The sequence below is a fragment of the Capsicum annuum genome, chromosome 5, assembly GCF_002878395.1.
Source record: "Capsicum annuum cultivar UCD-10X-F1 chromosome 5, UCD10Xv1.1, whole genome shotgun sequence".
NCBI classification, from domain to species: Eukaryota; Viridiplantae; Streptophyta; class Magnoliopsida; order Solanales; family Solanaceae; genus Capsicum; species Capsicum annuum.
The window spans coordinates 201,436,795-201,508,883 of record NC_061115.1 but is presented as its reverse complement, the minus strand read 5'-3'; the positions used below and the strand labels follow the sequence as shown (position 1 = coordinate 201,508,883).

The window sequence follows — 72,089 nt, the reverse complement described above, 5'->3', positions numbered from 1 at the left end:
TATTAAAGAAAGTATGAAAACTCAAGTCTCTCAATTCGTATCATCAATACATGTCTACATGTAACTGCTAATTTACAATGAGGGGGATTAGTAATAAATATGATGCTTGAGGCATTTGAAACTCTTCTTTCTTTATTTACCCATTTTGCACAATGATCTATGAATGTATGATTATCCATCATAAAGTTCAATGATGACATATCTTTGTATATTAATGATCCAGTCTCCAATATATTTACTCCATATTTCCACATCTTCAAGTGAATGAGACAAAAGACAAGCAAGGAGGTGCTATAAAAAAGGCCAAGGACTTATTCATCCATTGTGAATATCAATGTTGTTGTAACTGCAGGTTGGATGTGTGGTATAAGAATGATGATCAGGAGATTGAGGAGCTCGATTTAGAGTTTGGTCTTTAGGTTATTAAGGGATCAATATCTTTAAGCTCTAAGTCAAGCTCCCCGGTCTCTGATCATCATTCTTCCCCCACACATTCAATATGCAATTACAGTAACATTATTGGCACTCTCAATGGATGAATGAGTTGATTCTGTAGGCCTAGCAGCCAATCAACTGCGCTTGTTATCCCCTAACCAATTGAGCCCCTATCAATCCAAAGTAATATAACTTTTGTGTCCCTCTTTAACAAAGCTAATGATTTGAAAATTTATACCAGAAGAGCTTGCTAGATGAGCTTGCTGAATTCAAAAGATATAACTTTATCCGTGAGATATCCTTAAAAATAGTGTCATTGACACACCTCAAACTGTTAGATGATGTTGTTTTAATGTGTTGGAGGCGGATATAGCATGTTTGCTAGGGCCGGTTCAAATAAATCCAAAAAAAAATTTCAACAGAAGGTGTATATCTACATAACAATTTCTAAAATTTTTACAGATAGTAAACCTTGAATCTGCAATTTCAAAAAGTTACAATAGATTCAATGATTATTAAAAGTTGAAATCATCAAATTTAAATTCTAAATCGACCTCTGTATGTTATAGGAACTTACTTATACTAATTAATATGTGATATAACTGTTATTTTCCTTTTACGGGTACAAGAATCTGTATTAATACAACAACAACTTCATAACAAGTTCATGTATGAACAAGAACAGTTTTGAAGTTTTTTAATACCTTCTACACAAGATTATTACTATTCTATCCAAGAAGTGTGTTAGATATCAGAAAATAGATGAAACAAAAATTTTAGACCAAGTCCCCCGAGTTTACGGAGTGTCCTTAAGGAATAATTCCCCTCACTATACCCTAGATTATGAAATTTTCTTCCCAGGATAAAATGATCTTCAATCCAATTATAACGGTACCTCAAATAAATGGATTCCACGAACGCACTCAATGATTTGAATAATCACATTGAATATTTTTAAGAGAAGAAGAGTTTTTTAATCTAAATTTTCATATATCAAACCTGTGGATCAAAGCAGGTTTATATAGCCATAACATGCCTCTTCTGAAAAGTGGCAATGGTTCACTTTAGAGGTGTGCCTTTTCTGAAAATTCATGTCGGTTCATCCAAAGACTGTGTCTTTTAGAACAGACATACCTTTTCACGTGAAATAGTGTGTCATTTTGTTGAAGGGTTGCGTCCCTTTCGAAACAACACTTTATTTCTGCATGGCATTTCAAAATAATGCACCAGTTAAACAAATAGTGCATCAGTTCACTGCATCTGTTACTGCATGCATGTATAAATGGAGTATCAAACACTGTTTTGAACTAAATTTCCTTAATTCTATCAAATAAACTTTGTCCAAAAGATAGATCTCATTGATCGATCATTTGACAAATCCAAATCCAAATTTAATTCAGAAGACGAAGCCAAAGCCGAGCCGAGCGAGTGACAACGACGGCATGAGGCATCTCTTATTTCTTGCCTCACTTAGCATGTTGAAATGTGTTTCACAATATAAACACTTTAAAGCTTCTTTCTCCCACCAATGTGGGAGAATTTTAGTAAGCTTTCCTATTTTGAGCACACTTTCCATTTTGGTGTAAACTAAATTTTCTCTTCCACTTAATTCCCTCCATTTTCCATTCAAACACACACATAGAACCCAACAATCCCCCACATGAATGGGGAATGGCTATTTCTCAAAAAACTTTATGGACAAGTATGTGATCATCAAGTAAAGACTGATTGCATCTGGATAAGTAATTTTCCTTTGAACTTTCTGTAGTGAACATGCATCGGATGCACTCGGCTAATTTGATATCTTTAAACCGTTGATCTTTAATGTACGCCTAGACAACACATGTCACACAACCATCCTTTTACCGTTTATTGTTCTCATGATTTTTTATTTTTAGCCATGAACATGTCCCGATTTCATGAGAGCTTAGAGAATAGGCTTTTACTAACATTCTCCTTGAAGCGGCGTCCACTTCGCCCTCACATAGGTGATTTCTAAACGTTCAATCCTATAGATTAAACTATTTGGTAAAATCTTCCAAATTTAGATAATCATTAAAATACTTTTCACCTTAAGTTTTATCCTAGTTTACGATCTACATCATGAGAATGGGTTGGGTAATTGACAATGTTTAACCTGTCAAACACAAATTTGTTTGATCTCCTTGAACCTAGCTCTTGGTATCTCCAGTCTACTAGGTAGAGTTACCACTATGATGACTTGTCCTAGGCCTTAAACCCATTCCATTAGATGTCCTTTCCACTCTTTCTCTAGATAGGCCTTTTGTAAGTGGATCCGACATATTATATTTTGACATTACATGGTCAACAGTGATAATTCCACTAGAGAGAAGTTCTCTAATGGTATTATTTCTCCTTCGTATGTGACAAGATTTACCATTGTACATCATGCTCCCTGCCCTACCTATTGCCGCTTGGTTGTCACTGTGTATGCATATTGGTGCCACTGTCTTGGGCCAATAAGGAATATCTTTTAAGAAATTTTATAATATGTCGGATCCACTTACATAAAACTCACTGCCATAAATCATAAAACTCAAGCAAGTAAGAAGAATTTGAACTTTTATTGATTTCAACATTCATTACATTCATCTTATAAAGGCCCTCGGTGAGATAGTCTTTTCCTACATACATTTCTCCTTTGTAAATTATAATTTTTCCAAAAACGGTTACACATTTGAATCCGTTCTTGTCTAGAAATGAAACAGAAATTAAATTCCTACGTAACTCCGGAACATACAAGATATTGTTGAGTGTCAAGACCTTTCCTAAAGTCATTTTCAAGCATATTTTTCCTGTTCCTTCTACCTTAGTAGTAGCGGAGTTAGCCATGTAGATCATTTCTTCTACTTGAGCTGGAGCGAATGATGAATCCACCACTCGCGAGGATTCCCCACCAAGTTGCATTCTTAGAACATAGCACACAGATCATCACATTCTTTGTTGGATTCAATCATGTTTGCTTAATCCTATTTCTTGCCTTTCTTCGGGGCACGACAGTCCGTGGACTTGTGGCTAATCTTGCCACAATTGTAGCATTTTTCCTTGAATTTCTTCTTGGGTTGATTGCTTCCTTGTTCAACTTTCTTCCTTTTCTTAGAATTGTTTTGGTCATCTTCCACAATATGTGCTCCATTAATTGCAGAATTCTCTTTTGACCTTCTCTCGGCATCTTTATTATCCTCTTCAATACGCAGTCGGAACAATAAGATCTTCGACATCTCGTTGTGTTTATGCTTTAAGTAGTTTTTGAAGTCTTTCCACATTGGTGGTAACTTATTAATTATCGCTGCTACTTGGAAAGAATCATTCACAATCAAACGTACAAAACAGTTTATGTGAGTATTAAGAACCTTTAGTACATTATAGCAGAATTGATTGGCACGACCTTACTTGTACAATATCCGTACCATGGTATCATTGAGTTCTAAGGAGACCAGAAACCAAATTCGGTGGATGAACCGCGACCATGGGATAAGAGCCTGATTAACAGCATCCATGGCCTTTCAGGGGTCATGGAGCCATTGAGGATCATTCTCAACTACCCTTCATTTCTTTCGCTCTATCACCTGACTATAACTAAGCGAACAAGCATATTACATTTTTCACTCAAATCAGCAGCTCATATACATTGCAGTAATCATGGAACAGCTTACACTATTTTACATCTATCGCATCAGGATGCAGTGTCTCCTAATAATACCTTGAAACATTACAATTCAAAATGGCCATCATTCATAAACTACATTCTTATATTTGACCAGGTAGATGAGTTTCTCTTCTGCGACATTCTTGTCCATCTTCTATATGCTATTCAAAAACTTAGTGCCTTCTCATATGTTATTTCTCTAGCTTTGTTAATGTTGTTACACTCAGTTAAGCCAAGAAACAGGACCCAGTGAACAAATTTTCAATATTTTTTTATCATCTCTTCTTTTGTTTGAGAAATAGAAAGATTCATAATGAAGACGCAAGTTTGGATATGAGCTTTCCAATTGACAATGATATGAAGGTCAAAGGACTAATAGTCCCACATCGTCAAGTGAAGAAGATAGAATAGTAGTAGGTGGACGTCAGAGAAACTTACTTACGTGGACGGGGTCAATGGGAGATCAAAAAGGCCAATGGCCTAGGCTGGTGACAGCCATTGCACTCCAGAAGTGTGCCTGCCTAAGGCAGTCCAAGTGGCTGAGCCTACGTCATAATTTGTGACAGCGGGGGCCTTTATTTGTGCGGCCCCTACCCAACTATAAGTATAATTATTTATCATCTCATTGATTACTTTCTTAGCACACGATCTCAATTGTATATCCAATTACTTGGAAATTATGGAATTTCTACAGCAACTAATGATTAAAAAAGGGAATGTTTATTCAAATAAACAATAAGATAGTTGTTGCCTTCTTTTTTTTTTTGGGTGGGGTGGGGGTGGGGGAGGGGGTGGGGGTGTAATAGTGTTACCCACTCACAGAAAACTGAAAAACAATTGAATTGTCCTTCCTTTTTTTCTCATCGCTTGCCACATGAATAAATTAGACAGCCTGAATAATCTTTATAATACAATGCAGCAACATGAATTGGCACGACCTAACTTGAACAGGATCTGTTCTATAGGCTCGTACCACCTTATCCTTGAGTTCTAAAATTTTACGGATGAACCGTCCCATGAGACTAGAGCGTGATTAACAACCTCCATGGCCTTCGAGTCATGGTTCCATAGATGATCGTTCTCAGCCTGGTTGCTGGGCTTGAGATGGTACTCTCAAATCTTTTGGCTTATCTGAAAGTTCAAAGTTGACATTTGTTGTGTGACTATCAACTACCGTTTATGCTCAGTATTTAGAATAAGTAGATTGAGTTTTTTCCATCTCACAAGCTCGAGCTTCATGTTATTACTAACCGTGCTTTGAGTTTCTTTCTTTCTAATAGTTCCAAACAGATTAAAAGAAGATTGCCATTCTCTATTTTTTTTAACTCACTTCTTCTTATAATACAGATAGAGAGATTCACAAGGAAGATGCATCGTCTGTATAAGTGTTTGTGTGCAAAGATTAAAAGACATAGCAAATGTGAAGAATGATGACTTACTCCCACATCGCTAAGTGAAGAAGACAGAAGAGTAATGAGGAGATACTATAAAAATGGGCCAAGGACCACCAAGAAACATACTTACCTGGACGGGGTCAATGGGCGATCAAGAAGGTCCATGGCCTAGGATGGTGACCTCCATTGCACTTTGGAGGGGTGCCTGCCTAAGGTCGATCCAAGTGGTCGAGCCTACGTCATAATTTGTGGCAGCGGGGGCCTGCGTTCGCGCAGCCCCTACCCAATACAAAGTCCAATTGTTTTCTAATCTCTCAATTACTCTTAACACCTACATTCTTAAAAGTTTATATCAATTCCAGTTACAAATCACCTTGTTCTACTCATGAGTTAGTTTTCAAAATAGAAACTTTTAAATGCATTATTTCATAATTCATGATCTGTTTTATAGACTCATAATACCTTATCCTTGAGTTCTTAGGAGATAGGAAACCAGGTCTAGTAGAACTGTGGGGATGAGACTAGAGCGTGCTGAATAGACCATCATCTCCTGCCCGCAGGGTGATGGAGTAAAAGCGGATCACTCTCAACCTAGTTCGTCGGGCTTGAGATGGTCTGTCTGATAAATTCCTTAATTCTTTTCTTCTTTTGCAGGTACTATTTGTTCTTATATGTTTTTCCAATTAGGAAATGCTATTCTTGTAATGTTATTTTCTGAATTGTGGTCTATTTAATTTGAGAGATTTACTAGCTTGTTTAAAGGAACGTGATCTAGTTATTCTCAACATGGTCATATGTATCTACTATTATTTCAAAATTCAACAAACTATTCATCTAGTGTTTGAATTTCGACTGCTAGATCAAACACGTGTAATGATTTTACTTGATAGACTGAGGTGGCGGTCATTGTAACAGTTAGTGTACACTCAGAACCATGCGCCTTTTCCAGTGCGTCCAATCAAAACATTGCTTACAACTCTGACCATGTATATACAACAATAACATACTCCCTCTAATCTCACAAGGTGTGGGGAGGGTAGTGTGTACGTTGCCTTATCCCTACTTTGAGGAGATAGAGAGATTGTTTTCAATAGACCCTCAGCTCAAGTGAAGCATATCGAATCAGATATGAAAACTCAAAGCTCTCAATTCTCATCATCAATACATTTGTGCTTGTAACTATTACATTGACGGGGATTAATAATTAATGTGATACTAATTGAGACATTTAAACCTCTACCATCTCCATTTACCCATTTTGCAGACTGATCCCGTTAAGCAATTAATGCATGATTATCGATCAAAAAATTCACCGCGGAGATATCCTTGTATCCTCTGTAGTTTGGCTGTTAGACTTCGCCCCTAATTTTGATTGTTGGAATGTCGGGAAAGGAAGATGCCTCAGCTGGTGGAGCTGATGGCTCTCAGGAGCCATGCCAACTTGCAAATAGAGGGAGAATATACTGGTGGTCAGCATCTTGGTTGTCTTCGAGGACTTCACTGCCTTGGCCTAATCCAGATATCGAAAAAGTTGGGTTGGATCCAAATGGAGGTAATAGTTCGCATGGTAGGAGGCCTTTATTTAGCCCCTAGGTCGACACAGAGTTTTAAGGCTAGGCCGCATCTTCCACCGTTGCAGCCATTGGCAATTGGATATTGGAGAGTGGCCACTTCCTTCTACCCCTAGTGGGAGGGATACGAATAGCAACAGTGAAAGGCTTAAGCTGGATCTGTCGAACATACATAAAAATCCAGAGATTAATGGTGGGCTTGTGAGAAGAGAAAAAGATTACTTTCTTCGATAAAGAGTGTTCAAAGGTGGCTGAACAGGTCTTTCTTGGCAGGGATGCAGTTGCAAAAGATAAGGATATACTAAAGCAAAATGGGATTACTCATGTTCTTAATACTGTGTGGGGTTTTTTTGCCCTGAATATTTCAAGTCTGATTTCGTATACCAGACTTTATGGTTCCAGGATAACCCGACAGAAGATATTACTAGCGTTCTCTATGATGTTTTTGACTACTTTGAAGATGTCAGGGAGCAACATGGAAGGGTTTTTTTACATTGCTACCGAGGGGTCTCTCGGTCAACCTCATTGGTTATCGCTTATCTTATGTGGAGAGAAGGTAAAAGTTTTGACGATGCATTTGAGTATGTAAAGGCAGCAAAGGGTATCGCAGATCCAAATATTGGTTTTGCTTGTCAGTTGTTACAATGTCAAAAAAGGGTTCATGCTTTTCCTTTGAGCCCAGGTTCATTATTAAGGATGTATAGAGTCACACCTCATTCACCATACGATCCTTTGCATCTCACTCCCAAAATATAACATGATCCTTCTCCGTCGGCAATAGATTCCAGAGGTGCATTTATTATACATATAACCTCATCAATATATGTTTGGATTGGTAAAAAAAGTGAAGCAATCATGGAAAGAGATGCCAGGGGGACTGTTTGCCAGATTGTTCGTTATGAGAAAGTGCAGGGACCGATCATAACAGTTATGGAAAGCGATGAAACTTTGTACTTCTGGGACGCGTTCTCCAATTTCCTGCCATTGATGGACAAATTAAAGAATGAAGGGGATTCTGTTGAGTCGTCAAGTAAGGTTTGTCCAGGGGAAAGAAAGGTGGATATGTACAATATAGACTTTGAGATTTTCCATAAAGCTACTTCGGGTGGCTTTGTGCCTCCAGTGGCCTCCATTTGCATCATGTGAGACTGAACATGAAACCCACCTTCCAGTTAGAGAAAGTTCGTGGAGCATGCTAAGGCGAAAGTTTGTTTCGGGGAATATGAAGGATTTTGTCTTTTCATCAAAGTCAGGTATCTCTGGAGTCTATCCTGATTCTATGTTTATAACAATAGACAATTTTGCAAACCACTACACTCTTCCTGTATGTTGTCTTCATCGTCTTCATGCTCATAATCTCCATCTACAGTATCGTTATCTTCAACATAATCTTTATCTTCTTAATCAGCAGCCTCATCACCTCCTTAACTCTCTTGTGACCCCACCTCGTCTGATTCAAGCATCAATTCAAAATGTCTTTCCGATTCTCCAGTTGTGTTACCTTTAGTTATCTCTTATGCAGATTTAACTTCTTCAACTCCATCTAACTCCAGTGCATCTGTGCTCCCTTCCAAGGTTTCTCCACAGTCCATATCTAAAACTTCAAAGTATATAGATGTCAACTTCGCTTCCCAGACTTCCTCACAATTAGCTCCTGGTCTATCTAAAAAGTTTCCCCTTTCACAATTGCTACAGATGTTCTTCGTCAAATGGTTCTGCCAATTGAGACTAACATTAAGGTATATCACTATTTCATACACTTTTCGCTGTTCTTTCTTTGCTAGTTCTAAGTTCTTGCCGCTACTGCCCCTATATATTTTTCATCTTTGTTTTTTCTAAGCTGTTCATAGTTTTTGGTATTATGGGTTCTATGTTTCAGCTGTAACATTACAAAAAAAAAAAAAAAAAATGGAAAAAAAATGAAATTTATTATGTAGTATGTGGTTATGATCAGGAAAATGCTCTTCATGCTTCACCTTTGAGCTTCTCTTGGTTTTAGTAAATTTAGCACAAAATATATTTTCTCGTGTGATACCTGATCTGGTTTTTGGAATATTTTGCTGTCGTTGTTCTGGCCCGACACCACTGTTATAAAAAACTGCTTTGCACTCTGTTAGATATTTTAAAATAAATTAAATGATATTTTAATTTTTTTTGAGACCAAGTAAATATTTGATAAATTAAATGATATTTTAATTTACTTTGAGACCAAGTAAATATTTAATGCTCAATTTAACATGTGCAAAGTTAGTACTTAGAAACCAAGAATTATTTTTGTATGGAGACCAAGCATTATTTCTTTATCCCAAAGAAATAATTATGCATGTGCTGATGATATTATGCTCACCACTCCTATAAATAGGCATATACCATTTCCAGCAAAGATCAACCAACACTTACCAACCAACACATTCTCTTTTCATTACTCTTATCATTTTCTGAAGTTTCTTACCTTAATTATATTCTATCCAATCATCTTTTAATTAGGCATTTAACTTATTGGTTTATAATTAATTTTGCTGTATTCTCTGATTAATTAAGGAAGATTTATATAATTCTTGATATCCTCTAATTAATTAGGAAAGTGCTTATTTAATACTGGGGGAACATTTCACTTTATGAAAATAGTTTCTTAATTAGGACAGTGCCTAGCATGACTCAAGTATTTCATATGTTGCTTAAAATATTATTATTATTATTATTATTATCATCATCATCATCATCATTACTATTATTATTATTGTTTTAATTGTTATTATTATTGTAACTTGTGATACTATTATAAAAAAAGTATTATTATTACTGCAATTTATTTATTTTCACAATTGATAGTGATATTTATTATTGTTTCCCAACACACTCATCGTCAGTTAAATTTTTGGACCATATATAGCACTGGATTCAATCTGAAGCTTGATGTGCTTTTGGTTGATGGCTTAAACGATAGCATACAGTAATTCATGTATTGGAGCTTCCTTATAGTTTCTCTAGGTTAAAGTGGATTGCACTAATTCAAATAGAGCGTTTTGCCATGTTCAGAAAATTTAGATATTGAAACTGCAAGTTATGTGCGTGGAAAAGCCGAAAACGCTAATGTAACATGTCTATACAATTCAGTCTTCTATATATTTATCACGATCCGAGTCGAGGTCCTGACCGTGATGAGCATTCCGAACCATGAAGGGTCGGGCGCCCTTCTCTATCTGGCAATCATGCACTACGGCCATACAACGTAAGGAAATGCGTAAAAGTTTATCATGCGGAAAATGGTCAATATTATAATTCAAATGAATAATTCAAAATAAAATCCATAAACTTCTAACATCTAACATCAGTTTGTGAAATCTCTAATACATCAAAACCAGTATCTGTCACACCCCTTTTTAAAACAAAAAGATTCAATCCAAGTTTGAAAGGGCTTTTATTATTAAGTGACAAAAATGAAAATTTGTTTAGAAAAGAATTCTTTTTACAATCAAACACAGAGTCTCCACTTGACATAAATGGGTGTGCCAAGTCACCTTTGGAAATCTTTTTTTCAAAACGGTTTTACTCTTTAAAACTGGTTTGTGAACAGAGATTCTGGTTAAGGAATTTTGTTGACCGAGGGGAAGGTGTTAGTCACCCCTCGATCCCGTGGTTCGACCACGATCGCTTCGTGGTGTATATCAGCTAGCATGACACTATGAATGTATAAACCAACAAACACATAAACACGAAACAAGCAATCAAACAAAACAAAATCAAAAAAAATCTAAAAATATAGTGTCCAGTCTAATTTATTACAGACCCAAAATAAAAAGGTACTAAATCTAAGCCTACACTAACCTACACTAATCCTAAACTACGCTCCACCTGATCTCTCGGGTCTTGATCACATACCTTCTTCGAAGACATGATACATTGGGGCATTTCCTGGTGAATAAATGCAATTTCCTTTGGGGCATTCCCCGACCAAATGAATGCATTTCTTTCAATGCGATAAAACAAAATCATTCAATAAAATATCAACAATCCATAATCTCTAAGATTTGCCTATCCAAAACTTAAGATTTTCCTATCAATCCTTGGCCTAAACATGATACTATCGTGGTTAACCAAAATCGATGACTATTTCAATTTAAACAATCAATATTCGCCTTTTATCAAATATTCAATTCTCATCCCAATTTCAATCCCAATCACATGATGAATTAGTATTAATATGAAATCAAAACAATCAAAGTCATAATCATGATAATCAAAATTGCTCAAACACATTGTCAAAAGATATCACCAACTACATTATATTAAGATGAAATAGAAAGAGACAGAGTTAAAATTGAAGCTCAATTGACGATTTCAAATACCGAGCTACTCCATTAGAAAATAGTACTGCATCCGAAAAACGCCAATTCGAACCTCAATCACGAACTCCCAGACCACATATTTGACGCTGACCACTTGATGTTCAACAATGACCACACTGGTAGTCGATGTTTTGATCCTTTTAACTATGATGGTACTATTTCCGGCAGCTCTCGCTTCAGAGGCAACAATAGTTGATCGGAGTGGGATTTTAGGTCATTTTCCGATATATCTCTTCGACAAAAATGGGTCGGGCTTTGGGGGGTGGGGTTTGACAGGGATTACCAATGTCGGACCTATAGCGACTAAATCCGGCGAAAGACAGCCATTTCCGACGAAAGTCGCCGGAAAAAATGAGTTTTCCGATTTGTTATTCTCCTTTCTTCTCCCCCTATAGCTCACTGTCTATCTCTCGCCCCTTCTCGCCTCTCTCACGCTCAAATTCCCCCAAATCCCTGTTATCCTCCTCCTATGCTACAGATTCTTTGTTGTTCAGTTATGTGTGCGCGTATTCCGGTGAAGCTTTTTCCCGGTGATGGTGTATGAATGTGCAGTCAAATGTGTGCTACTGTGATGCGTGCATTGTGAAGAAGAAAAGAAAAATGGAGTGTGCGTTACGTTAAGAAGACGGTGGCTGTGTAATTCAGTGAAGGCGAGTGGAGTTCTGTGTGTCTTTTTGGTTACTGTGATAGTGCCATTGTGTCCAATTTCCCTTTAATGTGTATATGGGTTATATGCATATGTGGCTGTGTATGTGTATATGTTAAAAGGGAAAACAAAAGTGACTTTAGAGGGGTTAGGGGGTATCCGGGTTGGAGTAGGATAGTGGTTAGGATTAGGTGTAAAAATTAGTTAGGATAAGGAAATATTAGGGATTAGGGATTTAATTCATTAGGATTTGTTGTATTTGTTTTCTTGCGTAAAAAGTGTAGAACGGGTGAGGGTGTATGATAAAGTGAGGGTAAATGGGTAAAAGCACACTATCGGAAGGGACAAAATTACGTGTCTACATCATGCCCCTTTTTGGATGTAAACACAAAGTGTTTTCATGCAAAGAAGTAGACAACGAGACAAAATTTTAATCCGACCATTATTCAAAGGAAGAAACAGAAGGAGGAAGGACAACCGAGTTAGAGAGTCGAGTAAAGTCCCGTTGAGGTTCCAGCCCGCGGCTCTGTCATTACATCAAAAATGAAAACTACAAGCTAAAAGGATAAATGAAATTACAAAAGTCCTATCTATACAGCTTCCCCTGACTCTCGTCTTACTATTTTATCACCCTATTCTGTAAGCGGACTCCTAACTTGCAATTTCTTTACGCTATTCTCCAGGCGGGCTCCTAATTTGCAATTTCTACAACTTGTTGCTTGGTTTTTAATTTCTTCACCCTGTTCTCCAAGCGGGCTCTTGACTTGCTATTTTTCAATCTGTTGACTTTCAATTTCTTCACCTTGTTGCTTGACTTTTCATTTATTCGGCCTATTCTTCGGGCAGACTCATGAAGTCACATCAAAACTAGAAAGAAAATTATCCCAAACAAATGTTATTATAAAGAGAGATTCCATTTGCCAAAAATGTAAAGTTCTAAAAACAAGAATTAAATATTTTTCCCCAGTTTAACATCAGAGGATTTTTGTGACAGTCACATCATAACTACTAGAAAAACACGAACAAAGAAATGCATCTTCTATGGGTTAATTGGAATGATTCAACTAGAAAGTGCACTTTTTAAGAGTCAAAGGGAATGACTTGACTAGAAAGTACATTTTCTAGGAATCAAGGGGAATGACTCGACTAGGAAGTACATCCTCTAAGAATCAAGGGGACTGACTCAGCCAGAAAGTACATCTTCTAGGAATCAAGGGGACTGACTCGACTAAGAAGTACATCTTCTAGGAATCAAGATGAATGACTCAACTAGGAAGTACATCTTATAGGAATTAAGGGGAATGACTCAACCAGGAAGTATATCTTCTAGGAATCAAGGGGACTAACTCGACTAGGAAGTATATCTTCTAGGAATCAAGGGTAATGACTCGACCAGGAAGTACATCTTCTAGGAATCAAGGGGAATGACTTGACTAGGAAGTACATCTTCTAGAAATTAAGGGGACTGACTCGACTAGGAGATATATATTCTAGGAATCAAGACTTAAGTTAGGAAGTACATCATCTAACAAGTAAAATTCGAATTACCCAATCAAGGAAGTGCAACTCCTTACAAATGTCACTTGAATTACCCAGACAAGAAATGTGTCTCCTTACAAATGCCACTTGAATTACCCAAGAAAATGCGTCTCCTTACAAATGTCGCATAATTATCTAGACAAGGAAATTTATCTCTTTACAAATGTCACTTAAATTATCCAGACAAGAAAATACGTTTTCTTAAAAATGGTGCTTAAATTATCCAAACAAGGAAATGTGTCTCCTTACAAATTCCGTTTGAATTATCCAAACAAGGAAATGTGTCTCCTTATAAATACTTCTTAAATTATCCAGACAAGGAAATGTGTCTCCTTATAAATACTGCTTAAATTATCCATACAAGGAAATGCATCTCCTTACAAATGTCATTTGAATTACCCAAATAAGGAAATGCGTCTCCTTATGAATACTGCTTAAATTATCCAGACAAGGAAATACGTCTCCTTACAAATGTCACTTGAATTACCCAAATAAGAAAGTGTGTCTTCTTATAAATGCCACTTGAATTACCCAGACAAGAAAGTGCATCTGCTTATAAATATTGCTTGAATTACCCAAACAAGAAAGTTAGTCTCCTTACAAATGCCACTTGAATTACCCAACCAAGGAAGTGTCTCTCCTAGAAATATTGAATTAAAAGTTTTACCATGGTTTTGTTACCAAATCTGTGCAGCAACATTGCCCCCTTACATTTGTAGATGTGATAAATTACGGCCTTTGATGTTTAGGTTTTGAAGTCCTTGATTTAAAGGTAACATGTACCTATTTCATCAAAGAAAACTTGTGATTTTAAAACATGATGGCTGGTTTATGGCTTTGGCTTTTGAGGCAATTGCTCTTGCACTGATCATATTCAATCTTGCTTCCAACCATTAATATATGTCATTGACTTGCTGCATCATTGATCCAAACTCAGATTATTAAGAGTGACTCTGAACAAAACATAACATCTCCTCTTTGTCATGCTCTTCAGATAAACTCTTTGAACCTTGGTATTTTTATGAGTTCCCAGATTTGTCTGTTCACAAAACTTTCTGCATACCTTATTTCAATTCACAATCATGTCTCTTTCACGCGCTAGACTTTCTGTCTTGCTTTGTGCAATCGAATAAGTTGGTAGCAAGTTTTGAAATCTTTTCTCACTTGTTTTGACATATACTTGACTCAAAGACAAGAGAAAAATAAAAATAAGTTTTTATTTGGATAACTGACTCAAAAAAAATAAAGAGAAGAAAGAATAGACAATGAATGTCCCTATTTGAAACAAATAAATAAAAAATTTATCTAAAAATGACAGTCAACTCTAATGATAATGCCATGCATTTTGGATTAAGCTGCCCGATCTTTCCATCCAAACTTTCTACCAGTTGTTGTTGAGTTAATGGCTTTGAAAATGAATTGCTTCCTTAGGTCAATCACATTTAAGACCTCATTCAGCTAGTGACGCTTTGAAGGGTTTTCGCCAACAAGTCTCTCTCATTTTCTTTCTCTCAGCTCACCATTTTCCTATAGTGTCTGTGAGGATTTTTCACCAATGAGACTTTCTCATTTTTATTTCTCTCAACTCACAGTCATCTTACAGTGCCCGTGAGGGTTTTCACCAATAATAAGACTCTCTCAGTTTTATCTTTCTCAACTTACCATTGTCTTACGGTGCCCGTGAGGATTTTCACCAATAAGACTCTCTCATATTTATTTCTCTCCTGATTCCTTATGCTGGGGAAGACAAGTAGTTCCCAAACTGTGTCATCATATTCATTGTATGCTTAGACTTAACATTCTCAAAGATTGATCTGAAGGTCTTTCTTTGGTTGTCACTTGGCTTTTGGATAAGGTTAGAAAGAAGGAATGACATGAGTCCCAAATGACACTTGAGGTGAGGTAGGACTTACAACTTTTTGAATCGACTCAAATAATGAGGATTAACTCATGCCCTAGTTTCTTTTGGCTGGGCAATTGTAAATTTTTTATTTGGTTGGACCGAGCTCAGAGCAGGGATGCCTATGCATCTCACCCCCGAGAGAAGAGAATCACGTCACACATAGTTTCGGTAACTTGTTCTTTTGCTTGATTCTGATTTCTTTTTTTTTCTTTTATTGACTATTTTTCTCTTTGGGACCTTTTCTGACTCTATTTTTCTTGACACTCTCCTTTTTTTTCTCTTTGACATACTTTTTTCTCTCTTCTTTTTTTGAAAATTTTCTGACACTATTCTTTTGCTCGGCACTTTTATTTTGAGCTTTGTTGGCTCTATCTTGATTTCAAAAGAGGGGTATGAAAGAAAATAGAACTAAGGCTCAAATGGGTAAACAAATAATGACACAATATTTGGATAGAAGAATGAAATATCTTCGTTATATCAATCCTTGAAAGTGCAAGTATGTAACAATGCAATATGAAAGTGCTAGATGAAGATCATTTGTGAAACTTTAACAACACTAACTTTAACTGAGCATGTGTGTCATATCTTTTTCTATCGTTTTCTAGCATACGGCTCCACCTTTTTGGTACATCCCTCACATCGAATGGCTCATGCTTTTGTGGAGGTGATTTTCTTTCTGTTCCTCTTAATATAAGATCACGCAGCCACTGTTTGACTTAATTGAGACATGTCTTTCAATTGATGACCATGTTATTCTTGTGATTCTCAAAATAATTGCCTTAATTTTCAAAGAAGGCCTCAACTTATCACCAAATGTCTCAGCACTCTACCTATTTTCTCAGATGCTTTTTCTAACTTTAGCTCTCTAATTCAAAGTTAATGCTCAAACTGTATTTTAAGATCTAGCTGAAAATTTCACCAGCATGTCATAACACTAGAATCAACCTAAAATGTATTGTGTAAAGAAAACAAAAAAACAATTTGAAATAAGACAAAACGACAAGGGATACCACATCTCATTGAAAATAAAAATAGAAGGGTTTAAACAAAGACGATGGAGAAACAAAACAAGATAGATTTCGAACTGTAACCTTAAGATAATTAAAAAGATAGGAAAGAAAAAAAAAAAAACTACCAATAATCCTTCCAAGTAAGAAGAGGAGAGACTTCCCAATTACTGAGCTTGACATCTTAGCCACTGATTTGCACATCATCGTGACTAGAGCTTTCACCGCTATCAGACACATTCTGTGTAAAATTATCCTTTGAATTCCTTCTTTTTGGAAACTCCGTCCTTGTTTGAAATTTGGACTTAGAAGTTCCTTGGTAAATATGTGAGGGTTGAGGACGATGTTGAGGGATCGGTGCTTGCCATTATGGATAAGATAACGGATGCGATATTGTGGTGCATCAATAATAGTAGAAAACTGATTTTGCAATTTTGATGGAAATCTCAAGGTATTTGCGGGGTCAATAGTGGGGAATGGAGGAGGAGGCAGCCCACTGGCCCAAGCTTGATATATTTTCATCATTTGTTGTTTTAATCTCACAATCTCTTGCTTTAAATTCTCATTTTTCTGACTTTTTTTTTGGTTCATGATGTCACTCTCTATATCCATGTTGGACATGATTAACCCTTTCAAAAGTTATCAATTACTTTCTCTTTTCATACATTTTTAGCTTCCAAAAATTTCCTGACTATAATGTGGAGGTACGTATCCAAAATAATACTCTATAAAACTATAGTACCTGCAACATCTAGCTTGGTTTGAGATGTTCGGGGATGAATTCTTCATGGTTATCATCTAAAAAAGAAAATGTTGCATCCAAGGGTGTGCCAAAATGGAGTGAAGTGAGAACTATGAAGTCTCATATTCGAATTCCGCCAGAGGCAAAAGCACTAGGTGATTTTTTCGGGTCTGTCCAAGCTTTGATGGACAGAGTTTTTGGGTAGATATGCTGGTAGGAGGTAGAAGGTATCCATTGGGATTTTTCAAGGTCTGAGCAACCTGGTTGGAAGAGTTAAAAAGAAAAAAAAATTCTTTAGATTTAGATTGTGGTCTTATCTTTAGATCATTCAGTTGGAAGTTTGCTTTCATTTCTTGGGACTGAGGAGTTAAAAACAGTCTGTTTTAATATGTCAAGCATAGTCTTATGAATTTCTTTATATGATATCAGAGTGAGACTCAATTCCTATTTCTTGATTTACCCATTGAGGCCCCATGATGTTTTCTATGCTTCAGATGTCTAGTTCGTGGGCATGAGTGCGAGGAGAAGGGGGAGGGTTTTTATTTTCCCATATTAGTTGAGAGAACGAGCTGTTGTTGTCTCTGTTGTATGGTCTTAAGCATTCATCTCATGAGCTTTGTTGTTGAGTAAAAACTCAAGATCATCAGCTTTCTTTACCGCCAACTTAACTGACTGGTTATCATGTTTTTTTGGCAGGACGCTGCTGTTAGAAATTGTCAGAGGTGGTTCACCTAAATGTACATGTTACAGTGCTGCAACAACCGATGATAGGAAATTTATTGGCTTGACTTTCCATTGTTCATTTACCATGACTTTTCATCATGGCTTCTTCTTCACTATTGTATTTCCTTTTCATACTGCATTTGATATGCTTTACTTGTGCAGCAAAAGGCCTTTGGTTCTTAGTGTACACTGCCTGTTACAATGACTGCCATGTCAGTCTATTGGGTAAAATCATTGCACACATTCAATCCAAAGTCAAATTCAAACATTATTAGAATAACATTCGTATAAAAACTATCAAGAATATTTGTCCAAGCAGTTCATAAAAACATAAAATGTGACGATAAAAAATAATTGGACTTTGGATTGGGTAGGGACGACGCGAACGCAGGCCCCCGCTGCTACAAATTACGACGTAGGCACTAGGCTTGACCACTTGGGCCGACCTTAGGCAGGCCCCCCTCCAAAGTGCAATGGAGGTCACCAAACCAACGTTTCTGCTACTTGCCGTTATTTTTTGTACTTCGGTTATTACATTATTTGGCTATTGTTATTGTTCCTTGTTTCCTGAATGTGACACAATGTTTTTAACATTATTTTTTGTCCTCTTTTGTATTTTTCTTTTTAGACTGCTTGATGTGTGGGATTACAGTGGGTTGTCGTTGTTGTTAAACTGTTTTGTCGTGCATTACTCAAGTAGAGGTTATTTCGAAAATAGCCTGTCTACCTCTACAAGGTAGGAATAAAATTTACACACTCTAATCTCACCAAATCCCACCTATAGAATTACACTGGGTATGTTTTTGTCGATGGTGACAAGGTAAACAATAGTTGCAGGCACAACTTTCAGGATGCTAAATATTTCCATTGTCATTTTCAACTAATTGTAAATCAAACTCTAAATGAACGATTACTGCTAGACGGGTGAAAATTTCTCGTAACCGCCTGCCTAAAGTTGTCAGCAAAAATAATATTAATTGACATTTTCAACTAGCCATCGTGTTTCACATTTAAGCTCAACTTATGTCATCATTGTCCCAAAGAATGGTGGTTAGACTGGCTATGTTGTATGGGGAAGAGTGTTGACCAATCAAGAAAATCTCATATCCAAAAGATGAAAGTGACAGAGATGAGAATGCTACGATGGATATGTCGGTGTACTAGGAAAGATAGGATTAGAAATGAGGTTATTCTAGACAAGGTGTGAGTGGCTTTGGTTGAAGCCAAGATGAGGGAAGTGAGGTTGAGATGGTTCAAACATGTGATAAGAAAGGGCACAGATTCCCCAGTACAGAGATGTGAGGGGTTGGCTAGGGACGAATTCAGGCGAGGTAGAGGTAGACCGAAGAAATATTGGAGAAAGGTAATTAGACATGGCATGGAGTAGCTTCAGCTTACCGAGGACATGACCCTAGATAGTAAGGTGTGGAGGAGGCGGATTAGGGTAAAAGGATAGTAGGAATGAGTGCGTCAGTTGTAGGATGTCTTTGTTATCCGTGCTGATAGCTATAGTACTAGTATTATTTCACAGTGTTGTATCATTTGTTATATTTTTTGGTGAATCTTGTTTATGGTATTATTGGGTGTGGTAATTTCTAATGTATCTTATCCTTTTAGTATTTCTTTTCTACATTGTTTTATCTTGAGTCAGGGGTTTATCGAAAACAACCTCTGTATCTCACCTTTGAGGTAGTGGTATGGACTAAGTACACTTACCCTTCACAAACATTCGTTACTGACTGCTGCTGCCTACTTGTTTATGTTTTTTTTTTCTAAAAACAACACAAATCTCAACCCTTTTGGAACTAATTATTACTCTCCATCCCAGTTCGTTTTCATATTACTAAATATTCTTGATTTAGTCAATACGTATACATCGCATTCCTCTGAATACATCACTTAATTTTATACGATTAATTACATACTTGTGTGGTGATGTACCCGTGGGTTTTAGAGAGTGAAAGAGAAATATGAGATTTATGTAATTGTTTAAAAGGGTTGAGATAATCACATCACTGAAAAATGTATGTACTAACTAATGTAACCGGAAGAATATGATGTATCCATGTTGATTGTGATGTATCATTGTAATATTAAGTGATGTATTCAGAATAATGTGATATATTTGTATGGACTAAATCAGAGATTTTGAATAATTTTAAACGAAAGTTGGAATAGTGAGTAATTAGCTCCAAAAGAATTGAAATTTATGTAACTTTTGCTTAAATATTTGAGCCTTCTTGTATTTTGCTGATGACCCGCAAAAATAGGAGTATAAGTGCGTGTACAACCAATTTGAGTATCAATATTTAAACTATCGCCAAAGTATACAATTTTTTTAGCAGAAACTATCTAAATAACCAAGCATCCTTACCATAACAAGTAGATCTCTCTATTTTGAATTAATTACATAATATCCCACTTCTTAACAATTCCTGATATATGTCACTAACAATCAATCGTAACCTCTAGATACATGAGCATGCATTCGAGATATATGGATCTACTGTAATTTAGCGTACCCTCTCCTCCATCCTCCCCCACCCCCTCTCCCCCAAATACATGGGCATGTATCTGGGGTACATGGATTTACTGCAACTAAACTATGTATCCAGACATGTTGACCATGTATCTGGGCTCTTATTTAGTGGTATAACATGTAATATTGAATAACTTAAAGTAATTTGCTCCTATACTATTAAATTTTCTTTGAGAGGCAAAAACTAAAGATCAGCACGAAATGATGGGTACGATGAATATACGCAAAAATGATCCTCAAACAATAAAGTATCAATAGTAATGTAAATAACAAAACATCCAAATTATGAATGTGCTAATATTGAGGACCAAAGTATGAATGTCTATGAAAAACAAACTTAATGTTGGAAGCCAACTCTAGTTCTTTGGACCAACCTATGATCGAATTAAAAATGAATTTCCATTTTTTTCACATATAAACAAATTTCACAAAAGCTATAAAATATGTACAATAGTAACATAATACATATGCGTGTGTCAAAGACATTTATGTGTTGCTTATAGTATGGATTTGTCTTCTATTCTGTGGTTGTGGCACAGTGGTTCAATTAAGTTAGGTTGAGCACCATAAGGTTTCAATTCAATTCCCAATAGAGACAAATGTTGTGTGATTTCTTCCCATCCAGCCTTGGTGGATAGAGTTACTTGATACTTGATGCTAATGGGAGTTGGTAGGTATCCTGTGAAATTAGTCTAGGTGCATGTAAGCTATAATAACTCAGACTTTTAATGAGGGGAAAATGGATAATTTTGCCTGTATTATTAATATTAATTAAGAGAATTAAAGTGAGCAAGTCAAAACCAAAACTCACTCCTTTTTTCAATTTTTTTTTTCACGTTCCAATTGCAGAAGAGTAGAATATTAGAGTTTTTTCTAATTCCTTTATTGCTGGAAGAGAATAAACATCGTAGAGGTTTTGTGGAGTTCAAGAATGGCTATAAATATTTCTGTAAGCCACAATTTGATTGATGACAAACATCAGGTATGTATATATCAGTGTCTTGACATTCTAGTTGTGTATCCTTACCTTCATAATAGTTTAAAAAAAGGAAAAATCTCTATTTCTTCTCTTATAATAGTCTAATGATTGGAAGGAGATGATTAGATAATGACTGAATTTTCGTAGGGATGAATTGAAGTTGGAACTATATGAACAGAAGGGTAGTATTAAAGGACCATCATGTTACTGAATCCACTGTTTCACATAGTAGCTATATTTATTTTTATTGGGAAAACAAAATATAAAGCTTCGGTTAATTGAAAATTTTAATTGTTGAAGATGCTATATTTTGAAGGGTTACGCAAACGAGCAATTGGACTAAGAACTTGATTCTGATTGATAACTTGTTCTAAAAATTTAGACGTTACCCACTTACAAGATTTTGATTATTTTAAATTCATTTTGGTATAGTTTGAGGTGATTTGAATTTATGGGAGCATAGTTGTGATATATTGAAAAGGGTGCTTGGATTGTGAATTTGAGGTAAGTGAGACTTTAAGCTTCCGGTGCTTGCTTTTCAAATTTATTTTTAAAATATATTTTATCTGCCCGGTCCATGTGTTGGGACGAGCATGTGCTTGGCAGAATCGACGGTCTTTAAGGTTAGCCACATATACTTTATGTTTAAGAATACTAATTCTCCTTTTATAATTATTTCGTGATGTGATATGATTGTATACTGTGATATTGGGGCATTGTGTATGCTTTATAATTCCATTGGGGAATTGTATATGCTTCCCTTGAGCATTGTGTATGCTTGTTGATGTGATATGGGACATTGTGTATGCTCCTGATATATTTGGCACATTGTGTATGTTGCTCGAAACTCTTGGTGTTATCTAATTACTTTAATTACAAATTATGATAAGTGCTTTGTATGAATTGTATTGAGGTATACAGTTCTTGATGAACAATTGTTGGGTCTTGTTGGTCATCTTATTATGATATAATTTCTGTATGTAATAACTTTACGTTCTTGATTTTGTTGTATTTTCTAATACTTGTTCCAAGAGTACTTAAAGTAGCGAGTCGGCGATCTTACTGAGTTATATTTTTATATATCTCACTCCTTAGTTACATGTCTGCAGATACTACCGCGCAAGGTGAAACTAGTGGGTGACGGTTTATTTGTAAGGATTCTATTGCTAAGATGAGCTTTCACATTATTTGTGGGGCCTTTCGTTTCAGCATTAGCTATTTAGATTTTATTTTCTTTCATTGGGTTTGCATGCCCGAAAGTTGAACTCATGTAACTCTATTTTAGATGCTCCATGGTATTAGTGTAGGATTTAAGATGGAGAATTAGTTCAAGAGTGATCCTTGAATTTATAGTTTAATTATGGATTTTTGTTTAATTATTATTCGTTAGTTATTTATGCGTTGGAGTTGCACATACCTTATCTTAGTGCTTATTAACTGGTAAAGTGTAAGTAAGATTGGTTCTCCTGATAGGTGGTATTAGCGGGTGTCATTCACGTCAGGGATTATTTTAGGATACGACATAAGCTGGTTCGGACATCGTGCTTATCAAGAAAAAAGATTGATGTGGCGTCGCTGTAACAGTCGGTGTACACTAAGAACCTGAGGCATTTTGTTGCGTGTTCAATCAAATACATTGCTTCCAACCCCGACCATGTATACAATAATATATATACAACAACATACCGGTGTAATCTCAAAAATGAGGATTTGGCGGCTCAAGTAAAGTATATTAAAGCATGTATGAAAACTCAATCCTCTCAATTCCAACCCCGACCATGTATACAATAATATATATACAACAATATACTGGTGTAGTCTCACAAATGAAGACTTGGCGGCTCAAGTAAAGTATATTAAAGAAGGTATGAAAACTCAATCCTCAAGCATCAATACATGAGTACGTGTAATTGCTAATGTACAATGAGGGGGATTAGTAATAAATATGATACTTGAGGAATTTGAAACTCTTTTTTCTTCATTTACCCGTTTTGCACAATGATCTATGAATGTATGATTATCCATCTTAAAATTCAATGCTGACATATCTTTGTATATTAAAGATGCAGTTTCCAGTATATTTACTCCATATTCCCACATCGTCAAGTGAATAAGGAAAAAGACAAGCAAGGAGATTCTATAAAAAAAGGCCACGGATCATTTATCCATTGCGAATACCAATACAGCTGTAACTACAAATTGTATGTGTGGGAATAAGAATGAGGATCAGGATGTTGAGTAGCTCGACCTTACTCGACCTTTAGGTTATTGAGGGATCAATAACCTAAAATCTAAGATCTAAGTCGAGTCGAGCTCCCCGGCCTCTTGATCGTGACTCTTCTTCCCACAGATTCTGCCACGTCCCAAAATAACCCCTAGGTGTGATTGGCTCCGTTAACACCACTTGTCAGGAGAACCAACTTTTTATACATTCACAACGTCTACAAACACTGAGATAAATACATATACAACTCCACCTGCACGAAATAAGTGTGCATCGTATACTCTAGAGCGCCGAAATGGAACATGTGTCGCATACTTATCGCACGCAACTACTGATTCTAACGAAAATAATTATAACTTTTTGCTCGGGTATCGGATAAAGGCAAAATTGGTATCGTTGGAAAGCTGACTCAATTATCTACAATTTGATGGGCATTTAGCTGCAAAATTCTACTTGTTTCAAAAGTTATACACATTCAAAGTAGATCCTTGTAACATCAAAAATAAAGATTTAGCCGAATCAAAGGTTCTTAGTTCAACTTCTCTCTAAGTGATCCCTATGAAAGTCTTCCATCTCAAAAGCACTTTAAACACGAGGATATATAGCATGACACTTATTCTTACTTAGAAATAATTTCTATAAGAGCTTACACACGTAGGAACACCAGTTCGATTTCTAGTTTGAAAATACAGTGTAACATTATCTGCCCCTCTGAATCATTCGTCCCCGAATGATGGGTAGGGACTTTTTGAAGCTCTAAAAGTGTAGAGTACAGAACATAATTTTGCGTTGAATATTTTTCCTCAACGAACTATGCAAAGGAATCAAACGAGTTTCATGATAACCCCTAGGGAAACGTATAAGCACAAAACATGAGATAATGAAACTTGACATCGACATGATCTTGGCATGTGTTTTATCGCACATGATCAAAATGTTGTAAGGTATGAATTTTCCTAAGAATCCTCAACCTGTTTAAGATTGGTACCAGACATGAGATAAGATTCTCACGGGACATATGAATAGAATAGAAATATTCTCTACCTCAATTGATATGCTCTCCACTATGTTTTCAGCCATGATTAGCACGTTTCAACATCTAAATCTTATAATTCCCTTGATAAATACATAACTACAAGAGTTTGAATCTAACTGCATCGCACTCTCATGTTGAAGCCTAACTCGAAACAAAAAGATGTCAGCTTAATCTATTGGACTCCACACTCTACCTTCCTTTAAGAAGATTACTTCACCCTATTACTACCATCATACACCCTCGAGTCTTAAATCAAGGAGTCCCAACCACATAACACATTGGTTTGCGTTTTCATCAATCACCATATTCAAGCCTATCATTACAACACCCCACTTCATGGATCTCTCCACTAAGACCAGCAAATTCAATCATTCTCACCAGGATTCTCTCCATATATCTCTTTCCTAACTATTCCATGTAACAAAAGTTCATCTCCTTCTTCCCCCTTCTCCTATAGCCTTAGTTCAAGAATTCACATAAAAAAAATTCACCTTAAAGAACATCTACTCTCCTACCTAACACATTACAACGCTTCCACAACCACCATCATACTAACATATGAAGGGTCATTAAGGGACACGAGTACAAGCATCATAAATGGGATAAACACTACTCATTACAACCCATATCTTTTAATCTACTCAAGGTGGCACATGAGTTGAAGATACGATATAATAGACATGAAGTTCTTCATATATCAAGTGTCTGGATCATAAGTAGAGAGTCGCTCTGACATAACTCAACATAACACGAGTTCTTAGGACAGACCACAGTGAGGAACACAGGAGCTTACATCATGAGTCATATAACATAAGTTCGAAATTCATAAAGTCAATGATTAAGACAAGGATGTATACTTGAAGCTATTGCTTCTAAAAGAAATTTCAAAGTTGACGTAGTCATAAGTTCGCACAACTTTATCATTTTGGCTAATACCGACATAAACAAATTAGTAACTTATAGAAACATAGTTTCTTAGAACCAAGCATGATTTGGAACACAGATTTATGGTTCATGAGCAACACAACATAGGGCTGGGATATTTGGAATCTTGGATCACTGAGGAACATTATTGCTTCTAGTTTGGAGGTTGGGACATGACATGAGTTACATAGAGTGCTCAAACCTTAGACATAGGTTGGACTTGAATACATAAGACATTGGTATAATGACCTCTTAAATTGACGTGGGAGGAGCTTTCTTGAATAGGAATAGGTTTATCATTACTCTTACATGAAAATTGACACCACAAGAAAATTCGGGAACCACTTTAATCCATCATCTCCCCCTTAGATCAAAGTCACACTCCTAAACTTGAGGATATAATCCCTCATCAAATATATAGCCACAACTCTCAATACATAGTGGTATCACCATGCACATAGACGCTAGAATCTCCTTAATAATTTTAATGTAAAGACACAAAATCCTTTCAAGAATATCCCCCTTCAGGGACACTAATCATAACTTCCTCTAACCTCCAAATTCATCGACTTACACTACCATTATCATGGGCATAAAAACCCACGCTTCTAAACACTTAACACTCCATCTTCAATTCCTTAGAATACTAGCATTACACCTCTAATCACATAACTTAAAACTTAACCAAATTTGTAAAACCATACCAAAGGTGCACATTGCGTACCTATATCTCCTCAATTCAAATCTAAAGAACACCAAACAAAAACTTCCTAGACTTTTCCATACTACAAGATTCAAGAATGAAATCTAGGTACATGTGACACCCGTACACCTGACGCCTTATCTAACAACACATTACCTCGGGATTTAACTTATTCCTATATACTCGCGCTTTTATCCACTTAATGATTCAACCACAATTCATCATTTTACTCTTGTTCTCATGTATACATATACATCACAATTGACCACTCATTATTCCACAAGTTTCCAAACTACGCTATTTTACACCTCAAATCAAGCCTGCAAGTTTGTTCCCACAAAATACTCATCATCAATTTCGAGCTACTATTCTCACCACTACACTACATATCTATGGTTCAAGCCAATTGTCTAAAAAGACCAACTACATGGGGCATGCCATATACTATACTAATCAATCGAAATAGAAATATCAACCTAAGTCTCATGTTTCACTTAACTGTGGCCCAAAAGTTTATCCTCTCCACGACATTACTATTATACCTCAAAATGTACTACGTACCTTCTCACATGTAGTACTAGTTTACAACTACTAGAGAAAATACAATCAAGAGGGGTAAAGTCACATAATAAAGATAGACGATCTTAATCTTATAATATAATTCATTACCATCTATTAACATACCCTACTTTCTCACATCATATTTACTTACCCATGCATACAATTAGACTACCTTCAAATTCCATTCCCACCAATGAATCTCTACCCACAACTTACTGACTAATCTACCTCTTTCTATTCACAACCTATACATGATTTCTACAACCACCATCACTATCCATTCTGAAATTCTTCCCTCTTTTTAATAAGTAATAATCATAGCCAAACAATCCCTCCACAGACTACTACACAATCTACAAATATTGCTGCCACATTTTTCTATCACTATAAAATGGCAAACCATCTCTCAGTAAGGAGTTATACAGCTCAACTATTTATTTATGCAAAAGTCACCCTCACCTTGACTTCTAACCTTGTGACTTCATATCACTAACTTTGGGATCATCTTACTACCAATAAGGTACGACACCTTAACACATACTACTACTCAGGTGAAAATATTATTCCAATATTCTGACATATATCACTATCCTCAAGTATGATATCTGCAACAAGAATTTTTTGAAAAAGGGACTGAATACAATTCATATATCGGGCTCAAATGCATGATTGATGTAGATAGGGGTATAAGCTTAAATTAATACACTTTAAAGCACTAATGGACTCTTCTCAAGTTCCTGTGCAATTTCATAATCATTTATGACTCAATCAGAAAGGACCACATCATTTAGATTATAAGATTCTGCACTTGAACCTCCTCAACAATGAGACATATCTAAGAACATCAGAGTAAGGAAAGAATTAGGGTAACTTTACTTTTGTATGGATGATGCCATATCATGAACTAGAGTATGAAAGAGGAACATTCTAACTCCATAACACGAACTAGATCATGATGAAAGGGAAATATTCCTAAATGCCTTATAGACACCTACTATAAGTGTGGTGCACTACACACCCATAAACAGGACTCTACCAGACGTGATTTTACAGATACCCTGGGATCATGAACCATGCTCTGATACCAAGTTTTTCACGACCCGAGTTGGGACTCTAGCCGCGACGACCATCCCGAAACATGAAGGATCAAGCGCCCCTTTCTATCTAGTACTCCTGAACACCATTCATAAACATTAAAGAAAAGATGCGGCAATTAAGAAAACGGAATCATGATCATGTCCTGAGTTCAATTTAACAATACGGAAAGAAATCAATAAACATCTAAATAACATCTATTTCAGTCTGTCAAATCACTAATACATCAGAAATTAACAACTTGTCTAAAACTGGGACAAGGCCCCCAGTCGAACCTAAAACCAAAATAAAATTACAATGTTCTAAAAATAGGCCTTCCAAAATAAAGAAGGCTCACCAACTGGATAAATCCATGGCTTAGCGAGACCTTTGGACTGAGCCCCAAACCCTGAAATATAGGGGGTCAATACAAACGTACAGGTACCAGAACAATCCAAAAACAAAAATTTACATTTATACAAAACATAAGCGAGAGTATTTTATAAATCATATGTCATCTTAAAATAGTTGAAAAACATATGGCATAATCTGAAACTTTCAAACACATTCTGCAATTCATGACTCGACTCCTTATCTTACTTTTGAGCTAGATGGTACACCCTACAACTCTGCTATTTCATGGGTTTTATGAAATCCACCCTTGGATCGACAGCCAAGCCCCCAACCCAAGTTTTCCACAAGGGTTAGAGTATCTACTTATCTACTACGCCAAAGGGTTGTCGCCAATGTACAATTTCCCTTTTTGGCTAACATAAACCCCTGTCGGTAAATCACGATTTTGAGCAATGAACTGTATGGATCATGCCTTTTTTGGGTAACCATCTAACTCTCTTAAGCCCAGTGTTAGATCCTTTAAACCATATCTTCTTTGAAATATTATTTCTTTCCTAATATCATTCGGGCACATTAAAAATAGGGTATCGTCATACCCCGACTTGCAAGTCATGTCACAACATATCTACTACACTTATCTTATTTTAGAAGAGGTTTACTGACCACCCAAAAGCTTTACCATTGGAACAAAAGTTCATATTTCAAAACAACTAAAAAACAAAACCATTCTCAATACTTATTCTCAATCACTTTTAAGCCAATCTAAATAAGAATCATGAACATCATAAAACAAGTAAATCACTCTTCCATTATCTCATGAAAACAGTTCAATGTATACATAACAGGCTCAAATATTTAATAATTTGTGTAACCCATTCTCAACATGTAAAATTAATACAATTTTAAAGAAGAAGATGGAATTACATATCCCATGCTCTCATTTAAGTTCACAAACTAATCATCATCATGGTCGCACAAAAATAATTCAAGTTTAGGGCTTCATACCATAATTTTTGCAATATTTCATCATGATGTAATAATTTCAACACAAGTTTATCAATGAACTTGAAACAATTTCATATATACATATATATATCCTTTAAAACAAATTTGAAAATCGAAAATCAATACCCATGGGGTTTAGGATAGTCCCACGTACCTCAAATTACTTAGTTCGAATAATAGAACTCAAATCTTGACTCGTTTCTTGGAATTCTTGACTTAGGAGCTTGGTTCTTGATCTTTGGAGGCTTAGGGTTTTCTTGAAGATGAAGATAGAATAATGATGTAACGAATGCTCTTTGGGGGTTTAAATCTTGTATTTTGGATGATTTTGGGGTGAGATAAATGACCTAATTACCCCAATTATGCGGATTCGGAAACTGGAAAATAAGGGGTGAAATGGATCATGTGTTGCATGATTATCTCATGTAGCTACTATTTTTGATGAAAATAATTATAACTTTTTGCTCGGATATCGAATTAAGGAGAAATTGGTATCGTTGAAAAGCTGACTCAATTATCTACAATTTGATGGGTATTTAGCTGCAAAATTCTACTTGTATCAAAAGTCATATACGTTCAAAATAGACCCTTGAAACATCGAAAATAAAGACTTAGCCGAATCAAAGGTTCTTGGCCCAACTTCTCTCTAAGTGATCCCTATGAAGATCTTTCTCCTTGGAAGCACTTCAAACATGAGGATATAGATCATGATACTTATTCCTACTTAGAAATAATTTCTATTGGATCTTACACACGTAGGAACAATAGTTTGATGTCTAGTTTGAAAATGCTGGGTATTATAATGTCGTAGGCTCGACGACTTGGATCGACCTTAGGCAAACACCCCTCCAAAGTGCAATGGAGGTCACTAGACTAGGCCATGGGCCTTCATAATTGCCCATTGACCCCATCCAGGTAAATATGTTTCACAGATGTCCTTGACCCATTTATATAGTATCTTGTTAGATCAATGAAGTTTTGATGATTGACATATAAATGAAACATGTTACTCAAGTTGGTCCAATCACATGAAGATAGTTACTAAGAGAAATAGACAAGGTTTGCCAAAGCTTGAATGGATTAGTTCTATTGAGTAATCACGTGTGATAAAGAAGAAGTTATAGTTGAATAAAACACTTTATTGATAAGGTGAAGAGAAAGAATTTCACTCAAACAAAGAGATCAAGTTGAAGAAAGAGATTTTCCAAAGCAAGGAGTTGTACTCTAAGAAGGACTTTGAGTTGACCACAAACTCTATTGAATTAAAAAATACAAAGCAAGGTAGAAGTCCAATGACTTTGAAGGACTCTTTGAAGAGTTGTTATATATCGAGGGAGTAACTCATTTTGTTAGTCAAGCACTTACAAAGATAGCAACACATCAATGAATTATCAGTGAAGTTCCAAAGCTTGAAGCAGCCTGAGTTTAAATTGTTCCTATTACTTAGAGTTAAGGAGTCTTAGACTTTATGTATTAGGTTGGTTCTTGAGTTGTATTGTTTTCTAGTCTCCGTGAAGTATAAACTAAGTTAGGAGCATTGTCTTCAAGTTTTAAAACTTGAAGAATTAGGAACACTCACCTTGGGAAGATTTGTATTTTTGTAGAAATAGGAGTTAGAGTTTAATTCCTAGATTACAAGAGTCTTGTAATTCGTTGATTGTTGAGGATCAATTATGTTTAGTGGAGTTGGGGTTAAATCCTGTAGAGGTACAGGTCGTGGTTTTTTACACCTCTTTGAGCTGGGTTTTTTCCAGTAAATATCACTGTGTAAATTTACTTAGTACTTTAGCTAGATAGTAACTCGTTAGTCAACCTATTCCATTGATAGGAAATTGCTAAGGTAAAATAACTAATCAGTAGGGAACATACTTTAACAAGTGATATCAAAGCGAGGTTGTCTTATATAAGGCTAGCACCTAAGACAAGATCACTATGATGAATTCCACACCTCCTAGTCACGGTGAAGGCCAATCCATTACTAGGCCTCCTCCTTTTTATGGTACTTATTTTGCATGATGGAAAGCTAGAATGGAAATTTTCATTCAAGGAGAAGACTATGAGTTGTGGAACAGAATTACTGATGGACCAACTATCCCGATAAAATTGGAAGATGGAGAAAAGTTAAAAGGGTAAGAAGTGAATTTACTGTCGATGATTTGGTGGCACTAAAGAAAAATGCAAGAGCAAAGAACATCTTAGTGTGAGGACTAGGTCTAGCTGAGTACAACTTGAACCACTGCCAAGCAAATTTAGGATGCCTTGGTGAATGCACATGAGAGCACCACCCAAGTGAGAAAATTTAGAGTTGTTCTTCTCTTTACTTAATATAAAGCTTTTTAGATGAAGGACAATGAATCCCTTCATCAGATGATGTCAAGACTCACTGCTTTAACCAATGAATTAACCTCTTTGGGAAAAGTCATCACTACTGAGGAACAAGTTGAGAAGTGTTGAGGTCTTGCCAAAATCTAAATGGGATATCAAGGTTATTGCGATTAGGGAGACCAAGGATCTAACTAATATGACTTTGGATGAATTAGTAGGTAACCTGAAGACTTATCAGATGCAAATTGATAACGCCAAGAATGAGAAGGCAGCTCCTAAGAAAAATTCGGCCCTAAAGGCTATGGGGAAGTAGAACTGACTGAAGAATGGGTGGCTTTTATAACAAAATATTTTAGCAAAGACTTCAAAAAAAAAGAATGGAACAAGTAGAAAAAGTCATTCCAATGACAATCTTATTGGGTGTTATAAGTGTGGTAAAACTGATCATCAAGTCAGAGATTGTCCTGTTTGGGAAATTTAATTGAGAAAAGACAGAGCTGAGAAAAAATTAAGAGAAAAGGCTAAGAAAAGAGAGAATGAAGAAGTTGCTATGGTAGCTACTTGGGGATCTGACTCTGAAGGATTAGATAAAGAAGAGGTAGATGAAACTGCTCTTATGGAAATTGTAGATTCAGACATAGAAAATGAAGACAACACTGCTGAGGTAAGTATTCCTAAACTAAAAAAGAATTTACATATATTTTCCAAAGAAAAACTTGTTTCCTTGATGAATGGTTTAATAGATGATTTCTAAGAATTATCTTCTGATAGGGATGAACTATCTCAAGTTTGATCTTATTGATCTAGAAACTTGCAAAAACATTGTTGAAAAAGAAAACAATGCTCTCAAAGAATAAGTTAGTCAACTAGATTCTTCAAATTTGAATCTACAATCTGAGATCTTAAAACTAACTCTTTCTGAAAATGGTAAAAAGGTGGAAAGCGATGATCAGAAAAGATTTGAGCTTGAGTTAACCAAGGTTAAACATGAATATAATAATGAAAAGAAAAAGGTAGATAAGTTAAGACAAGAAATCTCTAGGTTGAAACTTGATCTAGAAAGGGAAAATAGATGAACAAACTTCTCAAAAATTATTCATCAATTGCATGAAAGGACTTACGGTGAAAAGGACGAATTAGGATTTTTCAAGAGTTACACTGTCTCTGATGATTTATGCTATAGTTATGGTAATCCTGGATATCCCATTACTTAATGTCCAATTTCTAATAAAAAAAGATCTAAAAGTACAAATCTGGCAAAGAAATCAGATTTCATAAGATCTCAAAGAAATAAAGTAAAAAAACAAAACCAGAGAAACAGGTCACATAACCTGTTGCCTCATTGGGCAAAAAGATATCTGATTCATCTATTTTCTCACAAGAAATTACCCAAGATTATTTGGGTTCCTAAAGTTAACCACTAAATTATTTTGCAGATAAGATTGAAACGAGGCAAGCAAAATTAGCACATGGTTAGAGCTTTCTCAAGGAATAAGACTAGAAGTGAACAAAGTTCCTTTCACTAAGGGGGTAGATTTGATTGCAACAAAAATACAAAGATTGAGAGAACCAAAAACAAAAGTTTTTTTAGATATGTAGTGTTTTAAGTAAGGGGGAAGTAAGAGAGGCTTCCTTCAAAAGAAGAAAAAAAAATTGATATGTGTTATCCAGTGCTTGTATCTGATTCGTGTGAATCCTTGTGTACTAATGTAAGAAGCAAAAAAGGGAAATGAATGGCTGTAAAAATGATGAGTATGCATAGAAACAGGTTGTGCCACCTTGTCCAACTGATTATTCAAACTAAGGGCATAGTGATAGGGGAGAACAAGTCAAGAAACTAATTCATCAACAACACCCAAGTAGTCTACAAATAAAGTAGAAATATTCTTGAAGGAAGTAAAAATCCAACTTGCTAGGTTTCCTTGATGTTGTTCATGCAGGATATTCTATAGACAAGAAAAGCACTGCATGAATTATACATCTTATTGGATTATATTTAACAGCCTGGTCTACTAAGAAACAAAGCTCAGTAGCTCTGTCTACTGATGAGGTTGAGTGTGTTGTTATTGATTCATGTTGTGCCTAATTATTGTAGATCAAGCAACAAATAATACAAGTATCATCATTTTGCAAAGAATCTTATACTACATATAAGAACTAAAACATATTATTATTAGACACCATTTTCTTAGAGATAATGTTGAGGAAGGTCTTGTATCTATCATGTTTTGTTTTACATAAAATTGAATTGATGAGGTACTTAGTAGAGAGCACTTGAAAAGAACAGCTTAGAATTAGGGATGATTAAGATTGCATAAACTCCCTTCAATGACTGACTAGGATCAGGTGTCTATCATTTGCTTGTGATGACTATTTCCTATACACTTTTCCATTCCTCGTGCTCTATCATTTGTTTGTACTTCTACACCTAGTAAGACTGAGGTATGGCTTAAGCTCTTAGGACATCCAAATTCTATTGTGTTGTCTCATTTATCAAATTCGGGTTTATTGGGGAACAAAAATTAATTTTCCACTGCTTCCTTTGATTGTTCTACTTGTAAATTAGGCAAGAGTAAAATTCTTCCTTTTCCTAATTTTGGTAGTCGTGCTACAAAGTGTTTTAATGTCATTCATAGTGATATTTGGGATATTTCACCAATTGTTTCTCATGCTCATTTAAAGTGCTTTGTGACATTTATAGACGATTATAGTCAATTTACGTGAGTGTATTTTCTTTGTTCCAAATCTGAGGTATTTTCCATATTCAAGACATTTTGGGCCTATATTGAGACTCAATTTTCTACTGGCATCAAATTATTAAGATCTGATTCTGGTGAACAACATATGTCTTATGAGTTCAAAAAAAAAATTCTTGAAAAAGGAATTGTCTCACAACGCTCCTGTCCATATACACAACAACAAAATGGGCTTGCTAAATGTAAAATCGTTATCTTTTAGATGTCACTCATACTTTATTGATTGACTCCTCTGTTCCATCTAAATATTGGGTGGAAGTTTTGTCTACTGTTGTTTACTTAATTAATAGACTACCATCTAAATTCTTAAATCTTGGATCTCCATATTTTCATCTTTATCACAAAAATCCAAGCTATAATATTTTTCATACATTTGATTGTATTTGTTTCGTGCATCTTCCTCTTTCTAAGTGTGATAAACCTTCTATTCAGTCTAATAAATATATTTTTATGGGTTATAGTACTTCACAAAAAGGTTTTCTCTGCTATGATCCATGTTCTAAAAAATTTCATGTTTCTAGGAATGTTGTTTTCTTTGAGAATCAGTATTTTTTTCCTACTCTTGTTGAGTCATCTCCTGCTTCTCTTCTTTTTCCTACTTTTAAGGATTTTTCATCTTCTTCTAAGAGGTTCAAACCTAGATGTGTATGAATGTCGGCAGCCCACTTTACCCCCTCCTGATAGTGATCCGCCACCTGAACCATAACTAGAATCTGAGAATTCTTCAAGGCCTGCTCCTCTTAAGCCCACTCGGCGATCTACGAGCATATCTCGTACTCCTAATTGGTATGTATTTTCATCTACTTTATCCACCATTTTTATTCCAACTTGTTACTCACAAGCTTCCAAGCATGAATGTTGATAGAAGGCAATGGAGGAAGAACTTTTAGCTCTTAAAGAAAATGACACATGAGATATTGTTTCATGTCCTTCAAATGTCCATCCAATTGGATGTAAATGGGTTTATTCAGTTAAATTTCATTATGATGGAACTCTTGATCGGTACAAAGCCCGATAAGTTGTTCTTGGTAACAAGCAGGAGTATGGTGTGAACTATTAAGAGACTTTTTCACCGGTAGCAGAAATGACGATGGTGTGAACTATTATTGCTATTGCTGCTTCACAAAACTATACTCTTCATCAAATGGATATCAAAAATGCTTTTTTTCATGGTGATTTCAAAGAGGATATTTATATGAAACCTCCACTAGGTTTGTTCTCATTGCCTACATCAGATGTATGTAAGTAGAAGCGGTCTTTGTATGGATTAAAACAAGCTCCCAGAGCTTGGTTTGACAAATTTCGTTCTACTTTGCTACAATTCCCTTTTGAGAAGAGCAAATATGACTCATCTTTGTTTCATTGGAAAACATCCATAGGTTGTGTTCTTCTTTTAGTATTTGTAGATGACATTATTATTACAAGAACTGATTCTTCACAAATCACTAGCCTGCAACAGCAACTTAAGGATTCTTTTTATATGAAAGATCTTGGTACTCTTACATATTTCTTGGGTTTGGAAGTTCATCGTGATTCATCTGGTGTATTTCTAAATAAACACAAATATACCCAAGATTTGATTTCTTTGGTAGGTCTTCAGGATTCATCCTCTATAGATACTCTATTAGAATTGAATGTAAAGTATCGTCAAGAGTAAGGCGGTCTTCTTCCTGATCCAACTATATTTTGGCAATTAGTTAGGAGCTTAAATTACCTTACTATTACCATGATATCTCTTTTGCAGTTCAACAAGTTATTCAGTTCACGCAAGCTCCCCGTCATTTTCATTTAGTGGCTATCTGTCACATCATTCAATATCTCCGAGGAACATCTAATCATGGATTATTCTTTCCTTGTGGTTCTCCTATTCATCTTAATGCTTTTAGTGATTCTGATTGGGTGGGATGTTCTGACACTCATCATTTGGTTACTGGTTGGTGCATGTTTCTTGGAGTCTTTGATATCTTTGAAGAGTAAGAAGCAAGATCGCGTGTCAAAATTTTCAACAGAGGATGAATATCAAGCAATGTCTACTGCTTTCTCCGAGATTGTGTGACTTCGTGGATTACTTGCTGAGATTGGATTTCCTCAATCTAATCCTACTCCTCTTCATACTGATAATACAAGTGCTATTCAGATTGCTACTAATTTAGTTTATCATGAGCGGACCAAACACATCGAAGTAGATTGTCATTACATACGTTAAGTTATAGATAAAGGTGTCATTACTCTTCCATATGTGTCCGGTGATCTTCAAATAGCTGATGCATTTACAAAATTAATGGCACAACGACGACATCAGTTTCTAGTCGGCAAATTGATGCTTCTTGATCTACCAGTATCAATTTGAGGGGGGATGTTAGCATGATGTAAATATTGTATATATTAATGTAATCATATATTATTGTATATTAGTATAATTACATAGATTTGATTTAGTAGTTAAAGAGAATAATAGTGGTTTTAGTAGAGCAGCTCTGGTGGGATGGAATAGCGGATTTAGAGGGATAGAAAAGCTGATCTTTAGGGATAGGAATACGGATCTTTAGGGATTTAATCATTGAATATTTTCTATTTAATGGAAAGACTCTCAATATTGAGAGGCATTCAGCAGAAAATTGACACTTAAGGACCTAGTTGGGCCTACACGTCACTGTCATTGTCAACTACACAGCTTGATGAAAGTACAAAAGTTGGTGGGAAAGGCTGATGCACTTTTTCCCTTCAGCCAATGGGATTCATCCTAGGTTTTTTTGTTTCATATATATATTGCTCATCTTTTACAACAAGATAACCAAGCTTCCATACACTTACAACAAATATCTCTCTTGAAGCTCTTGAATTAAAGTTTATTTCGCAATAGGGAACTGATCGCTCAAAAGTTGGATTTCATATTTTTGTTGTAATTGAGTCTTTGTGTTTTGCTCTTAAACGTTGCCTGTTGTTTGTATGTTATTAGTAGGTGTAGTGCTGTAAGTTCCAAACTTATTGTTGTCATCTAGAGTTAGGTGATACTATAGATAGAGTTAGCTTTTATTCTGGTTAGAGTTACTGTAAATTTCTCTTTGTAATAGAGCTATTACTAGGAGAATAAGGATTAGGAGGTTAATCCTTGATGCCATGGAGGTTGTATTCAGGTTTTCTTGAATATTAGTAGATCTTAGAAATCCTGTAGACAGGTCGTGGTTTTTCTCCCTTGAGCAAGGAGTTTCCACGTAAAATTGATTTGTCTCTCATTTACACTTTCATGCACTTTACTGTTTCATTTCATGCTGTTAAAGTATATTTAGGACCAGGTCTCAAAGTTGAGGAGAAACTCACTACAACTCATCACATACCGGTCTACCCTTTGATGATTTTGATTTGCTTTACTTGAGTCGAGGGTCCATTGGAATCGATCTATCTACCTTCACAAGGTGGGCTAAGGCCGCGTATACACCGCCCTCCCTAGATCTCACTCAAGGGATTAATACGTTGGGTATGTTGTTAAACTATTGTTCTATATTTGTTGCATCTGGTGAATTTTTTTTATTAATATTAACTAGCTATATGCTTGAGCAAGTAGCAGAAACCAGTAACAAATGATTATGGGATTAGGAAAATATCTGTTTCAACTAATAGTAGAACAGGACAATTTTGGTCTAGTGGTAAGAGTGCAAAATTTGATGTGTGGGTTAAACACATGTCATGGTTTCGACAATTTTCGATAGAATCTCGGCTCAAGATAAAACAACCTAGAAAAGGAAAAGCAAAAGGACAAAATACAACAGAAATTACCACAGCCAATAACACCATAGACAAGATTCACTAAGTATTACAACAAATGATACAACTCTGAAATAATATTAATACAATTGCTACTAGAATGGACAACAAGGTCGTCCTATCTACTAGTACTAATACACTCATTCCTACTAGCCTTCTACCCTAATTTACCTCATCTACACTTTCCTATCTAGGGTCAATGTCCTTAGTAAGCTAAAGTTTCTCCATGGCATGTCTATTAATCTCCCTCTAATTTTTCTTCAGTCTACCTATACCTCACATGAATCCATCCCTAGCCAACCTCTCACACCTCCGCAGTAGGGCATCCGTGCCTCTCCCCATCACATGCCAAAATCATCTCAACCTCGCTTCCCTCATCTTGACTTCCATTGAAGCCACTCCAACCTTATCTCAAATAACCTTATTTCAAATCCTATCTTTCCTAGTACACCCACACATCCATCGTAGCATTCTCATCTCCACCACCTTCATATTTTGGATGTGAGATTTCTTGACTATCTAACACTCCGCCCCATACTACATAGTCAGTTTAACTATCATTTTGTGAGACAATGATGACATGAGTTGAACTTAAATGTGAAACACAAAGACTAGATGAAAATGTCAATTATTATTATTTTTGTTGACATCTTTAGGCAGGCAGTTATGAGAAATTTTCACTTGTCTTGCAGTAATCATTCATTCAGAGTTTGATTTATGACTAGTTGAATATGACAATGGAAACATTCAGCGTCCTGAAAGTTGTGCCTGCAACTCTTGTTTACCTTGTCGCCATCAACAAAAACATACCCAGTGTAATTTTATAGGAGGGATTTGGGGAGATTAGAGTGCGTGCAAATTTTATCCCTACCTTATAGAGGTAGAGAGGCTATTTTCAAAAGACCCTCTGCTCGAGTAAAGCACGACAAAATAGTTTAACAACAACATAACACACGGTAATCCCACAAATCAAACTATTCAAAAAAATACAAAAGTAAAGAGGACATAGCAAATAACGTTAAAAACATTATGTAGCATTCAAAAAATGAGGAACAATACTAACAGCCAAATAATGTGATAACCGAAGTACAAGAAATAATGGGGAGTAGCAGAAACGTGGGACAAGAAACTACAAGAATAGTGGGAAAAAATGACAGGACTATTTATCTCATATGTTAGTTTTGATTTAAACTGAATGAAGTGCATATTTCCTGCTTCAGAGTGAAACTAACATTGTTAAGTTTTCATGATTGTTAGTTTATTATACAAAATACAGAAAGATGCACTTAGTCCCACATCGTTAAGTGACGAAGATTTAAGAGTAGCTTGGAGATACTATAAAAAAAGGCCAAGTACATCAGAGAAAGATACTTACCTCTACGGGGTGAATGGGTGATAAACAAGGTCCGTGGCCTAGGTTGGTGACCTGCATTTCACTTTAGAGGGGTGCCTGCCTAAGGTCGTCCCAAGTGGCCAAGCCTACATCATAATTTATGGCAGTGCGGACTTGCATTCCCGCTGCCCCTACCCAATCCAAAGTTCAATTATTTTCACTATCTCGTTTATGTTTTTATATGATATATGATCTGTTAGAGTGGGTAATAAGTCCCATATTGGTTGGGGAATGGACTGGTGGTTTTCTTATATGGACTTGGACAATCCTCCTCTCATGAGCTAGCTTTTGAGGTTGAGTTAGGCTCAAAGTCCATTTCTTGACATGGTATCCAAGCCTTCTCTTGGATATCTTGTTTCATAGGGTTCATTTTTGGTTCCTTTCAGTCTTTTGGAAAGCTTTGGTTTTTGTTGATTGTTCCTCGACAATTAACACCTTGGACTTTGATCTTGGTCATTTTGGTTATTCTTTTTGAGTCAGTGTTTCTAGTTTTCATAAATCTGAATTCATATCATCATGGGAGTTTTAGTTTCAGTTATTTATCACTGGAAAAGAACTATGGGGCCATAGAGATAGAGCTGATACTGCTCCTACTGATCCTACAAAGTTAGGTGAATGGAAGATTAAAGATGCTCGGGTGATGACATGGCTTTTAGGGTCAATTGACCCTCTTATTGTTATTAATCTCAGGCCTTACAAGATAGATAAAGCCATGTGGGATTATTTACAAAGGGTTTACAACCAAGATAATAGTGCCCGACGCTTTCACTTAGAGTATGAAATTGCTAATTACTCTCAAGGAGATCTTTTTGTTCAGGATTATTTTTCTGGATTTCAGAACTTATGGGCTAAATTTACAGATATTGTTTATGCCAAAATACTTATTGAATTTCTCTCTGTAATTCAATAAGTTCATGAGCAAAGCAAGCGAGATCAATTTTTGATAGAGTTACGCTCTAAGTTTGAGAGTGTTTTCTCCCACTTGATGAATCGTGACTCGTCTCTCTCTTTAGATGTTTGGTTTAGGGAATTACTCCGTGAAGAGCAGCATTTTGTCACACAAAATACTTTCAAGCAAGTTGATGATATTGTTGTTGCATTTGCTGCCCCAGGTAAAGAAAAGGGTAGGGATATGAATAGAACTCAATGCTAAAGTTGCAAGGGATATGGTCATATTCCTAGCAATTGTGGCAAGAAATTTTGTAATTATTGCAAACAACAAGGACACATTATCAAAGAGTGTCTCACATGCCCTTAAAATCGTATTGTTAATGCTTTTCAAGCTGGGACAAATCGTTTCACTACAGAGAACTCGTCTTCGGGACAAGTTCTTACTCCTGAAATGGTAAGACAAATGATCATGTCAGCTTTTTCAACTTTAGGGCTACAAGGTAATGATCTTGCATCTAATTTTTGGCTTGTTGATTCTAGAGCTTCCAATCATATGACCAACTCTTCTAGTATGCTAAAAAATATTCATAAGTATCATGGTCCATTACAAATTCAAGTTGTCAATGGTAGTAATTTACCCATTACCAAGGTTGGGGATATTACTAAAACTTACAACAATATTTTTGTGTCATGAAAGCTCTCCACTAGTCTTATTTCAGTTGGACAATTGGTAGATAACAATTGTGATGTGAATTTTTCTCGTAATGGTTGTCTTGTGCAGGATCAGGTGTCGGGCATGATAATTGCGAAGGGGCCTAAAGTTGGACGACTGTTTCATATACATTTTTCCATTCCACGTGTTCTATCATTTTCTTGTACTTCTACACCTAGTAATACTGAGGTATGGCATAAGCGCTTAGGACATCCAAATTGTATTGTGTTATCTCATTTATCAAATTCGGATTTATTGGGGAACAGAAAAACAATTTTCCACTGCTTTCTTTGATTGTTCTACTTTTAAATTAGGCAAGAGTAAAATTCTTCCTTTTCCTAATTTTTATAGTCGTGCTACAAAGTGTTTTGATGTCATTCATAGAGATGTTTGGGGTATTTCACCAATTGTTTCTCATGCTCATTTCAAATACTTTGTGACTTTTATAGATGATCATAGTCTATTTACGTGAGTATATTTTCTTTGTTCCAAATCTGAGATATTTTCCATATTCAAGACATTTTTGGCTTATATTGAGACTCAATTTTCTACTTGCATAAAATTATTAAGATCTAATTCTGGTGGAGAATATGTGTCTTATGATTTCAAAAAAAAAATCTTGAAAAAGGAATTGTCTCACAACACTCCTGTCCAAATACACCACAACAAAATGGGGTTGCTGAACGTAAAAATTGTCATCTTTTAGATATCACTTGTACTTTATTGATTAAGTCCTCTGTTCCATCTAAGTATTGGGTGGAAGCTTTTTCTACTGTTGTTTACTTAATTAATAGACTACCATTTAAAGTCTTAAATCTTGAATCTCCATATTTTCGTCTTTATCACAAAAATCCAAGCTATGATAATTTTAATACATTTGGTTGTATTTGTTTTGTGCATCTTCCTCCTTCTTAGCGTAATAAACTTTTTGTTCAGTCTACTAAATATGTTTTTATGGGTTATAGTACTTCAAAGAAAAGTTTTCTCTGTTATGATCCATGTTCTAATAAATTTCATGTTTCTAGAAATGTTGTTTTTTGTGAAAATCATTATTTTTTTCCTACTCATGTTGAATCATCTCCTGCTTCTCTTCTTCTTCCTACTTTATAGGTTTTTTTATCTTCTTCTAAGAGGTTCAAACCTGAATTTGTGTACGAACGTCGTCGGTGTTGGTAGAAGGCAATAGAGGAAGAACTTTTGGCTCTTAAAGAAAATGACACATGGGATATTATTTCATATCCTTCAAATGTTTATCCAATTGGATGTAAATGGGTTTATTCAATTAAACTTTACTCTGATGGAACTCTCGATCGGTATAATGCTCGATTGGTTGTTCTTGGTAACAAGCAGGAATATGGTGTGAACTATCAAGAGACTTTTGCACTGGTAGCAAAAATGACAATGGTGCGAACTATTATTGCCATTGTTGCTTCACAAAACTGGACTCTTCATCAAATGGATGTCAAAAATGCTTTTCTTCATGGTGATCTCAAAAAGCATATTTATATGAAACCTCCACCAGGCTTGTTCTCATTGCCTATATCAGATGTATACAACTTAAAGTGGTCTTTTTATGGATTAAACCAAGCTCCCAGAGCTTGGTTTGATAAATTTTGGTCTACTTTGCTACAATTCTCTTTTGAGCAGAGCAAATATGACTTATCTTTGTTTCTTCAAAAAACATCCACAGGTTGTCTTCTTCTTTTGGTTTATGTAGATGATATTATTATTACAGAAACTGATTCTTCACTTATCACTAGCCTGCAACAATAACTTAAGGATTCTTTTCATATAAAAGATCTTGGTACTCTTACATATTTCTTGGGTTTGGAAGTTCATCGTGATTCATCTGGTGTATTTCTAAATCAACACAAATATACCCAAGATTTGATTTCTTTGGTAGGTCTTTGGGATTCCTCCTCTATAGATACTCTGTTAGAAATGAATGTAAAGTATCGCCGGGAGGAAGTCAATTTTCTTCCTGATCCAACTATATTTTGGCAGTTAGTTGGGAGCTTAAATTACCTTACTATTACCAGATATCTCTTTTGCAACTCAAAAAGTTATTCAGTTCATGCAAGCTCTCCGTCATCTTCATTTGGTGGTTGTCAGTCGCATCATTCGCTATCTCCTAGGAACATCTAATCGGGGATTATTATTTCCTAGTGGTTTGCCTATTCGTCTTAATGCTTTTAGTGACTCTGATTGGGCGGGATGTTTTGACACTTGTCATTCGGTTACTAGTTAGTGCATGTTTCTTGGAGAGTCTTTGATATCTTGGAAGAGTAAGAAGCAAGACCGTGTGTCAAAATCTTCAATAGAGGCTGAATATTGAGCAATGTCTACTGCTTTCTCTGAGATTATGTGGCTCCGTGGATTACTTACTGAGATTGGATTTCCTCAATCTAATCTTACTCTTCTCCATGCTGACAATACAAGTTCTATTCAAATTGCTACTAATCAGGTTTATCATGAGCAGACGAAACACATCGAAGTAGACTGTCATTATATACGAGAAGTTGTAGATAAAGGTGTTATTACTCTTCCGCACATGTCCAGTGATCTTCAAATAGTTGATGCATTTACAAAATCAATTGCCCGATGATGACATCAGTTTCTAGTTGGCAAATTGATGTTTCTTGATCTACCAGCATCAATTTGAGCGGGGATGTTAGCATGATGTAAATATTGTATATATTAATTTATCTATATATTGTTGTATATTAGTGTAATTACATAGATTTGATTTAGTAATTAAAGAGAATAATAGTGGCTATAGTAGAGCAGATTTGATAGGATAGAATAGCGGATTTAGAGTGATAGAAAAGTTAATCTTTAGGGATAAGAAGGCGGATATTTAAGGATGTAATCTTTGATACTTTCTGTTTAATGGAAAGACTCTCAATATTGAGAGACATTCATCAAAAAATTGACATGATCAGCTGCTTGAACAAGTACTCTTTATAGTTTTTATCTTTTCCAGTTGCAAACCTCTCAACGGATCTTTAAATTCTACAAATTATTCTTGTAATGATGTTTGAATTTTAACTGTTGGATTGAATGTGTGTAATGATTTTACTCAATAGACTGATGTGGCGGTCGTTGTAATAGTCGGTGTACACTAAGAACCAGAGGCCTTTTGTTGCGCATTGAATCAAACATATTGCTTCCAATTCTGATCATGTATACAATAATATCTATACAACAACATACCTGGTGTAATCTCACAGATAAGGACTTGGAGGCTCAAGTAAAGTATATCAAAGCAGGCATGAAAACTCAAACCTCTCAATTCTTATCGTTAATACATCTCTACGTGTAACTGCTGTTATTTTGGGTATAAATAAAATCGTATTCCACTATGAACTTCAGCAAGTTCAAACAATTTTCTGAAAAATGAAAAACTCTAACAAGAAAAAATGAAGATTAGAAGATTCAATTCCACTAAATTCACAATGTGTCCTTAAGGAAATTATTTCCCTCAAGTACCCGAGGTTATGGAATATATCCTCCCAGGATAAAATGAATCATTTCAGCAAAATGGTGGTTCCTCAAATTCTGCCGAACTACGAACTCACTCAACGGTAGCAAATCACACTTGAGTTTTGTAAGAAAGAGGTGTATTTTAGCGTTATAATTTTGTGTCAATATCTTAGGAAAATTAGATATTTATAGCAAAAAGGTGTTGCATCAGAAAAGAAACAATGGTTTGTGAAGAGTTGCACTATTTTGAAATGTTGGGTCCATATGCAGACCCATGTGTCAGCACATGACGAGATGCGGCCATATGTCACATTGCACTCAAATCAAAAAGTTGAGAGTGACATGCGTTGGCATCTGCGGCCGCTGAGCGCCCGCAAGCCCCATTTTTGTTACTCAAACAGTGAATTGAAGGGTCTTCCTGATTAACACTTAAGTTTCAAATAAATTTTGTCCAAAAATTTAATCTCTCGATCATTTTCCAAAGATGGAGCTGAAACTGAGTGACGACGATGACAGTCAAATTAAAGTCTTGTCTTTTTCTTATCTCACTAACATCATGGAGGAATACTTCTAAGCACAAGGATGTTCCTTTCTCTCACCAATGTGGGAGAAACACTCCTTTTATAAAGTGAAGACACATTTCACTTTCCCTAACTTTTCCATTCACATTTTATTAGAACCCTACAACTGCTAATTTACAATGAGGGGGAGTAGTAATAAATATGATGCTTGAGGCATTTAAAACTCTTCTTTTTTCATCTACCCATATTGCACAATGATCTATGAATGTATGATTATCCATCATAAAATTCAATGATGACATATCTTTGTATATTAAAGATGTAGTCTCCAGTATATTTACTCCATATTCCCACATCGTCAAGTGAATAAGACGAAAGACAAGCAAGGAGATGTTATAAAAAAGGGCCAAGGACTCTTTCATCCGTTGCGAGTACCAATACTATTGTAACTGTAGATTGGATGCGTGGGAAGAAGAATGAGAATCAGGAGGTTGAGCAGCTCTAAATGACGTCTTGATCATCATACTTCTCCCTACATGTTCAATCTGCAATTACAATAACATTGTTGGTACTCTCTATAGATGAATGTGTTGATTCTACAGGCCTAGCGGCCAATCAACTGTGCTCACTGTCCACATCGTCAAGTGAATAAGACAGAAGAGTCGCAGGGGAAATGAGTGATCAACAATGCCCTTGTCCTAGGTTGGTGACCTCCATTGGCGTAGTTTCTTTCTTTTTTTGGTTATAGAAGGAAACAGTTTGCTTTTTTGAATTTCTTCATAGGTGCAAACTGTTTTCTCTCGTGATTTCTTTTTTAACTAAAAAAATCTATTCACCAAAATTAGCTGACCAAAAATCCAACACAAAAAGATGTTAAATCCTAATGCAAACTCGGAAAGCTAATTGTTTTATTTCTTTATTACATTGTAGCAACACTGATTGGCACGACCGTACTTGTACAAGGTTTGTACCACTGTATCCTTGAGTTTTAAGGTGAAACCAAGTCTGGTGGATGAACCGTGACCATGGGACCAGTGCCTGATTAATAGCCTCCATGTCCTTTAAGGGTCATGGAGCCACGGAGGATCATTCTCAACTACCCTTCACTTTTCGGTCATATCACCTAACTATAACTAAGAAAACAAGCATATGACATTTTTCACTCAATCAGCAGCTCATAAACGTTGGAGTAATCATGAGACAGGTTACACTATTTTATGCAAGTTTCGATATGAGCTTTCCTATTGACGATGATATGAAGATCAAAAGACTAGTAGTCCCACACCGTCAAGTCAATAAAATAGAATAGTAGTAAGGAGATACTATATGAATGGTCCAAGAACACCTGTGAAACATACCTGTGAAACATACATACCTAGTGACCTCCATTGCACTTTAGAGGGGTGCCTGCCTAAGGTCGGCCCAAGTGGTCGAGCCTATGTCATAATTTATGGCAGTGGGGGCCTGCGTTCGGGCGGCCCCCTACCCAAAAAAAGTCTAAATCTTTACTCAATCCATGGATTGTGAACTTGATGTTTCTCTAGGGTAAGGAAGAAAGTTATTCAACTCATTTTGTTACTATTCTGTTGACATTCTTTCAACATTGTTAGCACCAGACAGGATTCTGTTTGAAATTATATTAATTGGTCTATCAGAAAAGTTCCATATGTTGTGTTTGATTAAGAAAAGAGAAACTCTTCTTTTATACATTAAGTTACAGGTTCAGCGTAACTCAACATTTTTCTTGAAATGAAGATAAGCTCTTGGTACATTTGTTCTTCAGAATCTAGTTTAGGCCAATTTTGAAATGACTATGGAATCATTCAACATCCTAGAAGTTGTACGCTCCAAAAACAGGCGTATGCCACTATTTGCACCGTGCATACAGTATTCTTTAGTAAAAGGTGAAAGTATAGTTTACTTGATCTGTGGTCCCTGCGTGGGCATGGCTGCATGGAAGTTGTATCTGATGTTCAAGGAGGCTATGTACATAGTTTCAATTTCTTTTTCCGCGACTATAGTTTATGTTATTGTTAACTAAAATGACAGAAGGACTATCAAAAGAACTGCATTCTCATTTGTTACATTTTAGTAGGGCTTAATTGCATTTTACCTTCTAACCAATATTAGGTTCAGTTAAACTGAGAAAGTGGAAAAATCTGTTCTATAGGCTCATACCACCTTATCCTTGAGTTGTAAGGAGACAGGAAACCAAGTCTGGTGGATGAACCGTGGCCATGAAACTAGAGCATGATTAACAGCCTCCACGGCCTTTGAGTCATGGTGCCATAGATGATCGTTCTCAGCCTGGTACTATCATTTTGCTGCTACTATCATGTTGTTATCTGAATATTCTTGGCTTATCTAGGAATGCATGACGTATGCAGCTGATGAAGAGAACTCTACTCGCCTTATGAAACCATGCATATGTAGAAAAATGGAGCTTTATATCTAGTTTTTCCCATATCACAAGTTTGAGCTTCATATTATTGCTAATGCATCATCTGTGTAAGTGTTTGTGTGCAAAGATTAAAATACATAGCAAATGTGATTAACTGAGGGAAGTGTCTGAAATATTGAAATTCAAATTGAAGAATGATTACTTAATCCCACATCGCTAAGCTAAGAAGACAGAAGATTAATGAGGAGATACTATAAAAATGGTCCAAGGCCCACCAAGAAACTTACTTACCTGGATGGGGTCAATGGGCAATCAATAAGGTCCATGGCCTAGGCCGGTGACCTCCATTGCACTTTAGAGGGGGTGCCTGCCTAAGGTCGGCCCAAGCGGTTGAGCCTACGTCATGATTTATGGCAGCATGGGCCTGCGTTCGTGTAGCCCCTATCCAATACAGAGTCCAATTATTTTTTATTGTCTCATATATGTTTTTATGAACTGCTTGAACAAATATTCTTTATAGTTTGTGTCAAAAGAAAGGAAAGAAGAACTGAAGCTGTATATATAGTGAGGATTACAGACACACATTGTAAGCAAATTATCTCACACAATGCTAAGTACATGTGGCTAACTAACCACCACTCATTTTAAACCAAAAAAACTTGCGTACTACAAAACTATCTACTATCTAGAGTTTCTAGAGAAATCTTTATTTCCTAACAATTCTCCTTAAGATTTTCCATTTGAAACTCCTTGCAATGTCCTTTGAAATTCAAATTTCTTGGTGGGAAGAGCCTTGGTTAGAATATCGGTTTGTTGTTATTCACTGCTGCAATGCACCAGCTTGACTTCACCATTTCTCGGCACCCCTTAAAATAGGAAATCTGATGTTGATATGCTTCGTTCTTTCATGCTGCACCAGATTTTCAGCCATCGCAACAGCTGACCTGTTGGTTCTTTTGGCAGAAGGTCCAATTCAAACAAGAGCTTTCTCAACCAAACTCCTTGATTTGTGGCAGATACAGCAGCCACGTACTCAGCTTCTGCTGAAGATTGACCTACGATATCCTGCTTCTTTGTGCCCCAAGAAAATGCTTGAACCAAATGAAAAAGAGTAATCACTATCTGAATAGCGAATAAGAGCTCCATTCTCCACACTTTTGTACCAAATTCCATAATCTGTTGTCCCTCTAATGTACCTCAGCACCCTTTTAGCAGCTCCAAAATCCATAGTTCTGGAACATTGCATATATCGGGACAATAAACTATCAACAAACATCACGCCTGGCCTGGTAGCAGTCAGATACAATAAGCTTCCAATAAGGCTCCTATAAAGTTTTGAATTTGTCCTCTATTCTCCATCATCCTTCATTAACTTTTCATTTACAACAAGTGGAGTAGCAGCTGGTTTGCACTTGTGAAGGTGGAACTTTCTTAATAAATTCAAGGGATACCTCTTTTGAGACAAGAAAATTCCTTCACAAGATTGAGCGATCTCCATTCCCAGGAAAAATTTCATCTCTCCTAGATCAGACATCTCAAAAACATTTAACATCGCATTTTTAACTTCTTGAACCGAAAGAGAATTTTCACCTGTGATCATCAAATGGTCAACATAAACAGATATCACAATCAACCTCCCATCAGCTTGCCTTTTAAAGTATAAAGTAGGCTCATTTAGGCTTTTGTTGAAGCCTTGAGACAGCAAAGAAGTATCCAACCTACTATACCAAGCTCTCGGAACTTGTTTAAGACCGTAGAGAGCTTTTTTAAGCTTGATTAACAGCTTCCATGACCTTTCAGTCATGGTGCCATAGATGATCGTTCTCAGCCTGGTCATTGGGCTTGAGATAGTCTCATGGCTATCTGATAGACTCCCAAGTCATTTTGCTGGTACTATCATGAGCTTTCCGATTGGCAATGATATGAAGGTCAAAGGACTAATAATCCCACATCTCTAAGTGAAGAAGACAGAAGAGTAATGAGGAGTTACTATAAAAATGGTCCAAGGACCACCAAGAGACATACTTACATGGACAGGGTCAACGGGTGATCAAGAAGGCCCATGGCCTAGGCTGGTTACCTCCATTGCACTTTGGAGGGGTGCCAGCCGAAGGTCAACCCAAGTGGTCGAGCCTAAGTTATAATTTGTGGCAGCAGGGGCCTACAAAGTCCAATTGTTTTCTAATATCTCATTTATAGGCTTATGAATTACTCTAGCTCCCATATTCATAGAAGTTTATATCAATTCTAGTTACAAATCACCTTGTTCTACTCATGAATTTTTCAAATAGAAATGCTATTCTTGTAAGGTCATTTTGAGAATTGTGGTCTAGTTAATATGAGATATTTACTAGCTTGTTTAAAGGAACGTGGTCTTGTTATTCTCAAAATGGTCATATGTATCTACTACTATTTCATAATTCAACAGACTCTTCATCTAATAATGTTTGAATTTCGACAGTTAGATTGAACACGTGTAATGATTTTTCTTGATAGTCTGAGGTGGAGGACGTTGTTAGATTGAACATATGTAATGATTTTACTTGATAGACTGAGGTGGCGGTCGTGGTAATAGTTTGTGTACACTCAGAACCCTACACCTTTTGAAGTGCGTCCTATCAAAACATTGCTTCTAGCTCTGATCAAAACGTTTTACTTAAGTTATTAATGCATGATTATCCGTCTAATTCAATGCGGAGATATCCTTTCTCCAATATATTTACTCCTTAGTTTAGTGGATGAGAACTTTGTCGTTTGACTGTTAGACGTCGCCTCTAGTTTTGATTGTTGGAATGCCGGGAAAGGAAGAAGCCTCAGCTGGTGGAGTTGATGGCTCTCAGGAGCCATGCCAACTTGCAAATAATGGGAGAAGGTACTGACGGTTAGTATCTTGGTTGTCTTCGAGGACTTCACTGCCTTTGCTTAATCCAGATATCGAAAAAGATAGGTTGGATCCAAATGGAGGTAATAGTTCTCATGGTCAGAGGCCTTTAGCCCCTAGGTCGCAACAGAGTTTTAAGGCTAGGCTGCGCCTTCCACCGTTGCAGCCAATGGCTATTGCCCGTAGAAGTCTAGATGAGTGGCCGAGATCAAGATCTGATGATATTGGAGAGTGGCCACTTCCTTCTGCCCCAGCGGGAGGGATATAAATAGCAACAATGGAAGGCTTAAGCTGGATCTATTGAACATACATAAAAATCCAGAGATTAATGGCGGGCTTGTGAGAAGAGAAAAGATTGCTTTCTTCGATAAAGAGTGTTCAAAGGTGGCTGAACATGCCTTTCTTGGTGGGGATGCAGTTGCAAAAGATAAGGATATACTAAAACTAAAATGGGATTACTCATGTTCTTAACTGTGTGGGGTTTGTTTGCCCCGAGTATTTCAAGTCTGATTTCATAGTCCAGACTTTATGGTTACATGATAGCCCGTCAGAAGATATTACTAGCATTCTCTATGATGTTTTTGATTACTTTGAAGATGTCAGGGAGCAATATGGAAGGGATTTTGTTCATTGCTACCAAGGGATCTCTCGGTCAACCTCACTGGTTATCACTTATCTTATGTGGAGAGAAGGTCAGAGTTTTGACAATGCATTTGAGTATGTAAAGGCAGCAAAGGGTATCGCAGATCCAAATATTGGTTTTGCTTATCAGTTGTTACAATGCTAAAAAAGGGTTCATGCTTTCCCTTTGAGTCCAAGTTCATCATTGAGGATGTATAGAGTCGCACCTCATTCACCATACGATCCTTTGCATCTCATTCTGAAAATATTAAATGATGCTTCTCCGTCAGCATTAGATTCCAGAGGTGCATTTATTATACATATACCCTCATCAATAGATGTTTGGATTGGTAAAAAAAGTGAAGCTATCATGGAAAGAGATGTCAGGGGGCCTGTTTGCCAGATTGTTCATTATGAGAAAGTGCAGGGACCGATCATAACAGTTATGGAAGGCGAGGAACCTTTGTAATTCTGGGACATTTCTCCAATTTCCTTCCATTGATGGACAAATTAAAGAATGGAGGGGATGTTGTTGAGTCGTCAAGCAAGGTTTGTCCAGGGGCAAGAAAGATGGATATGTACAATATAAACTTTTGAGATTTTCCAAATAGCTACTTCATGCGGCTTTGTGCCTCCGTTTGCGCCATGTGAGACTGAACATGAAACCCACCTTCCAGTTAGAGAAAGTTCGTGGAGCATGCTAAGGTGAAATTTTGTTTCGGGGAATATGAAGGATTTTGTCTTTTCAACAAAGTGAGGTAATCCATCTAATAAAGAAGTTGTTGTTTTTGGTGGCTTTCATGAGTCATGGGAGAAAAACAATTCAATGAAAGGAGCTCGGCTGTGTTAAAAATTATTGTGGATACTAATGGAGTATCTCGTAACCTACTGAAGTGTCACGACCCAAACTAGGGCCTGGGCGTGACGGATATCCCGAACCATGAAGGCCCGGAACGCCCTTCTCTATCTGGTAATCATGCACAACATTCATATAATAAAAGTAGATGCGGAAACATAAGCTGCTACGGAAACATGGTCAACACTGAATTCAATTTACATCTAAATAACATCTGACTCAGTCTGCGAAATCTCGACTATATGAAAATCTGACAACTGTCTGAAACTGGGACAAAGCCCCCAGTAGACCAAAACTGAAATAAGTGACATAATTTGAAAAGACAGGCTTTCTAGAATAGAGAAGGCTCACCACTGCACAATCTGATCAGCTGTCTGAATTATCTATTGCTTATCTGGACCCCTAGACTGAGTCTCAAAACCTGAGAGGTAGAGGGAGAGGGGTCAATATGGATGTACTGGTACGCAGAGCATATCCAAAATAATTATTTATTATTCAACATATATGAGAACAATTTAAAACAGTTCATAAGTATATCACATAGTAAGAATTCACATGGGCATTTTAAAGACTCTGGAAAAATCATCTCAACTCTGAGAAATCTATGTTACTTCTGCGCTAGGTGGTATACCCTACAACTCTGAAAAATTCCATGGGCTATATGAAAACTGTCATTAACTCGGCAGCGAAGCCCCCAACCCAAGTGTGCCGCAAGGGTCAGAATCTCTGAATCTACTACGCCACACGGCTGTCGCCAGCATACAATAATAATCTACCCGTATCGGTAAATACAGTTTCAGGCTAAGAGTTGCTTGAACTCGCGCCTTCTTCGAGTAACCACCTAACCCTCTTTAAGCCCCTTTTTAAAACTCTATCAAAACATACAGTCTCTGAAAACATACTCTGTAAACATAATCTGTTATGGCATAAATACATATGGTATCATCATACCATTGACTTGTAAGTCACATCTTTGGGCCATTATTAATTTGTCATAAATCTCTATTTTCAAACATAAGTTTTGGGACCACCATTTCAATAATTCAATTCAAAGAAACTCTTTCTCAAACTTCATGTAAACACATACAAGAACTCATCTTTGTCAAGCATTTCAGTAGTATAGTACAAGGTGGTCATGTCAAAGTTCTCAATTCACATGCAATTCTTTCTCTTAAACACAAGAATACTTTTATATCAAGAAGCACCCTCTCAACAATTTCAAATTATGCTCAAATGCTATAATATTGCGAAAACATCTTTCAAATCACGAAACCAAAATCGTTAATTCAATACACGAGAGGAAGTTCATAATTTATGCTCTCAATGATCTTAAATCTCAAATTCCATACATATAAGTATACATGTAAATCAATTTTGGGGATAGGACCACAAGGTCAAAACAATAGTAACATTAAAACATTCGAAGCACGTAATTTAGAACATAGATTCCAAAACCCCTTTGAAATTCATGCATAAAAATCTAAAAATCATGCTCTAATGGTTTTAAGCCCATGTAGTTTTTTTTTAGGATAAACCCCTCGTACCTCTATCTAGATATTTAAAGGATGCTTCTTGATGCCCACGGCTTGGGGATTCCAAATCTTCAATTTGTTTTGAAAACCCAAGGTTGAATCTTGATTTATTTGGATTATCACTATGGAACCCTAGAGAGTGTTCTTGAATATTTTTTGTGAATGTACGAGTAATATTCTCAATTAGGGTTGAAATCTCATGTATAGACTGATAAGGGTGTGGGAGAATACCCAATATACCCTTAATGAGACCGGTATTAAAATATAACTGGGAGCTCGATTTCATGGGCCACCGCGACGTGCCACTATCGCGGTGGCTCACTGGAAATTGATGAATGGAAATTTGGCCCACTCCGAGATGCGCCACCATTGCGGAGTTCTACTGGAAATTGACCATCATCATTTACACCCTCTCCGCGACGCGCCAAGGATAGGAATAACGGTGTTTTACAACTAGGACTTAAATTAACCAGAACTCCTTCACTGAGTTTCTGTTTTGGACGCATATTATGTCGACGAAAAACTTATTCAATCATCTACGAAATGAAAAGTTGAAATCTAAGGGATTCCATCCGGAAAAAAGTATAAATCACTCTAGAAGCCAATGCTTGATATTTTAGGGACAAAATTTAGCTAAGAAAAACTTCGGGGCGTTACATGAAGCCTGTTGTCTATCGTTGGCCCAGCTTGGAGAAACTTGCTACTTGTAGCATTGATGATTTGGATTCTAAAGGTGCACATATTTTCATTATTCCTACTTCAGGTTTTGGAAAAGATGCAAGTAGAGCTATGTATGTTTAGGTAGGAAGGTCTTTCAGTTATGATATTAGCAATGTTTGGCAAGTAGACTGCAAAGGGATTGGCGATCTGGGGGAGATGGACTGGAAATAGATAGCTACAGATGTTCTTCGTCAAATGGTTCTGCCAATTGAGACTAACATTAATGTATATCTCTAGTTCATACTCTTTGCAATGTTCATTCTTTTCTTGATCTAAGTTCTAGCAACTACTACCCCTATATACTGTTCATCTTTGTTTTTTCTAAGCTACTCATAGACTTTGGTGTATTGGTTCTTCTATGTTTCAGCTGTAATATTCACAGCTTCCAAGATATGGAAAAAAATGGAATTTATCATGTAGTATGTGGCTATGATCAGGAAAATGCTCTTCATGCTTCACGTTTGAGCTTTTCTTTGTATTAGTAATTTAGCAAAAAATATTTTTTTCCCGTGTGATGCCTGATCAGAGTTTTGGAATATTTTGTTATCGTTGTTCTGGACTGTGAAAATACTTGCTAAGACTCCATTGATGGAGCTAAGAAGAGGAGAAGAAAAATCAAAAATTATAACTACTTCTTAAACTTGAGTTACAATTTGATATTTGTGAGATGGTATGCCTTATATAGGCTGTGAACCACCTCCTTCTAGAACATTCTATTTGAAAGCTCATTGAGTTTGCTCCACTCACTAACTAACCAACTAATTAACAGCTCATTGAGCTCACTCCACTCACTAACTAACCAACTAACTGAGGAACTAACTAACCAACAAAGTTACAGTTAATTGTGATCAACGAGGCAAAATGAAACCAATGTAACGGTACTAATCCAACACACCCCCTCAACCTACAGGGTGCAATATATTACGCACACCAAGCTTGCTAAGAAGATAGAAGTGTTGAGCATAACTCAACCCTTTAGTGAGAAGATCTGCAACCTATTGATTTGTATGAATATACTTAGTCTCAAGTAAGCTTGCTTTGATTTTATCTCTAATGAACTGAAAAACTATCTCTATGTGTTTGGTCCTTTCATGGAAGACAGGATTGGCAACCAATTGAATGGCTGATTTGCTATCACTCGTAAGAGGAACAGGTAGTTGTATCGAGATTCCTAATTCAGTAAATAAGCCAAGGAGCCATGTGACTTCAGCTGCAGCAGAAGCTAGGCTCCTATACTCAGCCTCAACTGAACTTCTAAAAACTGTTTGTTGTTTCTTGGACTTCCAGGACACCAACGAATCACCAAACTTTATCACATATCCTTTGATAGACCTTTTGGTGTTAGGGCATGTAGCCTAGTCTGAATTAAACCAATAAGTTAAAGTGGATGTAGGTGCAGCATGTAACCAAACACCTTGACCCATAGTTCCTTTCAAATACCTGACCACCCTGGTAGCTGCTTCCCAATGAGACTTCTTGGGAGATTGCATAAACTGGCTGAGAGTTTGTACAGCATAAGAAATGTCTGGTCTAGTGATAGTGGCATATAACAGTTTTCCAACCATCTTTTGATAACTAGTAATGCCATGTAAGACTAGATCTCTAGGAAGACCATTTATTTTTTCATATTCAATTGAAGTCAACCTCAGGTTGGACTCCATGGGAGTGGGAGCAGGCTTGGCACCACTAATACTTGTGTCATTTATTAGCTCTAGGATGTATTTTCTCTAATTCAAGATAACACCAGCACCAGATCTCAATACTTCAATCCCTAAGAAGTACTTAAGTTGACCTAGGCCTTTCAACTTAAATTTCTGATATAGAGTCTGTTTAACTGTATCAATTAACTGAACATTGCTTCCAGTGATGAGTAAATCATCCACATATACCAACACGACTACCATTATTTCATCTTTCTTAAGAGTGAACAATGAATAGTCATGAGCACTCTGACAGAAATCAACATCTAATAGAGCAGAGGTCAGCTTGATGTTCCATTGCCCAGAAGCCTGCTTTAAACCATAAAGAGACTTAAGTAACCTACAAACTTTTGTCTCTCCTGGTCACTTAAAGCCTTCAGGCATAGCTATGTATATTTATTCATCTAGATCTCCTTGGAGAAATGCATTATAAACATCCATTTGGGATATATTCCACCCTTTAGAAATAGCTAGAGCAATAACACATCTGACAGTTACCATTTTTGCAATTGGAGAGAAAGTATCATGATAATCCAAGCCTTCCATCTGACTATATCCCTTTGCAATCAACCTTGCTTTGTATCTTTGTACTTGTCCATTTTCTTGGTATTTAATTTTATACACCCATTTTGAGCCGACTGTATGATTACCAGGTGGTAGATCAACCACTTCCCATATCTGATTAACTTCAAGAGCCTGGATCTCTTGCTTCATAGTTGTAACCCATCTGTTATTCTTGGCTACTTCCTTAAAGGTCCTAGGTTCTACAGGATTGGCAAGCTTACTGACATAACACTTATACTGAGTAGCCACATGTTCATATGTTAGATAGTTTGCCATAAGATACCTGGTATTACTCTGAGGTTTATTGCCAGTAGAGAAGTCCTTCAACCAAGCTGGTTATTTAGATACCCTGCTAGTTTTTTTGAGAGGACAAGACTCTATAGCAGGTGATGGAATAATAGGAATAACCTCATCTGGTGTATCTACACCATGTAATGTTTCACTTATAATAGGAGCCAAGTTACTCTGTCCTCTCTCTAGTATTTTAGTCTCAGAGGCATCATCAGTAGGATTTGCATTGGTTGTGTCTTTATTTGGGCATAAACCATGTAACATTTCCAAAGAAGAACCATACAAATTTGACAATAAGGAAGAACCACCAAGTGCAGCATCAACAAAAGGGAAAACATCTTCCCTGAAAGACACATCCCTGGACATAAAGGTCCTGCTTTTGTATATATCCCATAATATGTACCCCTTTTGCAACTCAGAATATCCTAATAAAACAGGAGGAGCAGCTCTTGCTGAGAATTTGTCACCCCTTGGGAAGATGGATGCATGACAAAGACAGCCGATAACTCTGAGATGTGACAACATAGGTCTTTTCTGATACAACAACTCATAAGGATTTTTGTTATCTAGAACTGATGATGGTAGTCTATTCATTAGATACACTACATCCTTAACACAATATCTCCAAAATTTGAGTGAGAGTTTGGACTGAAATCTGATAGCTCTAGCCATATCAACAATAAGTCTATGCTTTCTTTCTACAATGTCATTCTGCTATGGAGTATATGGACAACTACTTTGATGAAATATGCCAAGGTGTTGAAACAATTCAGTACATTGTGAATTAAAGAATTCAGTACCATTATCTGATCTCACAATCTTAATATGAGATTCAAACTGAGTTTTGATCATTAACAAGAAAATTTTAATAGCAATAATAGTTTCAGACTTTAATTACAGCAGATAAATCTAAACGAATCTACTGTGAACATCCACAACTATCAGGAAGTAATGCTTCTTATCAATAGTAGGAACCTTATATGGTCCCTAAGGATCCATGTGAACAATGTTAAACAATGCAGATGCTCTACAATTGTTGATAGGAAATAGTAGTCTAACTTGATTAGCTAATGGACAAATATGACAGTCATGAAGCATCTCACTGTTATTAGTGTATTCCATCAAGTTGAGATACTTTAGAGCTTGATAAGAAGGATGTCCAAGTCTGGAATACCATAGCTTGATATCAGATTATGTCACATTTGCAGTTACTGCCCTTTTTGAGTTATACCTTGATCTTTCCAGCTACTTAAGTCCAGCTGCATTTTTGAACATATACAATCCTCCATTCTCCTTACCAATCCCCCTCACCCTACACTCAAGAAATCCTAGAAAAAATAGAAGTCAGGATAAAATGACACAAAACAAGATAGTTCCTTTGTGAGTTTGGACACAAACAACAAATTGAACTTGAATCTGGCACTAACAGAATATTTTTCACTGCTTGGTTCCCAAAAATATCTACTCTACCAATGTGAGTTACTTCTATTTTATCTCTTGTAGGTGGGTGAACTTGGTCATGCTGTGATTTTGTTAGGCTTTGAACATTTCTTAACATGTATTTATTAGAGGTTATATGGTGAGAAGCACCAGAATCTACTATCCAGTTTGGTGCAAAACTAGTACGGGACATCAAACAAGTTGTGGTACCTCTCATGTTGACCTACTTAGACTCTGTTGCATCTTTGTGCAGTAAGGTAAGGATCTGTTTATACTCTTCTTCAGTAAAGGGTTGTCCCTTTGCAAAGATAGTGTCATTGCCTTCATGGTTTGTAGATTTGCTAGTTGATTCTACATGAGTGTGATCACTAGAAATGGTATTAGATGCATAGTTACCTCCAATACCTCCTCCAGGATTACCATATCTATGTCCTGCACCATTACCAGAATTGATATGATTATGCACGTTCCTAAAAGTACTATTTTTCTTCCTTTGCTTCCAATCTATTGGATACCCAATCAGTTTATAGCAATTCTCTTTAGTGTGACCAGTGAAGTTGCAGAATTCACATTTCATTCCTCTATAGGATTCTCTTCCTTGGTTTCTATTCACATTCATGGCAATTTGATCTGGTTTCCCAACCATATTAGCTATACAAGCTGAGTGTTGAATCTCATCCTCTATTAGAATAGCATATGCTTGGTTTATGGTAGGAGCAATCCCCTTTAACAAAATCTGCCTTCGAGCTTGGTCATAGATTCATTCAAGCCACTGAAGAATTGGATCAACCTCATTTCTGATAAATGATCCATATATTCCTTCGATCTCAGACAATTACAGCTAGGTGAAGGAACAACGGCATCATACTCATTCCATAAGGTATTCACTTTGGTGTAATACTGAGAAATTGAATCAGTGCCTTGTGATAATGTGGTGATTTCTCTATGTAATTGATATACTCGCATTCGATTTACCTTATCGAATTTTTCTTGTAGGTCATTCCACACATCATATGCACTGGTTGCATACACAATTCCACTAAGAAGATCTTTACTTATAGTATTCAGTAGCCATGACAGCACAATAGCATTGCACGTCTCCCATTGCTCGTGCAATTCTTATCTGTATGTCTCATTTTTACATGACCCTGTAACAAATCCATACTTTTTTTTTCCCAGCAAAGTAATCTTCATAGACCTGCTCCATATGCCATAGTTCTCAGGTCTAGTCAATTTGATTGGAATAAGCACAACTCTAATAACATCTGAAGAGCCAATGAACAGGGGATCATTTTGATCAATTTTTGGTGTCATTTCTCAATGTAAGGTTCTGCGACTAGATCACTCAGAAGAGATCTCAACTCCCCTATGATCAATCAGCTAAGTAGTGCTCAATTTTAATTGCGGATACAAAGGAGAAACACCCAGTCTCGGTGCTTTGATACCATATGAAAATACTTGCTAAGACTCCATTGATGGAGCTAAGAAGAGGAAAGGAGGAGAAGAAGAATCAAAATTATAACTGCTTCTTAAACTTGTGTTACAACCTGAGATTTGTGAGATGGTGTGCCTTATATAGGCTGTGAACCACCTCCTTCTAGATCATTCTATTTGACAGCTCATTGATTTCACTCCACTCACTAACTAACCAACTATTTGACAGCTCATTGAGCTCACTCCACTCACTAACTAACCAACTAACTGATAAACTAACTAACCAACAAAGTTACAGCTAATTGTGATCAATGAGGAAAAATGAAACCAATGTAACAGTACTAATCCAACATGGCCCAAACACCACTGTTATAGAAAACTGCTTTGCACTCATCGTTTGGACGATGGATTAAATGATAGCATACAGTACTTCATGTATTGGATCTTTCTTATAGTTTCTCTAGGTTAAAATGGATTGCACGATTCAAATAGGAGTGTTTCTCCATGTTGAGAGAATTTAGATTTTGAAACTACAAGTTATGTGCGTGGAAAAGCAGAAAATGCTAATGTCACATGTCTATACAATTCACTCTTTTATATATTCCTTATAATTAATTATGGTTACTATCAGTTGATAGCTTTGCCGAATTGTTGGTGTTATAAGCACTTACAAAGTTGCAGTATGATGTGTATTCTGCTTGGAGTTCTCTACCTTAAGTACTCTAGATTCATGTTGTACTATTTATGATGCGTTTTATCTCAATGCTTATTCTCTCTACACATGCGATTGATAGGTTGTGAAAGAAAATGAAGAACCTGCTGAGTTCCTAGCATTATTGAATTCTTGGTTAAGCTAACATGATTGAGGATGCATCAGGAATCCTAGTAGATTACCTTCTCTTTTCGTACATTTTCAACTTCCAAAATTTCCTACCTTTTGAGTGAAGTTCACCTAACTATAATGTGGAGGTACATATCCAAAATACTACTATAATACTATAGTACCTGCAACATTTAGCTTCATTTGAGATGTCCGGGAAGGAATTCTTCATGGTTGTCATCTAAAAAGAAAATGCCGCACCCAAGGTTATGCCAAAATGGACTGAGGTGAGAACCATGAAGTCTCATATTCGAATTCCACCAGACGTAAAAGCACTAGGTGATTTTTTTTGGTCTATCCAGCTATGATGGATAGAGTTTTCGGGTACCCACGCTGGTAGGAGGTAGAAGGTGTTATTTACAACGTTTCGGGTACAAGAATCTGTATATACATGCAACAATAACTTCAACACAAGTTCAAGTCTAAGACTAGAACACTTATGAAGTTCTTTAACACCTTCAACACAAGATTATAAATAATCTATCCAAGAAGTATGTTAACTTTCAGAAATGAGATGAAACAAAATTATAAGGCCAAGTCCTCCGAGTTCACAGAGTGTCCTTAAGGAATAATTTCCCTTACTGTAACCAAAGTTATGGAATCATCCTCCCAGAATAAAATGGCCTTCAATCCGAAAAATAGTGGTACCTCAAATTTTTGGATTCTTCTAACTAACTCAACAGCTTAATGATCACACAGAGTTTTTGTATAGAAAAAGAGTGTTTTTACTGTCAAAAATCATACCAATACCTGAGGATTAAATCAGGTATTTATAGCCTTTAATGTATCCTTTTAGAAAGGATGTATTGGTTCAGCAGAAAGGTATCTTTCCAACATCAGACACATCTCTGCACCCAGTCATGCTGGACATGCACCTGTTCTGCGACCGCAGGTGACGTTTTTCATATTTCAATAGCTTTCATGCTACATCTGTGCCCACAGGTCGCGTACCTGTGCTACGTCTATGCCTACAGGTCACCCTACAGCACGAAACAGTATGCCTTTTCCCTCGAAGGGTCGCATCCCTTTGCGATGCATTGCGTATACGTCTGCATGGCGTCAAAAATGCGCCCGCACTTGGAGAAAAATAATACTATCAAATTTTGGATTAAAAATTTCACTTGTAAATAAGTTTCAAATAAATTTTGTCTAAAAAATTAGATCTCATCGATCGATCATATCCAAAGCCGAAGTCGAGACAAGAGAGCGACTAAGATGACGGCGCGAGGCACCACCTTGTCCATGATTCACTATCCATGTGGTGTTAGTGTTTCTCATTATAAACACTTACAAGTTCTCTTCTCCCACCAATATGGCAGAATTAGTGAACTTTTTTTAAAAAAAGAGTAGACTTTTCAATTTGAGAGTATACTTTCTAAATTGGTGTCTCTCTTTCCTCCACCATTTTCCCTCCATTTTCCATTCACATATACACCTTGAACCTAACAATTCCCCACGTGAATGGGGAATGGCTATCCTTTGATGAAATTTATGGACAAGCATGTGATCATTTAACAAAGGCTAATTGATTTTGGATAAGTAGGTTTCCCTTTGAACATGCATCGGATGCACTGGGCCAATCGGTAGATTTTATATCTTTGAACCGTCGAGCTTTTATGTAAACCTAGACAACACATGTTACACAACCAACCTTTTATTTTTTATGGTTCTCACAGTTTTTTTCTTTTCAGCCATGAACACGTCCCGATTTTATGAGCGCTTAGAGAATAGGCCTTTACTAACATTCTCCTTGAAGCAGCTTCCAATTCTCCCTCACTTAGGTGATTTCTAAACTTTTAATCCTATAGATTAAACTATTTGTTCAAATCTGCCAAATTTAGATAATCATTAAAAGACTTTTCACCTTAAGTCTTATCCTTGCTTACTAAACATTGTCTACATCATGAGAATAGGTTGGGTATTGACAATGTTGAACCTGTCAAACACAAATTTTCTTGATCTTTTTTAACCTAGATCTTGGGATCTCCAGTATGCTAGGTACAGTTACCGCCATGCTGACTTGTCCTAGGCCTTAAACCCAATCCCCTAGATGTCCTCATAACTCCTTCTCTAGATAGGCCTTTTGTAAGTGGATCCGACACATTATCCTTTGACTTTACATAGTTAGTAGTGATAATTTCACTAGAGAGAAGTTCTCTAACGGTATTATGTCTCCGTCTTATGTGACGAGATTTATCATTGTACACCATGCTCCCTGCCCTACCTATTGGCTATCACAGTGTATACATACTGGGGCCACTGGTTTGGGCCAATAAATAATATCTTTCAAGAAATTCGAAAGTCATTTTGCCTCTTCACCAGCTTTATCCAATGCGATAAATTCAAATTCCATTGTAGAGTGAGCAATAAAAGTCTGTTTAGATGATTTCTAAGAGACTGCTTCTCCACCGATAGTAAGTATATATCCACTAGTGGATTTTACTTCATTCGATCCGGTGATCCAATTTGCATTACTATAACCTTCAAGTACCGCGGGATATTTATTATAATACAAAGCGTAGTCTTGAGTGTATTTAAGATACCCCAAAACTCTTTTCATTGTCATCCAATAAGTTTTATTAGGATTACTCGTGTACTGACTCAACTTACTAATACCGCATGCTATTTATAGTCATGTACAGTTCATTATATACATTAAACATCCCAATACTCTTGCTTACTCCAATTGTGAGTCACTTTCACCTTCATTCTTTTGAAGAGCAAACCTCACGTCCAATGGAGTCTTGCCAATATCGAATTCCATATACTTAAATTTGTTAAGTATATTTTCGATATAATGAGACTATGACAATGCCAACCCTTGTGGAGTTCTATGGATTCTTATTTCTAAGATCACATCCACAACTCCAAGGTCTTTCATATCAAACTTGCTATCAAGAATTCATTTTATTGCATTTATGTTCGAAATATCTCTACTGATGATCAACATATCATCCACATACAAACACACAATGACTTGGTGATTTGAAGTGTCTTTAATTTAAACACATTTATCACATTCATTTATCTTGAACCTGTTTGCCAACATGGTTTGGTCAAACTTTGCATGCCATTGTTTAGGTGCTTGTTTTAGTCCATAAAGTGACTTAACAAGTTTACACACCTTATTTTTCTTTCCTGGTACCACAAAACTCTCAGGCTATTCCATGTAGTTTTCTTTCTCTAATTCTCTATTTAGGAATGATGTTTTCACATCTATTTTATGGATTTCAAGACCATATACTACCGCCAAGGCAATTAACATCCGAATTGATGTAATCCTCGTTATTGGGGAGTATGTATCAAAGTAATCAAGGCCTTCCTTTTTTTTTGAAGTCTTTTACAACAAGTCTTGCCTTGTATTTATCAATAGTACTATCCGCTTTCATTTTCCTTTTGAAGATCCATTTAGAACCTAAAGGTTTATTTTCTGGAGGAAGATCAACCAACTCCCACGTATGGTTGCTTAAAATTGAATCAATCTCACTATTGACTTCCTCTTTCCAAAAGGATAAATATGAAGATATCATCGCTTCGTTAAATGTTTGAGGCTCATTTTCCAAGAGAAATGTTATAAAATCCAATCCAAACGAAGTTGACTTCTTTGACGTGTACTATGTCTTGGATTCTCATCATTATGTACATTCTCACTTGGTTCCTCTCGAGGTAGTTTAGACCCTGCACTAGACTATTCATGCCTAGTTTTATACGGATAAATGTTTTTTAAAAATTCAACGTTATCTGATTCAATTACCGTATTTTCATGAATATTCGGATGTTCGAATTTATGAACCAAAAATCAACATGATTTACTACTTTTAGCATATCTTATGAACACGCAGTCCACCATCTTAGGTCATATCTTAACCCTTTTAGGCATAGGAACTTGGACCTTTGCTATACAATTCCACACTATGAAATATTTCAAGTTGGTTTTCCTTCCTTTTTATTTTTCATAAGAAATTAATTGTGTCTTTCTATGAGGAACTCTATTGAGTATTGGGTTTGCTGTCAGGATAGCCCTCCCCCACATGTTTTGCGGTAAACCTGAACTTATAAGTAAGATATTCATCATTTCCTTCACAGTTTGATTTTTCCTTTCCGCATTTCCATTATATTGAGGTGAATACGGGACCATAGTTTGATGGACAATTCCATTCTCTATACATATTTCGGTGAAGGGAGATTCATATTCTCCACCCCTATCACTTCTTATCATTTTTATCTTTTTCTCTAACTAATTTTCAACTTCAATTTTGTATTACCTAAATGCATCTATTGTTTCATCCTTACAATTTAGCAAATAGACATAACAATATCTCATGCAATCTTCGATAAAAGTTTTGAAATACTTTTTTCCACCACATGATGGTGTTGACTTTATATCACAAATGCCTGTATGTATTAAGTCTAAGGGATAAGAATTTCTTTCAACGGACTTATAAGGATGCCTTGCATACTTTGATTTCACACACTTTTGATACTTTGATTTATTGCACTCAAAGTTTGGTAAAACTTCTAAGTTAATCAATTTTCGTAATGTTTTGTAATTAACATGGCCAAACGTTCATGCCACAAATCATAAGACTCAAGCAAGTAAGAAGAAATTGAACTTTTATTCATTTCAACATTCATTATATTCATTTTGAATAGGCCCTCATTGAGGAAGTCTTTTCCTACATACACTTTCCCTTTACTAAGTAAAATTTTTTAGAAATAAATACATATTTGAATTCGTTTTTGTCTAGAAGTGAAACTGAAATCAAGTTCTTCCATAACTCTGGAACATACAAGACATTGTTAAGTGTCAACATTTTGCCGGAAGTCATCTCCAAGCACACTTTTCCTGTTCCTTCTACTTTTGCAGTAGCGGAGTTTGCCATGTAGATCTTTTCTTCTACTTAAGCTGGAGAGAATGTCGAAAACAAATCCTTGTTAGCACAAACATGGTGGGTGGAACCAGAATCTATCCCCTATTTTTGAGGATTTCCCACTATGTTGTATTCGAAAAGCATAGCACACAGATCATCCTTTCTTTCTTATACTCAGCCAAATTTTCTTGGTCCTTCTTCTTCCCATTCTTTGGGGCACGAAAATCTGTAGACTTGTGGCCAATCTTGACACAGTTGAAGAACTTTTCCTTGAATTTCTTCTTGGGTTGATTACTTTCATTTCCAGCTTTCTTTTATTTTTTGGAGTTATTTTGGTCATCTTCTACAATGTTTGCTCCATTCATTGTAGAATTCCCTCTTGACCTTCTTTCCACAGCCTTATTATCTTCCTTAATGCATAGTCGTACAATCAGATCTTTGACTGACATCTCCTTATGTTTGTTTTTTAAATAGTTCTTGAAGTCTTTCTACAAAGGTAGTAGCTTCTCTATTATTGTTGCTACTTGAAATGCCTCATTCACGATCAGACCTACAATAAAGGTTAAGTGAATATTAAGACCATTTTTAAATGGTTCAACAAAGGTATTTATCAAAATTATACCTTTCATAAGGAGATCATGGATGATCACTTGCAGTTCCTGCACTTGGAAAACAACAGACTTATTGTCTACCATTTTATACTATTGGAATCTTGCAACAAAGAACTTTTTAGTTCTTGCAACCTCCATTTTGTACTTCCGTTCTAGCGCCCCCCATAACTCTTTCGATGTCTTTGTTCCACTGTACACATTGTAAAGGTCATCTTGGAGACCACTCAAGTTGTAATTTCTGCAAAGGAAATCTGAGTATTTTCAAGCCTTTACAATCCCGAAGCATTCTTTTTCAGAGGTTCTCTCAGGCACCTCCGGAGCTTTCCCAACCGTAAACCTTTGAAAATAGAGAGTGTTAAGGTAGAAGAATATATTCTATTGTCATCTCTTAAAGTCAATACCTGCAAAATTTTCGGTTTTCTCCGCTGGTGCCATCGCCGCTAGAGCATTCGTACGACTTGATGTGGCAATACTAGTTGCCCCCACAGTCGTTGCAGCATCATGTGTCACACCCACTTTTTAACTTCCAAAAAAAGATTTGATTTTATGGTTCGAAAGGGTTCTTATTATTTAAGTGACAAAAGATTTGAAATTTGTTTCGAAAGGGACTATTTACATTTTTATTCAGAGTCGCCACTTGGAATTATCCGGTGTGCCAAGTCACCATTGGAAAATCCTTTTTAAAACCATTTGACTCTTTAAACTGGTTTGCAAACAGAGATTCTGGCTAAGGAATTCTGTTGATCGAGGAAAAGGTGTTAGGCACCCCTCGATCCCGTGGTTCGACCATGGTCGCTTGGTAGAGAGTATCAGCTAATTTGACATCAATGAGTGTATAAACAACACAAAAAAAACACATAACAAACAAACAAAACACACAAAAACAAAACAACCCAAAATTTAGTATTCAGTCCAATTATACAGTCCCAAAAAATGAAAAGTGCGGAAACGTAAGTCTACTCTAGCCTATACTAATCCTAACTACGCTCCTATGCTACCCGATACCTCGGGCCTTGTTCTCGATCCGCCTTTGCCAACATAGTACGTCGGGGCATTCCCCGGTGAATAAATATATATACAAATACTTCAGGGCATTTCTCGGTCAAATGAATACATTTTGAATTAAATAAGATAAACCAAAAAAAAAAAGCATTGACACACAATTTAACATTCAAACACATTTAACAACACATCACTCCTAAATTTTGCCAACCCGAACCTACTGTTGCCTACCCCGCTTTACCTATCAATCAATGACATCAATGAATCAGAACAACAATATTCACTTTATCAACTTCCAATTCCCGTCCCACTTATTTCTATTTGGGTTTAAATTATTCAATTCAAACAATCGATATGATGATCCAAACATATCAAAAATCAACAAAAATAAAATCCAACACACCATGAATTCAACACATAAAGCATCAAATGATTAAGATTAATCGAGAAGGAGGTAAGAAATGGACCTTCCAAGAGCCAATTTCTTTTATAATATAGAATTAAAGAAACCCAAATTCGAGATCCCAAATAGGAAACCTCAACAATGATGGAATTCAAGCTTGGTATTGAAGAATTGAGACCCAAAACTGAACTCAGCGAATGAGTCAAGACGAACCAAAACTGAAATTCCTAAACTAACAATGATCTAACCAACATCAGTAACCCCAGATCACCAACCGAACAAATTTCAAACCAAGAATACACCCTTCAAAAAAAAATGAATGAATCCAGCCCGTCTCAAAACCCCTCAAAAAAAGCATGATTATCGAAGAAAAATAAATCACGACCAAACAAACCCAAAATCTCCAAAGTCCACCAGAATACCACAGATCAACACCCACCTGAGCTCCGACGAGCCGCGAAGGAAAGAAAATGACCAAAATGGCGGATCACTAGCTAATTTTAGTGTTTTTGATTGGATTCGCCAGAAAATACTCAAAAACAGCCAGTTCCAAAAAAAAAGACGTCGGAAAAACTTAAACCCATTGGATTCTCAACGATTTCGGTGGATTCCTAGGTAGCTGAGTTGTTCTTGAAGTGTTAGTCGCCGAAATTAGTGGCTGATCTATCGTTAATGATGGGTTTGACAACGGTGAGCTGGGAACCACTGTTTTTGCGACCCCAAAGCTCCGGTGAACCACTATCCTAATCATTTCTCTCCCTCTCCATCTCTTCCCCTCTCTCGATTCTCTCTATATCTCTCTGTTTCTCTCAGTTTCACTCTGTGTGTGTTCGTGGTGTGCAAGTGTGTGTGTTATTCCCGATGTATTCATGTGTGTAGAGTGAGGAAAAATTGTAAGTGTGTACTCTGCTATATTCTCCTGTGTATATCCAAGAAGGATTTTAGTAAATATGTGAGTATGTATGAAAAATTCATCGAAGGTACCCTCTCCGCGTATATTTCTTTGTGGACAAGAAAAGAGAAAATGGGGGGGGGTCACGTGGGTTGGGGTGGTATTAGGTGATTAGGTGAGAGGTGAGGTATTTTTTTAATTGGAGGGGTAAAGGTTAAGTGTCTATTTGTTATTGGGTAGGTTGTTGGAATCTTTAAGATAAGACAAAATTAGTTAGGGTTTGTTATTTGGATAAAACAAAAAGGAATTAATAAATAAGTAAAAGATGAGGTGGTTATTCATTTGTTTTTTTTGAAGAAAATTATAAGATGGGGTCAAAGTGCATGATAACGGAGTAAGAATTATTCTCGATGGGACAAATTACGTGTCTACATCATGCCCCATTTGAATGTAAACATTGAGTGTTTTCATACAAAGAAGTAGACAACGAGACAGAATTTTGTCCCAATCATTATTCGAGGAAAGAAAGAAAAGGAAGAAGGGCAACCGAGTCTTGACGAACATCCTACTACCCGAGTTATGAGGGAATCAAGTGATCGGTATCTTACAAGATAGGAAGGAGGTGGACCATACCGAGTTGGAGAGTTGAGTGAGGTTCCATCGAGGTTCCGGTCCGCGGCTCTGTCATTACATCAAAAATGAAAATTACAAGTTAAAACATAAATAAAATTACAAAATCCTATATATGCAGCTTTCCTTGCCTCTTGACTTGAGTTTTATCACCTTATTCTTCAGGAGGGCTCCTAACTTGCAATTTCTTTCAACTTGTTGCATGGTTTTCCATTGCTTCACTTTGTTGCTCGACTTTCATTTATTCACCCTGCTCTTCAGGCGGGCTTCTGACTTGCCATTTTTGTCCTTCAATTTCATCACCTTGTTCTTCAAGCGGATTCCTGCCTTGCAGTTTCTTCAATTTCTCATTTCATCACCCTGTTTTTCAGGTGGGCTCCTGACTTATAGATTCATCACCCTGTTCTTCAGGCGGGCTCCTGAAATCAAAAATAAAACTAGAAAAAAATTATCCCCGACAAAGATTAAGATAAAGAGAGATTTTATTTTTCTGAAAGTAATGTCCCATTTTTCAAGAGGGTCCTGAACAAAAAGTAAAATATCATTTTTCAGGAGGGTCCTGAACAGAAATTAAAATTTCATTTTTCAGGAGGGTCCTAAACAAAAAGTAAAATCCCATTTTTCAAAAAGGTCCGGAACATAAAGTAAAATCTCATTTTTTAAGAGGGTCCGGAACAGAAAGTAAAAATCCCATTCTTCAGGAGGGTCCTGAACAGAAAGTAAAATCCCATTTTTCGGAGGGTCCTAAACAAAACGTAAACTCTCATTTTTCAGGAGGGTCCTGAACAGAAAGTAAATTTCCATTTTTCAGGAGAGTCTTGAATAGAAAGTAAAATCCAATTTTTTAGGAGGGTTCTGAACAGAAGGTAAAATCTCATTTTTCAGGAGTGTCCTAAACAAAAAGTAAAGTCCCATTTTTCAAGAGGGTCCTGAACAGGAAATAAAATCACATTTTTCCGGAGGGTCCCGAACAGAAAGTAAAGTCCCATTTTTCAGGAAGGTCCTGAACAGAAAGTAAATCAACATTTTTTAGGAGGGTCCTGAACAGAAGGTAAAATTTTATTTTTCAGGAGGGTCCTGAACAGAAGGTAAAATCCCATTTTTCAGGAGGGTCCTAAACAAAAAGTAATCCCATATTTTCAGGAGGGTCCTGAACAGAAAGTAAAATCCTATTTTTCAAAAGGGCCCTGAACAGAAAGTAAAATCTCCATTTTTCAGGAGGGTCCTGAACAAAAAGTAAAATTCTATTTTTCAGAAGGGTCTTGAATAGAAAATAAAATACTATTTTTCAGGAGGGTCCTGAACAGAAAGTAAAATCCCATTTTTCAGGAAGGTCCTGAAAAGAAAGTAAATTCTCATTTTTCAGGAGGGTCCTAAACAGAAAGTAAAATACCATTTTTCAGAAGGGTCCTAAACAAAAGGTAAAATCCTATTTTTCAGGAGGGTCCTGAACAAAAAGTAAAATCCCACTTCTCAGGAGGGTCCTGAACAAAAAGTAAAATCCCATTTTTCAGGAGGACCTTGAACAAAAAGTAAAGTCCCATTTTTCAGGAGGGTCCTGAACAGAAAGTAAATTCCAATTTTTTAGGAGAGTACTGAACAGAAGGTAAAATCTTATTTTTTTCAGGAGGGTCCTTAACAGAAGGTAAAATCCTATTTTTCATGAGGGTCCTGAAAAGAAAGTAAATTTGCATTTTTCAGGAGGGGTCCTGAACAGAAGGAAAAATCCCATTTTTCAGGAAGGTCCTAAACAGAAGGTAAAATCTCATTTTTCAGAAGGGTCCTGAACAAAAAGTAAACTCCCATTTTTTAGGAGGGTCCTGAACAGAAAGTAAAATCTCATTTTTCAAGAGGGCCCTGAACAGAAATAAAATCCTTATTTTTCAGGAGGGTCCTGAACAGAAAATAAAATCTCATTTTTCAGGATGGTCCTGAACAAAAAGTAAAGTCTCATTTTTAGGAGGGTCCTGAGCAGAAAGTAAAATCCAATTTTTCAGGAGGGCCCTAAATAGAAAGTAAAATCTAATTTTTCAGGAGGGTCCTGAACAGAAGGTAAAATCTTATTTTTCAAGAGGGACCTGAACAGAAGGTAAAATTTTATTTTTCAGTAGGGTCCTGAAGAGAAAGTAAAATCCCATTTTTCAGGAGGGCCCTGAACATAAAGTAAAATCCTATTTTTTAGTAGGGTCCTGAACAAAAAGTAAAATCCCATTTTTTAGGAGGGTCCTGAACAGAAAGTAAAATCCTATTTTTCAGGTGGGTCCTGAACAAAAGTAAAGTCCCATTTTTCAAAAGGGCCCTGAATAGAAAGTAAAATCCCACGGAGGTGCTTTTCCAATCCCCTATTTTAACAAAGAGAATTTGTCAATTAAAAACTTAGTGATGGTTTGCAGCACTTGGCTTTCTTGACACCTACTCCAATGTCTATTCCCTTTATTTTATTTCAGATTGCTGGCAATTGCCCCTGTCTTGTTGCATCATTGACCCAGACCAGATTGGGGAAATGCCTTTGACTCAAACACCTACTATTTTACCATACCTCTGAGATGCACCTTTTGACATCTGATACTCCCATGAATCTAGCACCTGACAATTGATAGACTACCTTTACCTTGTTTTGAATTACGATCCTATTTCTTTCATGTGCTGGTCCTTCGTATTTTCTCATACAATTGGAAAGACTAGTATCAAGTTTTGAAATTCTTTCTCGCTTGTTTTGACACCGACTTAACTTAAAATGTAAATGAATGACGGTGAATTTTATTTTGATAAATGACATAAAAAGACAAAAGAATGAATATGTAAATGAAAGAAAAGGGCAATGTCCCTCTTTTTAACAAAGAAGAAAACTTATCTGAAGATGGCAACCAACTCCAATGACTATGACATGTATTTTGGATTAAGCAGCCTGATCTTCCTATCCAAACTTCACATTTGTTGTTGAGTTCGTGCCTTTGTCGCTGCTGCTTCTTCCAACCTGTTAGACTCATATATCTCATTCAATTGACGACATCTTAAAAGATTTTCGCCAACAAACCTCTTTTCTTTCCACATTTCTTTCGAACTCCCCATTGCCTTACGGTGCCCATGAGGGTTTTCCCTAATAAGACTCTCTCATTTTATTTCTTTCAACTCC

At 36.3% G+C, this 72,089-nt stretch overlaps 5 non-coding genes and 6 pseudogenes across 5 annotated transcripts; 8 read left to right on the top strand and 3 right to left on the bottom strand.

Annotated features, from left to right (window-relative positions):
• The first annotated feature begins 4,539 nt into the window (after positions 1 to 4,539).
• LOC124899166 lies at positions 4,540 to 4,699 on the top strand. Its single transcript, XR_007056297.1, has one exon. It is a non-coding gene; the product is annotated as a U1 spliceosomal RNA (small nuclear RNA).
• Positions 4,700 to 5,621: 922 nt separating this feature from the next.
• Positions 5,622 to 5,782, top strand: LOC124899082. Its single transcript, XR_007056220.1, has one exon. It is a non-coding gene; the product is annotated as a U1 spliceosomal RNA (small nuclear RNA).
• Positions 5,783 to 6,895: 1,113 nt separating this feature from the next.
• On the top strand, positions 6,896 to 8,577 carry LOC107872030 (annotated as a pseudogene).
• A 9,772-nt stretch (positions 8,578 to 18,349) lies between these two features.
• LOC124899177 lies at positions 18,350 to 18,496 on the bottom strand (annotated as a pseudogene).
• Positions 18,497 to 30,172: 11,676 nt separating this feature from the next.
• On the bottom strand, positions 30,173 to 30,301 carry LOC124899172 (annotated as a pseudogene).
• A 9,290-nt stretch (positions 30,302 to 39,591) lies between these two features.
• Positions 39,592 to 39,752, top strand: LOC124899171. Its single transcript, XR_007056299.1, has one exon. It is a non-coding gene; the product is annotated as a U1 spliceosomal RNA (small nuclear RNA).
• A 6,822-nt stretch (positions 39,753 to 46,574) lies between these two features.
• On the top strand, positions 46,575 to 46,709 carry LOC124899173 (annotated as a pseudogene).
• A 341-nt stretch (positions 46,710 to 47,050) lies between these two features.
• On the bottom strand, positions 47,051 to 47,169 carry LOC124899183. Its single transcript, XR_007056306.1, has one exon. It is a non-coding gene; the product is annotated as a U5 spliceosomal RNA (small nuclear RNA).
• A 739-nt stretch (positions 47,170 to 47,908) lies between these two features.
• LOC124899163 lies at positions 47,909 to 48,070 on the top strand. Its single transcript, XR_007056293.1, has one exon. It is a non-coding gene; the product is annotated as a U1 spliceosomal RNA (small nuclear RNA).
• A 1,576-nt stretch (positions 48,071 to 49,646) lies between these two features.
• On the top strand, positions 49,647 to 49,789 carry LOC124899167 (annotated as a pseudogene).
• A 628-nt stretch (positions 49,790 to 50,417) lies between these two features.
• LOC107872031 lies at positions 50,418 to 51,884 on the top strand (annotated as a pseudogene).
• Positions 51,885 to 72,089: the final 20,205 nt, after the last annotated feature.